General features: G+C 30.1%; 7 protein-coding genes across 7 annotated transcripts; 5 read left to right on the top strand and 2 right to left on the bottom strand.

Moving 5' to 3' along the window:
• Nucleotides 1–6,375: 6,375 nt before the first annotated feature.
• On the bottom strand, nt 6,376–8,197 carry LOC106694007 (uncharacterized). Its single transcript, XM_014443848.2, has 2 exons — nt 8,019–8,197; nt 6,376–7,252 (listed from the first exon to the last, which is right to left on the bottom strand). Exons 1-2 carry the CDS (start codon nt 8,115–8,117, stop codon nt 7,007–7,009), a joined length of 345 nt encoding a protein of 114 aa, XP_014299334.1. The 5' UTR covers nt 8,118–8,197; the 3' UTR covers nt 6,376–7,006.
• A 4,698-nt stretch (nt 8,198–12,895) lies between these two features.
• Nucleotides 12,896–20,104, top strand: LOC103575136 (uncharacterized). Its single transcript, XM_008554791.3, has 4 exons — nt 12,896–13,164; nt 13,345–13,524; nt 15,942–16,104; nt 19,308–20,104. Exons 1-4 carry the CDS (start codon nt 13,093–13,095, stop codon nt 19,415–19,417), a joined length of 525 nt encoding a protein of 174 aa, XP_008553013.1. The 5' UTR covers nt 12,896–13,092; the 3' UTR covers nt 19,418–20,104.
• Nucleotides 20,105–23,626: 3,522 nt separating this feature from the next.
• LOC103575137 (uncharacterized) lies at nt 23,627–24,690 on the bottom strand. Its single transcript, XM_008554792.3, has 2 exons — nt 24,514–24,690; nt 23,627–24,419 (listed from the first exon to the last, which is right to left on the bottom strand). The coding sequence occupies exons 1-2, from the start codon at nt 24,604–24,606 to the stop codon at nt 23,760–23,762; spliced, it is 753 nt and encodes a 250-aa protein (XP_008553014.2). The 5' UTR covers nt 24,607–24,690; the 3' UTR covers nt 23,627–23,759.
• Nucleotides 24,691–25,611: 921 nt separating this feature from the next.
• On the top strand, nt 25,612–27,674 carry LOC103575138 (uncharacterized). Its single transcript, XM_014443847.2, has 2 exons — nt 25,612–25,786; nt 25,883–27,674. Exons 1-2 carry the CDS (start codon nt 25,688–25,690, stop codon nt 27,368–27,370), a joined length of 1,587 nt encoding a protein of 528 aa, XP_014299333.2. The 5' UTR covers nt 25,612–25,687; the 3' UTR covers nt 27,371–27,674.
• Nucleotides 27,675–33,885: 6,211 nt separating this feature from the next.
• On the top strand, nt 33,886–40,676 carry LOC103572017 (spermine oxidase). Its single transcript, XM_014443857.2, has 8 exons — nt 33,886–34,162; nt 38,492–38,762; nt 38,842–39,055; nt 39,126–39,356; nt 39,804–39,929; nt 39,997–40,199; nt 40,266–40,386; nt 40,457–40,676. Exons 1-8 carry the CDS (start codon nt 33,967–33,969, stop codon nt 40,571–40,573), a joined length of 1,479 nt encoding a protein of 492 aa, XP_014299343.1. The 5' UTR covers nt 33,886–33,966; the 3' UTR covers nt 40,574–40,676.
• Nucleotides 40,677–51,027: 10,351 nt separating this feature from the next.
• On the top strand, nt 51,028–51,936 carry LOC103572022 (uncharacterized). The gene has a single exon (XM_008550403.1). It carries the CDS (start codon nt 51,028–51,030, stop codon nt 51,934–51,936), a length of 909 nt encoding a protein of 302 aa, XP_008548625.1.
• Nucleotides 51,937–59,367: 7,431 nt separating this feature from the next.
• On the top strand, nt 59,368–61,661 carry LOC103572015 (heat shock protein 68). The gene has a single exon (XM_008550397.1). It carries the CDS (start codon nt 59,421–59,423, stop codon nt 61,335–61,337), a length of 1,917 nt encoding a protein of 638 aa, XP_008548619.1. The 5' UTR covers nt 59,368–59,420; the 3' UTR covers nt 61,338–61,661.
• Nucleotides 61,662–69,817: the final 8,156 nt, after the last annotated feature.

Raw genomic sequence — 69,817 nt, 5'->3', positions numbered from 1 at the left:
TGAGTCAAAAATTATTTAAATCTTGATTTTGATCCCTGACATTGATTTCTGCCTCAATACACTTATTTTACTGAACAAAATCAGGAACTAAATTTTAAAAACCGCTTCATTGATGATTTTCGATTCTTAAATTTTCAAACTTCAGCATAACAGGTAACTTGTTAGAGCTTGAAAAGATCGTAAAAAAACAATTGCATGTGGTAGCATTTTCGAGCTCGAAGAGCTCGAAAATATATCTACACTAATGTTTTCGAGCTCTTTGAGGTCGAAAACAGCAGGAAGTTTTGGGGCTGGCCCGCAGGGTCAACCGACGCCTAGATTTTTTTTTGAGTCTCTTATGAAAATTTGTTGGTTTGAAATATTTTAAGGTGCCTGACCAAAAATCAGCTCGATAAGAAATTTTCAAGAGATCGCTCACGAATTTTAAAAATATCAAAAATGTTAGAAATTTGGATTTTTATTTAAAATTTTTTTTTTTCTCGTGGCAGCAATAGTTTATATTTGTAAAATAATGGCTACGCTGAAAATTTCAGCCGAAAATTTAAGTATTTAAAGCTTGCTCAAAAATTTTGAATGTTTCGAGTGCTGTCTCTTTCGAGCGATCCTTGAATATTGATAATGAAGCTTCTCAATTTTTTCACCATCAATTTGCATCACAATTAATGAAAATATAACAGAGAAATATAAATAATAAGTTATTTAAATACTTTTTTATTTTTTTAATCAATTTTTAAATTTTTTCGCTTATTCAAAACTTAACAAATTTTATTGTTTAAAACTGTCCTGTATATTTTTGTTTATGCGAAAGTTATATTTTACTGAAATGACAATAATTGACTAATAAAAAAATACAAAAACTAATTCAAAGTATAAGTCACATATTATCAGTTAATATTAAAAATTTTTGAGCGCCGTTTAAATATTTAAATTTTGGGCTAAAATTTTCAGCACAGACATGGTTTTACAAATATAAACTATTGCTGCTACGAGAAAGAAAAAATATCGAAGTAAAAAATCCTAATTTCAACCATTTTTGAGATTTTCAAAATTCGTGAGCGATCTCTTGAAAATTTTTTATCGTGCTGATTTTTGAAGAGCCTTCTTACACCATCGTAAGCCAACAAATATACATAAGAGACTCGAAAAAATAAAAAAAATAGTTGGTTTTTTGAGCCACCCAAACATATATATATATATATATATATATATTTGCTTATGGGAACTATTCCTGTGAGTATGGTAATCATTACCAGCATTATTTCACATGCGATATGGAAACTGTTATCATAATGATGGGAATTATTCCCATACTTATGGGAACTTTTCCCAGAAAGTATGGGTCTATATCCCATAATCCCAAGTAATCATTACCATAACGGTATGGGATGATATTTCATAAATGTACTAGGAACAGTTACCATAAATTTCTGTCTATGCAGACACAAATCAAATTATAGGAAATAAAATTGTGACAATAATTATTTTTGCTTCTATTATTTATTGTATATGAAAAGATTCAACATCCTGTTCCTTGATTTATTTGATAAACACATTGATTACAGTATTTCAAGTTAGATTTGATTATGCAACAATGTATCACAATGAAAAATTGATGTACCAGGATTGATTACGAGATTAATGATATAAAAGTTAATATAAATGATGCAGAAAAAAAAATATCACCACTTTGAATTATAACTTGTTCACAATTTTCAGTTACTTGTAAGTATAATCATGAAGCATTTGTTGATTCAATTTGTAATGATGACTACTTTGTCACTCTACTTAGCGTTTGCAGAAGATGTAAGTTTTTAAAAATTTTGAATTCATTTGAAAGTTAAATAACTAGTAATAATAAATAAATATTATTAAGATACAAATAAATAAATGATTTTTTAAAAAATATTTCGAATCAAGTATAAATCTTCGACGCTGCCGATCAGTTTGTTCTGATATTCGAATGTAGATAAAACCCACAATACGCAATAAATCGAGTTTATTTTTTTTTTCTTAATTATTGTCAGAACACTCTCATCCACAGCTACGATGATCAATAGTAATTAAAATCCTTAAGTTAAAATTAATAAATAAAATTAATTGTAGATAATTGAAATTCATTCGTTGGTTTTGTTTTACCGGCCATAACCCAGATAGCATTCAAATCAGAATAACTTATTTATAATGGTTTTTAAAAGATGTTTTTTGGAACTCTTATAATAGCTTCTTAAATTCATCAGCTTCATCTGAATATATATATATATATATATATATATATATATATATATATATATGTATATATATATATTTTCTTAGTACTTTATAATACACGGAAAGACAATTATGGGAAGTGTTCCTATGCATTATGGGAATAGTTCCCAAATGGTATAGGAACTGTAGCCATACTATTATAGGGATGGTTTTTGAATTTTTGTTTTTATGTTTAATGATATTTCTGTGTATTGTAAAAGTGATTTTCACACTTTTCTTTATATAAATATACTCACGATAGTATGGGAACCATCCTCATTACAGGAATTATTCCCATAATGGTATAGACACGATTCCCACAATGATATAGGAAATATTCCAATTGCATTATGGGAACCATTCCTATAAAATTATGGGAATCGTTTCCATACTATTATAGGAACCATTATAATAATGCTATAGAAATTTTACATATAATTTACGGAAATAAATCCTATAATTTAATAGAATAGTTCCTATATCTTATGGGAATGCTTCCCATAATAATATAGGAAGTCTTCCTTAAAATTATAGAAACTATCCCTATAATTATAGGAACCATTCCCATAATGGTATGAGTAGCATTCCCATAATTATAGTAACTATTCTTATAATTATGGAAAACTTCCCTATAATTATGAGAACTTCTCCCATAATTTTACCAAATTATGGGAACTATCCCCATAATAGCATGGGTACCATTCTGATACCATCATGGGAACCATTCCCATAATGGTATGGGAATAGTTTCTATATCAATATAGGAACCATGTCCATAATATTATGGAAACTACTCCCATATCATCATGGGAACTATTCCCATAATGGTATGAGAATTATTCCTATAATATTATAGGAATGATTCCCATCGTGGTATAGGAACGATTCCCATAATATTATGGAAATGATTCCTATAATGATATAGGAAATATTTCATTTGCATTATGGAAACCACTCTTATAATGCCAAAGGAATAGTTCCTATAATTTATAGAAATAGTTCTTAAATATTATGGGAATGATTCCCATAATATTATAGGAAGTCTTCCGATAAATTAGAGGAACCATTCCTATAATTATAGGGACCATTCCCATAATGGTATGAGTAGCATTCCCATAATTATAGTAACTATTCTTATAATTATGGAAAACTTCCCTATAATTATAAGAACTTCTCTCATAATTTCACAAAATTATGGGAACTATCCCCATAATAGTATGGGTACAATTCTGATACCATCATGGGAACCATTCCCATAATGGTATGAGAAGTATTCCTATAATATTATAGAAATGATTCCCATCGTGGTATAGGAACGATTCCCATAATATTATGGAAATGATTCCTATAATGATATAGGAAATATTTCAATTGCATTATGGAAACCACTCCTATAACGCTATAGGAATAGTTCCTATAATTTATAGAAATAGTTCCTAAATATTATGGGAATGATTCCCATAGTATTATAGGAACCATTCCCATAATTATAGGAACTATTCCTATCATAATGGGAAACATTCTTATAGTTTATGGTCGCAATTTCTATACCCGTAAAGGAAAGACTTTCACCAAATTATGAGAACCATCCTCATAATTTTCTTACCGTGTAGAGTCAAAATTAATACTTCCTTAAGACGCCATGAATTACAGTAGAAGGAGAAGCTCTTTATGACTGTCTTCTTGTCAAGTTAGATAAACGCATTTTTACAGAATTCTTTTTTACTAAATGTATAAAAAAAAAAAATCTTTGAGAACTACTTTAAGGGTATTACTGAATTCGCTCAATGGCGCATTCGACATCTTGAGAGATTTTTAGTGACTTCATTCTCTGGGATATCTTACCTTAGATTTGTTTATGATAAAATTATTTTTGAAAATGTTGAATTTATCAATTATAATAATCGGAAAATTATTTCAGCCTATAGCACAAGTAAAATTAGAAAAAATAACTATAAATACTGCGCCAAACAATCCATATTTTGGTGAGTGGTCTAGCAAAATATTGGATTCTGGGAATGCATTCTCTTTGAAATTCATAGTAAAAAAAGATTACCCTGATGAGACCTCTGATATTATGGTAATTTATTTAAGTATACTATAGATAAATTATTAACTTAATTAAGAAATTAATTTAAAAATAGATAAAAATACAAGCTGAATTCGAGGGGAGTCTTGTCGCTGACACTGAATTTGAAGTATGTGATATGTTCAAAGACGAAGATGTCGGCAAAGATTTTTTCGAAAACGGAGTATTTGATGATAAATTCCCTAAAAGCTGCCCAATCAAAGCTGTAAGCATGTTTATTTTTTTTGACTATTTACTTTCGTTTAGATTTATTTATTAATTTATTTTATTTGTTCCAGGGGGACTATGAAGTCATCAAATACGCAATTCCAACATATAAACTACCACCGGGTTCGCCAGATGGTAAATTTGTTATAATAAAGTCTATATATAAAACTGGTAACGATCCGTACCTAACAATCCAGTATGAAGGTGAAATAATTCACCAATAATTTGACGTGTTTGGATTCAAACTTTCAATGGTATTAATCTTGGTTGTGGTTTTTATTTCTGTCTCTCTTAAGTGCACAGCAACAAAATGTTAATTATTAATTATTACTGAGTAATAATTATAATTTCACATGTTCAATAGATGATAAATTTGGTTTAAGAAATATAAAATATAATGAATTTTTGTTGGGTTTTAGAGTTTTCATTATTTCTTTGGTCCCTTTTATTTTCGTCAGGTTGTCAAGAAAAAATATAGTCAAGGCGTTTTTTTTAGCCTCGGCCACAACATAAAGACGGTAAAGTTAAGTCCTCCTAGAGAGTAAGTCGCCTTCGGAAATCGTAGATAATTTTCGGTTTGTGATGTTGACGTGTACACGGGAAAAAAATTATGGGGATGGTTTCCATAGTTTTGTGACATTTTTTCTTTTACCAGTATAGGAATTACGACTATAAATTATGGAAACAGTACCTATAATTATAGGAATGTTTCCGATAATTTTAAGAATGTTTCCCATAATTATAGGAATAGCTCCTATAGTTATGGGAATGCTATCCACACCATTATAGGAATAGTCCCTATAATTATAGGAATGGTTTCCATAATTTACAGGAAGCCTTCCTATTATATTATGGGAATCATTCCCATAATATATAGGAACTATTCCTAAAAATTATAGGATTCATTCCCATAAATTTAAGGAACCATTCTGATAACATTATAGGAATGGTTCCCATAATGCAATTGAAATATTTCCTTTATCAGTATGGGAATCATTTCCATAATATTATGAGAATCATTTCTACAATATTATGGGAATGGTTCCCATACTATTTTGAAAATATTAACTTTGAAAAAAAATGTGAAAATCACTTCTACAATACATAGAAATATTATTAAACATAAAAAAAAAATTCAAAAATCGAAAAAAAAATTCGAATTTGGCAAAAAAACATAAAAATTTTCAACAGAAATTTTTTTTCAGTGCACAACATTCAAGAAAATTTTAATTTTGGAAATAAAAATTGAAATTTCGATAAAACCTCAAATTTTGAAAAAATTTCTACACTACTTCGCAAATAAAAAATTTATGATATTATAGGGATGGCTCCCAAACCATTATGGGAACAATATGCAATATTCCCATAATATTATGGGAACAATATGGAATAGTTTCAATAATATTATGGGAATGGTTCCTATAATGATATGAAAATAGTTCCCATAATGTTATGGGAATAGTTCCCATATTGGTATGGGAATCGCACCCATATTATTAGGGATGGTCCCTTTAATATATAGGAACCATTCTCGTTATGGTATGGCTACGGTTCATAATCACACTTTCCATAATTTTCTTTCCATGTAGCAACAGCGTGGTATAAGACTTGTTTTTCATTAGTGGGGGTAAAACGGACAACGACTTATTTTCGAGGAAGACTTTAGGGTCTCCGGAAATGAGCTCCTTTGCGCACGCCACCCAATGCTCGAAAACTGAGTTTTCTGGACGAGTATGACAAAAACATAGTGCGGAAATAGGAAAGTGATGTATAGCACTGGTGGTGAGATATATAAACACTCAATTAAAAACAAAATGTGGTAAGTATAATACTTGAGTTTTATAAATATAATTTATTTAAATCTCAGTAGTACTTCAGACACATAGTAAATATTCGGTAAAAAATTTACAATTTATAATTGACTATTTACAGAAATGTAATGATATCTCTATTTAAAAATTTAGAAATCATGATCAAAAACAAGAAATTTCTGATTCATTCTAATAGAAAATACAATGAGAATTAATAGGAAATTTAGGATTTCCAAATAATCGAACCCAATCTTTTAAACAGGGATAGTAAAAAATACTGGTTTATGAGTATTTTAAGTATCAGGATTGGATATCACAGTCATACTAACACGCGACCAAAATATCTCAATGGCAAAATTTCGATTAAGAAAGAATATCTAATCATCTACGATGATATTATGCGTCCGAATATCAGAGTAAATTCACAACATAAGTAAAAACATTATTGAAAATCGTGTACATATCAATATTTGAGGTACTGATTCATGTTGATAATTGAAATATCTATTTACATGATGATAAAACATTGCGATATTTGAACAGGTGATAATTAGACGTATGGTAGTTTATTGTATGATAATTTGGCATGTGATAGATTCTCGTATGATATTATGACTGTGATATTTAGATAGGTAGTTGTGTTTCATTAGAATCAGAACCGCCATGTTCCCTGGATACCAACGTGAGGTTCAACATTTCTTCCAGGAAGCTTTTGTGCACCTCCTGAAGCACTGATTTGGCCATTTTTACCTTCATAGATATTATGCTGGTAGTCTAAATTCCAACTTGGACGACGTTCCGGGCCTTCCAAAGGTTTTGTGTGTTGGAAGACAATAGATCCTTGAGGTTCTGGGGAACGACTGTAGCGTGGAGGGTTCGATGGGAATTTAGGACGATTCTATCATTGAAATAACATATTTGTGTTATAATCATTAGAAGTAATTCAAAATACAGTGGACTCTTGATAACTTGAACATTGTTAAGTCAAAATTCTCAGTAACTCGAAAAAAATTTGTATTCCCTCTTAAATACGCGATATCTCAAATTATTTAGACTTTAAATCGAACTTAGTATCGTTTCCCTTCCAGTATCGATAAGACATATTTATACTCCATAACTCAAATTTTAAATGTGAAACTCTATAAGTCAAAATTAGTAAAATATAAAGACGTTTTTCTCCGAACTGTCCAAGCTTATAGCAATCAAATCTAAATTCCTATAGGAATGTTCAATGCTTCTTATATTCTTGTTTGTAATATATATTTTTTCTCTAAGGTATTTTCTTGCAATGTTTTTGACTGTTAATCAGTTTGTATCTACATATCATGAGTGCTAAACGAAAATTAACAACTTTAACTTTACAAGAAAAGTTCGATGTTATTAACGCTGTAAAAACTGGGATGAAAAAAAAAGACGTAGCAGCTCCAACCGGACTACCTGCCAGTGCTTTATCAACCATAATTAAAATAAATATGTTTTATATGACAGAAATCAATTGTTTTCTTAATTTTTGGTCTAATCTACTTGAAAATTTTGAACATCTTGTTAAGTCGAAAACTCGTTAACTCGAAGTTTTTATCACTTACCTTGAAGTTTGAGTTATCGAGAGTCTACTGTATTAATCGTACAATATTTTGTCCGATAATCGCAAGTTTATTACTTACTATGTATGGAGCAGGTTGATGACCATCCTTATTATGAATCCCAGGTTCACCTGAGACTATTGCCAAAGTAGCGACCAGCCAAATAAAAGTAACTTTCATCTTGAAAACTAAATTTACCGTTTTTACAATATTTTAAAAGTTTCGAACGTTTTGAGAAGTTAAAGAAGTGTGATTGAACCATCAATATGAAGAGTTTATATACTCTATATCAATCATTAAATGCATAGTCGGGGAATTACTTTTAACATGTTTCGATACAAGGAAATACAGCGAATAATAGTGGGGAGTGGGAACTCCAACGCAAGAAAGCGCTCATAAGGAATCCCCCGTTTTATTACCAATGTGTCGAAAACAATTTATCATAATGCAATAACCCGTAGTTCAATAATATCTCGCAACCTCGTGTGTTTTTGTTATCTCTTAAAATATTTTTACAGCTCTGCTTTTTCTCTTTTTGTAACTAATTATAATTTCTACTTAAATTATTTATTAATACACGGAGAAAACGAGTCTCGAAAATATAGTAATAATTACAATATTTTAGTAAAATTTACTAACAGAAATAAATAAATACATTTCATTTTGTAATTATTCCAAAACGTTTAGTAAAATTTACAGTTCAGTAATTATTACAATATGCAGATTTTAAAAATTCCTATACGTAATAGATTTTTTACTATCATGATTGAATTTTTTTTAAACAGAGTTGTAAATTTTATTACATCAATTTTTAATAAATACAATACAACGGAAAGTATATTTTACAAAGCAATATAGTAAATATTACATTTCTGAGATTTGATAAATTATTGAACGGAATATAAATTTTGCTATTCATGAAATACAATTTACTACGTGTATTATGAATTTTATTATGCGCATAAGAAATACTACTAAGTACATAGTATACAAAAATTACTAAACGTTTAGTAATTTTGTACTATGTTGAAACCATATCGTTGTAACCCGGCGAGCGCTCCACTCAGTTCTGCCCAAACGGCTTTGGAATAGTGTGTACTGTTAACCTGTCTTCAGGAAACATAACCTATAAAATTGTATAGTGATTATTTGAGTGAAGGTGAAATATATGTGCATGTGCTTGTGATTAAAAAAAGTGAAAATGGAACTGCCGGTTATAGACGCTCCTTTGAAATCTAACAGCATGTTAATATTTATTATATTATTATATATAATCATAATTAATGTCTTTTCCTACAAATACACAACATATTGTACTATGACAATAACTTTTTAAATTAAATGTTTTGTTATAACAATAATAGCAAATTGAATCATTTATTTATCCTTTATAGACTCACTGAATTTTTTATGATGAATAATTTTTAAATTAGATAAATAGTTATAAATCTAGTTAACACTAAATTGTCAACTAGTGTACAGTCAACTATGCTCGAATCAATGATTTCAAATTAATTAATTATACTTTAAAAATTTAATTGTTTATAAATCTTTATAATAGTCACATATATATATTTGTTTATAAGTATGAAAAGATTCATGTATTAAGATAAAAAAATGCATTATGTATTTATTAATAATTCGTATAAATATATTATTTTTTACAATCAGTTAATTTTAATTCTTACTTTTCAAATTACGGAAGCTTATTGTAATTATTAATTGCAATTATTCCTAAGCAGGTTTTGTACTATTCCATATTTGCGATGTATATTTTACTAAGCAGTATAGTAAATATTCCTTTATCCGTATTGTAAAAATTACTAACCACGATAAGTATAATATACTAATGTGATTAATAATATTTCCTATATTTTCAATAGCGGTTCAACATTACAATCTAAATATAGTAATTTTTACCCATATTTTTTAGTAAAAATTACTATATTTTTTTCTCCGTGTAAAAGATCATTGGCTTAAGTAAAACGTGCATACATTTTTCTATACAATAGAAAATGAAATTACTATAAGAAAATAAGGTTTTTTTATCCTTGTTCATAATTTGTCATTCAATCGCATATAAAAAATTAATTTTCTCTTTTAATATAAATAAGAGGACAATACAGATTCCCATAAAAGCCTGGTGAGAATCTATATTGGGAACTACGCTGGGTTCCTGTATGGATTTGTTTGACACGGAAATATGTCAAGTTCCAATAACTGGATAATTTTTAATTATTTTCATTTAAGCGCAAAAAAAAATATGTTATAATATTTAAAAATAAGTTTCTTGCAATCAACAGCTTATTCCATTCTTCATAACATATCTGTTAGATAACTCAAGGAAATTATCAAACAATAGAGTGAAATTAAGAAAATGTGTCAAAATTACATAATTCATTGACGATTTAAAAAATTATCTCAGTAATTATTTAGAATAATATTGGCCCATAAGCAAAATATACATCAGAAAGAACTGAGTTTAAAAAAGAATGTGCTTAACATAAGCAACACTTATGTGGGCATACGAAAGTAGTAAAAATTACAACGCGCCTCAGGCGTGAAATTTAAGTACACACGGTTACAGCTATTTCTTGGTATCAAGCCATTATACTCCCGAGCTTATATAAATCAACATGAGTTCTTAGCGAATTAAACACAAAGACTTTTTTTTAAAGTCACATGCCCAGAAGAGTTTTTAAGCTAAATATATTTATTTTTGAAACGACACTTCTTATTTGGAAACAGTGAGTTCATTTTTCAGGTGAAGAAGTTTCAAAAAAAAAAAATGAAGCCTCTTATTTTATATTATTTTAAAAATTATAGATAGTAAATTTTTATCAATAATTTATCTATTTTTTTCTATTGTTAGTTTGTAATTTTAAGAATTTCAACGGATGCTTATAACGGGGTGCCTGGTACGAAGCTTCAGAGTACGGTTGAATGGTAAAAGCTTTCTGGACTCAGTGACTGCTGATTGAGGAGGAGAAGAGGTTTATGATGGGAAGGTTTATGTCGGGTAGTCAACTCTATTGGAAATTAATCCTGGGTCGAAAAATTTCGACTGAATTTAGTCTTATTGGACTATTTGATCTGTTTTTGATCTTTTACAAAAATTTAAAGCTGTTTTTGATCTGTTGTTTTAAAAAACAATTGCATTACGGGCAAACAAGACTAGATTAATTTTTGAACTTCAGAAATTTTAGTTCTGAAAATTTGCAAGGACGAAACTGGATTAAATCATGGACTTAGAAGATTTTCATTTATGGGCAATATTTATAAAAAAAATCGGTCTGTCGGTTGACCCTGCGGGCCAGCCCCAAAACTTCCCGCCTATTTCGAGCTCCTTGAGCTCAGAAAATTGTTGTAGATACATTTTTTCTTCGAGCGCGAAAATACTTTTGTATGCCTTTGTTTTCGAAAGAAAACGTTTTTTACGATTTTTTCTCAAACGATATCTCTCGAACGAATAAACCGATTAAGACGATCAAGGCGACAATCGACATCTTTTATTGAGTTCTATAACTGATCAGATTTTTGAATTGATTCATCAAGTCGTTTTTGAAATACTTTCAAAATACTAAAAAAAAAAAAAAATTTGGAATTAATCGGGTCAGTCATTTCGAAAATATTTGGAAAAAACCATTATCCACCATTTCTTTCTCCCGCGATATCTCTCGAACGAATTAACCGATTGAAATTGAAAATTATAGTAACAGTTACAATATATTATAAAAGTGGTTCCCATACTGCATGGTAACCGGTTTTTTTGAAATGTTGATTATAGGAACGGCTCCCATATATATTATGGTAATCATTCTTATAATTATAGGTATAATTTCCATATGGTATCGGAAAATTCCTATAGAATTATGGTAATCGTTACCATGTAACTATGATAATGGTTACCATAGTATTATGGTAATGATTACTATAATATTATGGGAATGGCTACCATATTATTATGGTAATGGTGACCATAATATTATGGTAATAATTCCCATATGTTATGGTAATCATTACCATAATATTATAAGAACAGTTATCATAGTTTATAGGACTTATTCCCATATACACTTAGGAACCATTGCAATGTGGTTACAGGATCGGTTACTATTTGCTTAAGTGAACTATTCCTATAAGTATGGTAGCCATTACCATGATTATTTCACATGCGATATGGAAACTGTTACCATAATGATAGAAATTGTTCCCATACTTATGAGAACTTTTCCCAGAAAGTATGGGTCTATATCCCATAATTCCAAGTAATCATTACCATAACGGTATGGGATGATATTTCATAAACGTACTAGGAACAGTTAGTATAATTTTTTCCCCGTGTAAAAACTGTTTTTATCCTTAAAAACAATTGAACTAAGGCCAATAATTATAATAAAAAAGTCTGTTTTTAGTTTAAACCCGATTTAAAATAGACTAAATATCATACGAAAATAAGTTTGATTTCGGCCTGGATAAAGAATAGTACGGGCGAAAACAGATTAAATTCCTCTATAAAATAAATACGATTTATCAACTTGAATCAAACAAAAAATATTTGAATTTATCATTTACTTAAAAACAGATCTAATTTTTTGACCGGGAACGCATGAAATTTTTTTTGTTCTAAGTAAATTTTCGTTTTAAATTCATGTGGGAATAATTTCTTGGGATAAGTAAAAATTTTCCTAAAACGAGTAAATATACTTCATTTTGTGTAAAATTACATAAAACTAAAATAGCGGATCAATTAATATTTTGATTTGTATGATTGTTTTATTGTTCATAAAAAGTTTTTACAGTTCATATCGTCTCGGATATTTCTTTAACAAATGTTGATTTTTTTTTACTTTGTTGCAAATTTATTGGATGTCCTCCCTGTCGGATTGGTCGAGAGCCTGGTAAGCTATTGTGAAGTTTTACTACCAGTAACACATACAGCCATATGAATATATATGTAGCAAACACCATACGAGAGAAGTGTTGAGTCTACATAAAAATCAGTCACTTTATTAGTTAGTCATTCTCTTTTGTGCCTTGCACTACAGTATAACAGAATTCAAAATTGAAATACGATATATGTTATTTTTAATTTACCAAGTACACTCAGAATTTGTGATTATTTGGCGTCATAATTTCATTATAAATTTCAAAAATGAAGACCGTTAATCATTGTTGTTGTTTTGGTTTGTCTACAGCATCAATACTTATTGGATTACTCAATATTGTAAGTGATCAATTTTACTTATCAGAGTTCTATGAAAATGCTAGCCTATATAATGATACAGTAGTTCATTTTACTTAAATACGAGGATCAAGGATTTTAAATTTTGTTATTTATTTAGATAACTGCAAATCGAATTACATGAATAAGATATATTTTTTTATTGGCAATAATATTTTTCAGATATTTTTGAAATTCGTAATTTATGCAGTTATCGCATTTCGTCGACAGCTAGATTTCTGTGAATTATTCAATTTTATACTTCCATTTTGTGCTGACTATATCAACAGATTAGATAGCATATCTACATTTATTGTTATTAAATATGTAGCAGCAATAATGATGATGGTTGGTTCAGATCAGGTAAGAAAAAGTTATTTTTTTTTTTTTAATCAAAATTGTAGGTTTTTTTCAAACTAACCAAGATTTGGATTATTTTCGAAATGTATTTTTAGTATGAGTGTGTAAATAATTTAAAATCATGGTTGTTTGTATCACAGCGAATCACGGGTAACAATATTTAGCAAAAAAGTCAAAATTTGGTCGAAATTACACCGGAACCATACACGGAAAGAAAATTATAGAAAGTATTTCTATGTATTATGGGAATGGTTCCCATAATGGTATAGGAATTGTACCCATAGTATTATAGGTATGGTTCCTATATATTATAGGAACCACTCCTATACCATTATGGGAACCTTTCCCATAATATTATAGGAACAGTTCCTATACCAAAATTGGAACCATTCCTACAATAGTATAGGAACTATTCTATAATATTATGGAAACGGTTCCCATAATACAATAAGAATGGTTCCTATAATATTATAGGAATGGTTCCAATTTTGGTATAGTAAATGTTTCTATAATATTATGGAAATGGTTCCCGTAATGGTATAGGAATTGTACCCATACTATTATAGGTATGGTTCCTATATATTATAGGAACCACTCCTATACCATTATGGGAACCTTTCCCATAATATTATAGGAACAGTTCCTATACCAAAATTGGAACCATTCCTACAATAGTATAGGAACTATTCTATAATATTATGAAAACGGTTAACAATAAGAATGGTTCCTATAATATTATAGGAATGGTTCCAATTTTGGTATAGGAAATGTTTCTATAATATTATGGAAATGGTTCCCGTAATGGTATAGGAATTGTACCCATACTATCATAGGTATGGTTCCTATATATTATAGGAACCACTCCTATACCATTATGGGAACCTTTCCCATAATATTATAGGAACAGTTCCTATACCAAAATTGGAACCATTCCTACAATAGTATAGGAACTATTCTATAATATTATGAAAACGGTTCCCATAATACAATAAGAATGGTTCCTATAATATTATAGGAATGGTTCCAATTTTGGTATAGGAAATGTTTCTATAATATTATGGAAATGGTTTCCATAATGGTATAGGGATAGTTTTTATAATTTATAGGAACCATTCCATAATGGTATAGGGATGGTTTTTATAATTTATAGGAACCATTCCTTAATAGTATGGGTATAATTCCTATACCATTATGGGAACCATTCCCATAATACATAATAATACTTCCTATAATTTTTTTTCCGTGTAGAAGTAATTTCACACTTTTTTTGAATTAATATTTTCATGATAGTATAGGAACCATTCCTATAATATTATGGGAATCGTTACCATAATGGTATAGGAATTGTACTCATACTATTATAGGAATGGTTCCTATATATTATAGGAACCATCCCTATACTATTATGGGAACTATTCCCATAATATTATAGGAACAGTTCCTATACCAAAATTGGAACCATTCCTATAATATTATAGAAACCATTCCTATAATAGTATAGGAACTATTCTATAATATTATGGGAATGGTTCTTAAAATTTATAGGAATAGTTCCTATATATTATGGGAATGATTCCCATAATATTGGAAGTATTCTCATGAATTATAGGAACCATTCCTATAATTATTGGAACTGCTCCCATAACTTATGGTCGTCATTCCTATAATGTTATAGGATGAAATTTCATAAAATTATAGGAACCATTCCCATGATTTCCTTTTCGTAGACGTTTATTAAAAAAAGGCCTGAAATCCTACGAAACCTTACTGAAACCGTAGAATTTTATTGAAAAAGGTCGAAAGTTGGTCTTATACACGCCGAAACTTTATTATTCCTAATAAAGAGGCCGAAAATTGGCCGATAAATTGAGTCAGCCTGTTTTCGGTTTCTTAGGCCTAATTATTGACCATTTTTCGACCTGGATAGTTTTCAGCCATGTTTTCACTACTTTAGCATTTTCTTCGGCCGTAGAACAATTTCAATACAATTTTCGCTTGCAATATTGTTTAATGGGATCGAACTATTCGATTCAACCTTTCTTTTTATTCAAATTACAAATCGAACAGTTATACTCGATCCGATTCAAACACGATTGGCGGCCCCTAATTTTATTAATTCATTAAACTGTAAAAGTGACGAATCAACAACAAATCAAGAAAATCTAAATGCTGTTAACTTATATTTTTTTCTCTTATTAACTCTGACTAAAAGTTCCGATTGAATTCTATAGAGAACAATAAAGTCTCAATGGATTTCTGATTGAAGTAAATGAGATTTTAGGAGTAAAGAATATAGATTTTCTTGGTCTTAATGGGATCAGTAGAATCTTTAACCAGAAAAATGTAAACGTTGGGAGCTGAAAAAAGCAGCGGATAAAATATTTCATTGAAGATAATATAAAATAATTTTTTACTTCCAGAAGATACATCAACTAATGTGGCCGCACTTAGTTGTCCATTTTATAGAAATTTCGATAACAATACTATTTATGATTTATTATGTGTTGTCTTGTATTTTACATCCTGGAAAACACAATTTGAAACTTTTGTGGTATGGAGGATTGTTTGTTGGAGTATGGCTAAGTATGTCACTGATTAACAGAATATATGTTAAAATAGATTATTATTTCATAACACTTAATACTTATCATTATTACACAGAAAAAACAGTTAACTTGAATCAAGGAAAATATTCTTGATTCAAGAAATTTTTTTTGATCGATTCGGAAAATAAAAATTTACTTGCCCCAAGTAAACAATTACCTTCAAATTTTTATCTTGAATCAAAATTTTTTTTCTCACGTCAACATATTTTTACGCTTAAATCAAAAAATTTTCACTTGTTTCAAGAGTTTATATTTCTTAAAGTAAGAGATATTTTTTGGAGCAAGATACATTATTTTTTTGTAGCAATATTGCATTTTTTTGGTTAAAGAAAATAAATTTCTCGGAACAAGTACTTATTCTTTTCACGCAAGTATTTTTGTATTCTCTGACCAAGACAACAAAAGTTGCTTAAGCCAAGAGAAAAAATTTCTTGAGAGAAAAGATCGATGTGGAGAGGGGGAAAATCACCGGTGCTAGGCAGTAGCAGCGGGAGTAGTTCGGTGCTCGCCACTAGATTGCGCTTACCATTTGTAGTGTGTCCCTGGTACGAAAGATATTCTAGAATTGTTAAATTCCAAATTTCAGTACGATTTTATTTGAGCACTTTGTCATTTGACCGAGCTACAAGTACCTCTTTGAATTGTACTATAGTATATCCTATAATACATCATGACTTAAATATTTAATATTAAAGTTTACTTGAAAGATTTTTTGCGAAATAAAAATACAAAAAATTACGTTTCAGATAAAAAAAAAAAAAAAAAAAAAAAAAAAGAATCAACACGTCAATCTTTTGTAGAGAGAATAAAATTTTTGATTGAGAAAAATTTAAGTCTGTATTAAAGAAGCAAACTTTAAGAGCAAGAAATTTTTTTTTCTTGACCCAAGCAACTTTTATTTTCTCTTAAGTAATTTATTTTTCGGAGCAAGAGAATTTTTTTCTTGCGCCAAGAAATTTTTTCTTGGCTCAAGGGTTTCTTTTTTTTTTAATCAAAAGACGTTTATTTTTTGGAGCAAGAAATTTTTTTTCCTTGGGGCAAGGAAAAATATCTTGGTTCAAGTAAACTTTTTTTCGTTCAAAACTTTGATTTTTTGGAGTGAGAAATTTTTTTTCTTGGGGTAAGAAAAAGTTTCTTGGCCGAAGTTAAACTTTTTTTCGATCAAAAAGTTGATTTTTTGGCCAGAGATGACTTATTTTCTTTAGCCTAGAATTTCTTTTCTTAAACCAAGAAATTTTCAATTTCGCTTCAAAAATAACTTTTTTTGGAGCAAGAGAATTTACTGTCTTGAACCAAAAAAAAGTTTTTGAATCAAGTATTTTATTTTTATTGAATCAAGACAGAAAATTCGGAAGACAATAATTTTCTTGAACCAAGTTAACTGTTTTTTCTGTGTATGACTCTTTTTTCTAGTTATCATATTTTACTGTATAAGCATTTCTGTATCTGCTGTTTTTTTTAATACTTAAAATTATATTGACGAGGTCATAGATTCTATTGTGTAGCATTATTATTAATAGAAGTAAGAAGCAATACGATCTCTTAGGAATTCGGATAGTTTAAGATCGAACGAAATCGAGATACTACCACGAGAAATTAAAAAAATAGCTTTTTCATAGTTTATTTGATAAGACGTAAATTTGAAAGAGTTAAAATAAACAAAAAAAATTAATATTTGAGCTCGAAAAAAGCTACAATTCGTAATATCCTCCGAGAATTTGAGAAATTTAAAATATTCAGTAATGATCCTTTTTTCAAGTTTTGATCACGATTATGAATTCTCTATAAATTCAATGTTTTTTAACAGAAAGTTATAGAAATAATTGGTAAGAAAAGTTGCGGGAACTTTGAATTGAACGAGCGAGTTATTATATGAAGGGTGATGCGGAATGATCGTTATTCTGAGTTTTGGTGACAAGACGGTCTTGTGACTAAAGAACCTAAATGATGTGCCTGTTCTAATGCGAAATGACCGTCACAAATTTTCCGGTCAGAGCCCGTCATTTCGGACCGTCAAAAATTTTTTTATCACAAATTTCGTCAGTCACGTCTAGCTAGATGATTTGTGATCGTCATCAAATTTTTGAACACAAATTTAGGCTTGGTCATGAACTTTGTCAGTCACAACAAGCTAGATGATTAGACGCAATCTTGTTTGCAAATGATTGAAAGATTTATTTTTTCCTTCGTATTCTTATCTCATGGTACTTTTGAGAAAATGGCGGTTTCAAATTTTGAATTTGTATAAAAGTTAGAAAGGCGTTTGTAAGATGTCGCCATAATTGTGACGGTTCGTCATTTTATAAACGGTCCGCTGACGGTCTTGTGACCATGACGTGACGGTCAAAAAATGACCTGACGGTCAGCTTCACATCACTATTATAATATGAAACATCCTGAAAAAACTTCAGAAATAGTGATTTTTCAAAAGTTTTGATGATGATATTATTTAATCTATCAAACCGATTGCAATATTTCATAGAGAAATTATTAAACATCATGAAGCCAAAAGGCCGGTATAAGTTTTGGAACATACAAGGAATTACAATATGCGTTATTTGACAAAAACAAAGTAAATTTTTATTTCTACAATTTTTCTTTGTCGATACCCTCTGAACTAATTAATCGATTTTGACGTTTGAGGCAGGAGTTGAAGCAGTTTTTCAGCCTCTTACGCTGAAACGTTATTAGAGTCAATAAGCGAATTTTACGATTTTTTAGATTATAAGAAAGAAACACTTTTTCGAAATTCTTTCGGCAGTGATATCTCTTGATTAATTCCGATTTTAATGGTTGAGGCGGCTCTGCTTAAAAAATCCGATATATTCTTATATCCGTGTATTTAAGGTCCATACTAAACTATAATACTTCTCATAAAACTCATTCATTCTTAGAAAATCTGTATGGGAATTTATGAGAATCTATTGGATCCTATGGGATTTTCTAAACTGGGGATATTCTACGCAGCTTATAGAGTTAATTAGATTTTGAAATAAATCCATCAAGTATACTGAGGGTTATCCAAAAACAATTTTTTTTTCAAAAGATGTTATTTTTGGAATAACTCAAAAGGTTCTATACCAATTAAGCTCAAGTTCTCACCTAATTCAAAATTACTTGTTAGTTTGTTTAATTTCAATTATAAACGTTCGTATATGTTTATGTGAGTTTTTTTTCAAGGTGTCAACATTCATTTTTGGATTGTGATCAACAGTCGTGTCAAGGAAATAAAACGTCAGAAACATTTTTCCATCATTGAAGTTATAGTGGATGATGATACACAAAATTAAAATGCGGAATGATCAACACATATTTAGTGAGACTTTTAGTAACGTCTTCTTATCATATACTTTAATTTGTTTAATCTCATGTTACTTAATAATAACATTTAGGTTTAGCTGTAACTTAAATTTACTCGTAGAATATAATAATTTGTTTATCCATTTATTAATATTACTACTAACCCGGGAAAAAATCATCAGGCTTGGTCATGCATGATCGTGCATGATTCAGGTATAATCGTGCATGATCCAGGCACGTTTTTGCACGATCATGCAAAGACATGTTTAATCATGCATGACAAGGCAAGAATAGTCATGCATGATTCATGCAATATCATGCATGACCAAGTTCAATCATGAATGATCATGCATGTCTTTGCATGAATCGTGCCAAGTCATGAATGATCATTCATGACTAAGTTTGATCATGCATGATATTGCATAAAACATGCATGACTATTCCCGCCTCGTCGCGCATGACCATGCATGATAGATCCCGGCTATGCATGACCATGCATGCTCTTGCATGAATCGTACAAAGGCATGCATCAATCATGCATGGTAATGCATGATTAAGCATAATCAGGTCTGATGATTTTTTCCCGGAAAGACACAATTATCTTTTACTATTGCTAAGTATAATATAAAATAGACAATTATTTTATCCATTGCTAATATATTTATCAACAAAAATAAATATTTATATTATAATTATTTACTCATAACCACTAAAAAAACCCACAAAAAATAGTATAGTAATTATTGCCATAGTCAACACAAAAGAAATAAAAACAAAAGTTAATCGAAAACTAACGGCCAATTCCAAGTATACCAGGTGTTCCAGGTATATTAGGTATTCCAGGTATTTTGTGAGTTAATGACCCTTCAACGTTTATGGTTACATACGGATCGTTGTCAGCTTCATTAAATGCATATCGAACAGAAAATTTACCATCTGGTAAACCTGGCAATATTTTATGATATGGGATTTGATATTTTCTTATTTCATAATCTTGACCCTGTAAATAAATAAATTTAATAATCATAGTTTATACAACGGGGGTGAGTTGTGACGATTGTCAACACAACGAGCGTCTTATACAGGAATGTACTCGATTCCCTGGTTGCAAAGTTGACGGCAAGGTGGCGACAAACTATTACTGTATTTTTTCGCCAAGTTCAATGCAATAAGTTGTCGACTAATAAGTTGACGGATAGATACGGCAAAATTTTTAGCAGTATTTATATAGTTTAGGCTAGCATGTCACTAAAGAAACTTGTTTGAAAATTTATTTTATAACTCATTAATTGGAATATTTGAATTTGTATTTTAATACTTAGATAAATTACCTTCATACTTTCAGGAAAATCAGTTTTGATTGGCATTTTTAGTGTTATTATATCTCCAGGACTAAATATTTCGGATGATACATCTCCAAAGTATGGATTATTTGGTGCAATATCTATTGTTATTTTCTCCACTTTGACTTGTACAGTTGGCTGAAATCATTTTATTACTATCGTCATTAATAAATTAATAATACTTTATGCTTCGTACGTACTAAGGAGCGAATAATTAGACAATGACATTGCCGCGACATGAGCGTAAGGCTTATGATGTATTACCATAATGTAAGTGGTCAAAATAAGGATTAGAGCGTTAATGTATAAAATATCCAAAAAAAATATAAAAAACGATAGTTTTTCAATTTTTTTGTTGATAATATTATACTTAAACTAAAGAACGAATTACATTATATTATTTGCTGATCGAAACATACTATGAAGACGAAGAGTTCGTATAATTTTGACATCTCAGTACAATATACAGTGGACTCTCGATAACTCAAACTTCAAGGGAAGTGATAAAAACTTCGAGTTAACGAGTTTTCGACTTAACAAGATGTTCGAAATTTGCAAGTAGATTAGACCAAAAATTAAGAAAACAATTGATTTCTGTCATATAAAACATATTTATTTTAATTATGGTTGATAAAGCACTGGCAGGTAGTCCGTATTGAGCTGCTACGTCTTTTCTTTTCATCCCAGTTTTTACAGCGTTAATAACATCGAACTTTTCTTGTAAAGTTAAAGTTATGGTAATGATTAATTGGGATTATGGGATACAGACCCATATTTTCCGGGAAAAGTTCTCATAAGTATGGGAATAATTCCCATCATTATGATAACAGTTTCCATATAGCATGTGAACGAATTATGGCAATAATTCCCATATTCATGGGAATAGTTCCCATAAGCAAATAGAAACCAATCCTATAACCATATTGTGACGGTTTCTAAGTGCATATGAAATAAACCCTATATATTATGGTAAAAATTCCCATAATATTATGGTCATCGTTCCCATGATATTATGGTAAACGTTACTATATATTATAGTATTCATTCTCATTATGTATGGAAATTATTATCATGTATTGTGGTAATGGTCACCATGATGTTATGGTTATGGTTACTATAGCATAATGACACTATTTGTGCCACCATATCACCAGATCCAGAATTTGATTTACCGGCTTTTAAAATTTTTGGTGTTAATAGTACATTGCATAGTTAGGACACTAAGATAGTCTTTATGTGGCGAGGGCAATGTTTTCACCACGAGTAGTAGGGTATCATACACGGGCCAAAGGCCCAAATTTATCGGTCAATCACTTCGATGCTAAATCAATTAGTAATAAGACGCATAGGCAATGTGGCGAGGGCAATGTTTTCACCACGAGTAGTAGGGTTCCATACACGGGCCAAAGGCCCAAATTTATCGGTCAATCACTTCGATGCTAAATCAATTAGTAATAAGACGCATAGCTTATTCACTATTGTAATTCATTTGATATGAAAACCATTCCCATAATTTACTGTAATTTTGACTGTAAATTTCACTCTATGGAGTTGGGTTTTTTTTTGGATTCTTTATAATTTTTTTTTTTCATGTTATAAAAAGTTATAAAAATGTATCAAGAGGTTGATAGGTGTAATAAATTTTGTTTATCATAAAGCAATAAAAAAAAAAACAATTATAGAATCCAATTTTGATTGAATCTTATTTTTTTACTCTAGCCTAGTGGTTAGCTTAAAAATATATTTTATTTCATTCATGGTATAAAAAAATTTTATCAAGTCTTCTTTTACTCATCGTCAGTAATACTTACACAGAAATTCAAAATTAACGCAACAAAAATAATACAAAAGTGTTGAAAAAATATATAAAAATGTGTCTATTAAATAATTACTTAATAAAAATAATTATAATAAATACAATCGCTGTACTGGCATGTCCAAATTCGGCCTCAAAATCTCAGTGTAAAGAATACAAGTATAAAAATTACGAAAATCGTACAAATATATTATCAACTTTATCAGACACACGTTGTATTAATGAAATATCATTAACTGGAACCCATCAATCAATGACCCATTCAACTGCAGATTTGAAACTACGTAAGCAAGAGTTAAATATTACCGAACAATTGACGTACGGAGTCCGTGTTTTCGATATCGCATTGAGGATTAACTTAAACTTTATTGATATCTATTCACGTGGTGTATTTTTATACATTTACTGATTTGATGTATGAGATCAATGCATTTTTAAAATCATATCCAAGAGAGTTCGTTGTTATGATAATAAATACGGATTATCATGATAATAATGATTTCAATTATGATCCTCATAATAATTACTGTGGCTTATTAAACAATCATTGTTCTGATTATGTTGGTGGACAACGTCTTGTTAAGTATTGGTCATTAGATAGTACTCTTGGTGATTTACGCGGTAAAATATTACTGTAGTTTATAATTTTAGAGAGAGTAAGTTGGTGTCGGTTTTTACCCCTACTCTTAGAAGACATCCAATCTCACACCGTTACTACACATTAACATTACAAACCGAAAATTTTCACCAATGCTTAAAGGTGACTTACTCTCCCTATACGAAAAAAATATATATCCGGATATATCTGGGCAAATCTGCATATATGAGACATATATTTATATATATGTTGCATATATGTGACATATTCCAGATTTGCCCGGATATATCCGGATATCCATTTTTTTCGAATGGGTCTGGGAAGACTTTATAAGCGAAAGTGATAGTGCCAGACAGCCGTCCATCTATACTTGTATCGTATTCCTACTTCACCTATCCTATAATTAAAATTATTAATTACAGGTAAATATAAAACATTGCCATTATTTATTTAGTTGTTTATTAATATTTTATTATTTTCTATTGGTTCCATAAAAAATTTATCGGTAAAAAAAAGACTTAAAATTTATGTACAATTTTTAATAAATATTTAACGTTAATGAGTTTGAAAAATAATTAGAATCTCCAGGTTCCCTGGATACCAAAGTGAGGTTCGACATTTCTTCCGGGAAGCTTTTGTGCACCACCTCCAGCGCTTATTTGGCCATTTTTACCTTCATAGATATTATGCTGGTAATCTAAATTCCAACTTGGACGACGTTCCGGGCCTTCTAAAGGTTTTGTGTGTTGAAAGACAATAGATCCTTGGGGTTCAGGTGAACGACGGAATCTCCAGGTTCCCTGGATACCAACGTGAGGTTCAACATTTCTTCCAGGAAGCTTTTGTGCCCCTCCTGAAGCGCTGATTTGGCCATTTTTACCTTCATAGATGTTATGCTGGTAGTCTAAATTCCAACTCGGACGACGTTCCGGGCCTCCGAAAGGTTTTGTGTGTTGGAAGACAATAGATCCTTGGGGTTCAGGTGAACGACGGAATCTCCAGGTTCCCTGGATACCAACGTGAGGTTCAACATTTCTTCCAGGAAGCTTTTGTGCCCCTCCTGAAGCGCTGATTTGGCCATTTTTACCTTCATAGATGTTATGCTGGTAATCTAAATTCCAACTTGGACGACGTTCCGGGCCTCCCAAAGGCTTTGTGTGTTGAAAGACAATGGATCCTTGTGGATCAGCTGAGCGACTGTAGCGTGGAGGGTTCGATGGAAATTTCGGACGATTCTTTGAGAAAGAAAAATTTTTGTTTTTATTATTATAAGATCTTTAGAGTATATATTCCAATATATTTTTCTACAACTTGGAATTTGCTACTTACTATGTATGGTGGAGGTTGATGACCATCTTTGATCCCAGGTTGACTTAGAACTATTGCCAAAGTACTCAAAAGCCAAATAAAAATAACTCTCATTTTAGAAATTATATTTGTAGATACTTATTTTAATTTGTAAGTATTAGATGAGCTGAGAAGACGTTGAAGAACTCTGATCCTTCCATCGACTCGGGTTGCTTTTATACTTCATTTCAATAACTTGAATTATATCAGGGGAATCACTAAAAACATGTTAAGATGTTAAGTTCTATAAGAATTTATAGTGGAGTGGGAACCCCGACGAAGAGCTGACAGTAAGGAATCCCCGTTTCTTTTATTGCAGTTTCGTATCGTGTGATTGTGTATATGCGTTGTCTTGTTTATGACTCACTTATCGCAGAGCAGCCGTCTGTAGGTCAATGATATGTATTTATAAATCATGCATCTCTCAGATATCTTTATTACATACACTGACTAAGATTTTTTAAACTTTTCCTTAAAAAAAAAATTACTTATGACTTTTTCATTCTTTCATGCTTTTAATCTCTAACATTCTTCTTGTATTGGGATGATATTTATATGTTGATTAGTGTGTAAATATCAACATTTCTGATTTCGAAAAAATGGCTGATGATTATAATATAAACCGTAGTAAAGATTTTTTGAACTTAAATTTTCAGCGATTTTAGTTACAATTCAATTGCTGCTGAAATATTTAAATATACACATGCAAAATTAACTTACCTTTTCCGAAAAGATAGAATATTATTCTAATAATTTCTAAATTAGCAAAATAATGTAGAAAAAAATCCAAACAGCAAACAACATAAAAGTAGTATCATATCATAAAATATTATTAAGCTCCAGACAACCGCTTTGTGATAAGAAGTACATCAATAAAATAACACGCACGCATACAAACACAATACGAAGCTGACATCACAGAATCGGGGATTCCTTACTGTCTGCGCTATATCGCCGGAGTTCCCACTTCCCTACTATTTTTTTTTTATATCTCACATTTTAACTTGTTTTAGGTGATTCCCCTTATACGAAACAATTCTTGAAGATTGAGTATATAAACTGCTCGAACGAGTCGTTCAATCACAGTTCTACAACTTGTTCTACAAACGTTTGAAACTCTTAAAATATTGTAATAACGGTGAATATAGTTTTCAAGATGAAAGTTACTTTTATTTGGCTGGTCGCTATTTTGGCAATAGTCTCAGGTGAACCTGGGATTCATAATAAGGATGGCCATCAGCCCGCTCCATACATAGTAAGTTATAAGATTATAATTATGTTAATAAATAAAGTAATCAACATTTAAAATGATTATTATGATAACAACACAAATAAATTGTTTTTATAACAGAATCGTCCTAAACCTCCATCGAATCCTCCACGCTACAGTCGCTCAGCTGATCCCCAAGGATCCATTGTCTTTCAACACACAAAACCTTTGGGAGGCCCGGAACGTCGTCCAAGTTGGAATTTAGACTACCAGCATAACATCTATGAAGGTAAAAATGGCCAAGTAAGCGCTTCAGGTGGCGCACAAAAGCTTCCTGGAAGAAATGTTGAACCTCACATTGGTATTCAAGGAACGTGGAGATTCCGTCGTTCACCTGAACCCCAAGGATCTATAGTCTTTCAACACACAAAACCTTTGGGAGGCCCGGAACGTCGTCCAAGTTGGAATTTAGATTACCAGCATAACATCTATGAAGGCAAAAATGGCCAAATCAGCGCTTCAGGAGGGGCACAAAAGCTTCCTGGAAGAAATGTTGAACCTCACGTTGGTATCCAGGGAACCTGGAGATTCCGTCGTTCACCTGAACCTCAAGGATCTATCGTCTTTCAACACACAAAACCTTTGGGAGGCCCGGAACGTCGTCCAAGTTGGAATTTAGATTACCAGCATAACATCTATGAAGGCAAAAATGGCCAAATCAGCGCTTCAGGAGGGGCACAAAAGCTTCCTGGAAGAAATGTTGAACCTCACGTTGGTATCCAGGGAACCTGGAGATTCCGTCGTTCACCTGAACCTCAAGGATCTATCGTCTTTCAACACACAAAACCTTTGGGAGGCCCGGAACGTCGTCCAAGTTGGAATTTAGATTACCAGCATAACATCTATGAAGGCAAAAATGGCCAAATCAGCGCTTCAGGAGGGGCACAAAAGCTTCCTGGAAGAAATGTTGAACCTCACGTTGGTATCCAGGGAACCTGGAGATTCCGTCGTTCACCTGAACCTCAAGGATCCATTGTCTTCCAACACACAAAGCCTTTCGGAGGCCCGGAACGTCGTCCAAGTTGGAATTTAGATTACCAACATAACATCTATGAAGGCAAAAATGGCCAAGTAAGCGCTTCAGGAGGTGCACAAAAGCTTCCTGGAAGAAATGTTGAACCTCACGTTGGTATCCAAGGAACGTGGAGATTCCGTCGTTCTCCAGAACCTCAAGGATCTATCGTCTTTCAACACACAAAGCCTCTAGATGGACCAGAGCGTCGTCCAAGTTGGAATTTAGATTACCAACATAACATCTATGAAGGTAAAAATGGCCAAATCAGCGCTTCAGGAGGTGCACAAAAGCTTCCTGGAAGAAATGTTGAACCTCACGTTGGTATCCAAGGAACCTGGAGATTCCGTCGTTCACCTGAACCTCAAGGATCGATTGTCTTTCAACACACAAAACCTTTCGGAGGCCCGGAACGTCGTCCAAGTTGGAATTTAGACTACCAGCATAACATCTATGAAGGTAAAAATGGCCAAATCAGCGCTTCAGGAGGGGCACAAAAGCTTCCTGGAAGAAATGTTGAACCTCACATTGGTATCCAAGGTACTTGGAGATTCTAATATGAAACGAATACTCACTAAAAATACGAATTTATCAAACATTGTATATAAATTCTCAGTGCTTACTACGTACCTGTCATGTTCTTACATTAAAATAAACCGTACATAACTATTAACTAAAAAATCCAGTTTTTCATTTCCACTTCATAAACCCATATTCTTTGTCTTTTTTTGTTCTAACGATGAATCATATTATAATTGCAATTCTTTGTTATTATTATTTATAATTTTTAATTAATCGATGAATTATTTCCTTACACAAATTCCCAAAAAATACAGAGAAATATATGAGAATTCAAACATTCCCTAATATTATTTATTCATATTATTTTCTATGGATTTCGTAGGCTACTCGAGAACTTGTTTGAAATGTTTGTTAGAATTTTTCAACACTATTAGATCATACGATAGGTTTTGAAGTTGAAATTATTTTATTAAAATAAAAATTCTTATGTTATAACTTTGCCTTAATTTACTGTAATGGCATTGTATTGAAACTTGGCTTTTGATAAAAAAGATAAGAACACTTATTTAGGGGATGATTCACAATAATGACTCGACAATTACCCTTCGGATGGTAGGAATTTTATTGAAGCGGGAATTTTCTAGGTAGGCATGTTTCGGCTGACTTCAATTGGGTAGAGTTTTATTATTGATAGGGTCGCTTATGACCGTCGTATACCTGCCGATCCTTTTTCGGTCGAAATCAAAATGTGCAATTTAAATTTGTAGTAAATGACAAAAAAATTTGGTTATAAACTATGAACACAACTTTAATCGTAAATAACTTCTAAAGGCATGATTTTTTCGAAAAAATCAAGGAGACCTTTTTTGTAGAGCGGAAAATTTTCTATTAAAATTGTTCTTGATCCTAGTTGTATATTTATTTGCTTCAGAGATTAGAAATTAAAAGCAAAAAATTAAAAAATCCCATGTTATTTGAATGGGAAATATAACATGATTTCGGCACGGTTCAATATGAAAATTAAGAGCTTGTTTAGGTTGGATAATTTTTTTTAGGACAAAAACTAATAGTTCAGGGGGCGACAGCAAACAAAATAACAATTTGGAAAATAACGGACACCCTAATATATATACATAATTAAATATAAATATGTATTAATAATTAGATATTCTTTCGGATCGCACATAATTTTAAATTTTAATATCTAATTGTAAGATTGTCCCTAGATCCTAAAAATTTTAAATTATTTCTGGGTCTTAAATTCTACCCTTAGTAAAATGTAATAAATCTTATCTGCTATTTTTTTTTTTTAATTCATATACTTTACCACAACTTGCAAAACCATCAATTTCTTCAGTAAATTTTGATCTAGTAGCAGTCATAAGAAAGTTCGACTGAAACTCGGTTTCATGAGTATCATCCACTTTCTATACGAAATATAAAAAAGTTTGGAAAATTCAAAAGTGCACGTCTCAACGTTCATTCATCACAAAAAAAAAAAAAAAAATAAAATAACATAAGATAAAACTGAGATGATCGGAAGCGCCCATGTGTGGCCAAAGATTGAACTATTTATATGTATATTAGGGTGGTCGTTAAAAATTAAATTTCCTGAGGCGCCCTATAAAAAATTTATTTTTATTGAAAAAATACGTGGGGAATTTGGTTTTTTTTTTTTTAATTGAAAAGAACACGTACCACAGGATGATCAACGTTCATTTTTCGATACTATCGCGGTTTTTTTTTTTAAATATCTCATGACATACGCAAATTAAAAGAAAAAATCATAGGAAAAATTTTGTAGGAAATTGAAGTCTTCACAAAAAAGTTACTTATTTTCGTAAGATATTTGGTCACGATGAAATAAATTTAATAGTAATAATCAACTGTCATAAATGACGAATGAAGTAAATTAATAATTTTTTGTAATATAGATTTTTGATGCAAAAAGAAGACTTTATTTAAAATAAAAAAAAACACATACCTACAAATTCAAAATAGCCCAAATGGCCATTAATCGCCAACAGTAAAATTTGACCGCCAATTGACAATTCAAATAGCCCAATTGGCGGTAACTAGCCCAATCTGGCAACACTGATGACATTAAGGCCATTCTCCAAGGGTGCTCCCCACTTTTTTCCAAAAAATGTGGCGCCTCCTGGTGGCCAGCAGCCGCACTAAAAAAGTACTAGAGCTGAAAAACTTTATAATTAAATTAAAATTATTTAAAATAAGCAGATGCAAAAAATATAAATTTTGTAATGAATAAAACAATTAAGATTATTTTTTAAAATCATTAGTTGGTTTAAGAAAAATTTAAAACCTGAGGTTGGAAAATAATATTTTCATTGACCTTGAACTGTCAATAGCATATTTATTTTATATGAGTAATTAAAAAATAATTTTAATATTTATCCAAAATAAGCCAACGCACAAGTAATTTTAAAGACACGTAGAATATTAAAAAAATTACTTACAGTAATTATAAATACCCAGTTGAGCGTAGTTTCTTCAATAAATTTCAGCATTATATTTGCCATTTAGTAACTTTTTATTTTGACAGATGTAAACATCAGGTCTGTACTATTTTGTGGGCGCGTGCAGGGCGCTCAAATATAGTAGCGGGAAAAATTAAATTTTTAAAAAATTCAATTCTTTCAGAATTAGTAACCCTGGAGAGAATGAATTCGCCTTACTTATATGTATATACAATAACGTATGATTACATATGAGGTACATATAATTATGTATTTGTATAACATTATCATATCAACATTTATATATACAATGTAAAAATAAAAATTGTTGATTTTTTTTTACTTAAATTCTTTAATCTACGATGATGAAATCATTAAAAAAAATGTATGTACTTATATTCAAGAAACGATCAAATATTGATCTTATTGACTTTCGTTGATACTTATTTGACTGAACTTGTATAAAGATATTTCCGTTATTCAACAAATATTATTTGGTGAAAGTAAATAATTTACATTTGTGATTGTCTGTTGAATAAGTACATGATTTTTTTTTTTTGATTTAGTAATCATAGATGAGAAAATAACTGAAAAACATCTGAATTTTGAAAAATTTTCGCAAGATAGTTTATAGGAGATGAAATAGCCTAAAAAAAAGTCATACGGTATTTTATGACAAGTCTCATAGTTTCGCCAAAATAGTCAAAAATATTTCAATCCTTCGTACTTCAAACTTTAACTTGATAATACTTATGAACTGGTGGATTTATCAAAAAATGATAAGGGCCTTTTTTTTATAGCACGTCGAATTTCTATAAAAAATGTATATAAATTTGTTCGACCTAGCGATCTGCTCATAAGTTATAACTCTTGACAAAATAATTTTCTGATCGATTTTAAGGGCTTGACACTGAAATAAAAATAACTTAATAAAACAATGCGGAGTTTCGAAAAATTTTATGCGTCATACATTGTCAGGAATAAATTTACTGATTAAAAAAAGGGGTATGACTTTTTGTGATAAGTCAGCTAGTTTCGCCGGAAAAGTAAATAGACCTGAAAATTTACTATGAATTTGTTTTCAAGCTTAAATTACTTTCTCGAAGTCAAGTTAGAGTAATTTTTGAAATCTTTTTACTTTTTCGGCGAAACTATCGGACTTACCATAAAATGTCATAGAATCTTTTTTGTAGATAATTTTATTTCCTATAAATTGTAGTAACAGTTACTATCAGGATGGTAATATTTACTATCAGGGTGATAATATTTACTTCTGCAATAAATTTCGTAACAGTTACTGTCAGGATGGCAACAATTATAATTTCTGATGGTAACTGTTACCATCTGAATGATAAATATAACTATTTAAAATAATATAATAATTAACTCTAGTTAACATACAGGATTGTAACAATTATCATAAATATATGGTGAATATTACAATCTACATGATTTATATACAATCATGTAGATAATATTTACTACTATCTGATTGATGGTAGAAATTTTTACCATAGCTAGATAGTAACTTTTATTATTTATTTAATGAGTGTAACATTTCGAGGTCCCACATACGCTAAATCTTTTTTTTTTAATGATTTTCAAAGCAACTGAAGAAAATTTCAGCTACCGTTAAAAAAAAAATTTCATTTTTGCGGGCACAATGAGATACTTCCTAAAAATGGTTAAAAAAGAAATTTCTGGATACTAAACAAATTTAATGAAATTAAATTTTTTTGTGAGTAACTTACATAAAGAAAAATTATATTTTACACAATTATTGGTTACAAAAGAAAAAAAGAAGTTTAATAGTTTTTATCATAAAACAAAAGTCTAACACTTTTTGACTGACACTCGACTTGTGAAAAATAAAAAAAAAAAATTCAAAATAATGCTCAATTATAGTTACAAAAGTGATTTTAGAATGTTTGAAAAATTAAAAAAAAAATTTCAGGGATACCTCATTTTGCCTCCCGTCTCCTAATTTATATGAATTTATTAATAACAATATTATTATAACAGTTATGTCTTATTATAATTTTTTTTTTGTATTACTATTTTATTATTTACTTATTAATATTTGTATCATCAACCCTCGCGGTTTCGGAAATACCGAAATAATACCGAAATTATACGGTATAAATACTGCATAAATATGGTATTACTCGAGTTATTTTAGCCAGTTTTTTTGCCGCATTATTACCAAAAATTTACGAAATAAATTCCTAATATTTACGGTAATAAAACAGAAAAAATACGGTATTTTCACAGAATTAAAACAGTAATTATACAGCATATTTATAGTATATTTTCGGCATTTTTGCAGCATCAAACCGTTCTACCCAGAAAAAAATTTATATATAATTATATAAAATTTTATTCAGATATATATTATTTTATATAATTATATAGAACCTTATAAAGTTATATATTAAATAACTGTCATGAAAAAAAAAATAAAAATAAAAATACCCGTTAACTCGTGGGCTCAATCCCGAGACCTATTCGTTCAAAGTCTGATCTGGTAGCCATTATGCCAAATCACTTACTTGAAATATGTTACTAATTGTATTCAGATGGATACAAACAAACTTAAGAAAATTGAAAACATCAATTTTCACAGATAGTTATTTTCACTTACATGTTTTTGTTTGAGTAAGAATTGTGTGAACCAATAAAATAAAATAAAAAATATTACATTTTGCACATTTTCAATGATTTTAAATGCAAAAGCGAACAAAAAATAAAATCATATTTTTTACAATTTTCTATTTCATCAGCGTAAATCTGGCGAAATTGCAGGATACTAACGGTATTATTATCACAAAAACAACGATTTTATTATTACTACATTATCGTATAATAGTTTTTATACAGCATTTTATTGGTTAAAGTTCGGCATTTTTACAGTTTTTTTACAGTATTTTTTTGGTAAAAGTTCGGTATTGTTATAGTTTTTTTGCAGCATTTTTTCGGTAAAAGTTCGGCATTTTTATAGTAATATTACTGTAGTAATCTGGTAACTCTACAGCATAAGTGCAGTAAGTATATGGCATAACTGCAGGAAAAAATCTGGCCAAAATAACCATTTTAATACCAAATTATTACGGTAAATTTACGGCATGTGCATAAATCCCGAAAATTTACGGCATTTTTACGGCATTCGCAAAACTGCGAGGGAAATACGTCATCAGCGACTTGTATGGTAAAATATTTATTTATTTATTTTATTTTCAAATTTTCACATAAGGGTTTGAACGGAATTCAATATCAAAATCAATTATGATTTATCAAATTAATAATCAATTATTAAACAACTACGGTACATATCTTCTTTTAATACTTTTTTCATGATACGAAATTCAATTAATTGATACTAATAAATAAAAAATCGCGTGACCTTGACAAGTCCGTTGTAAAGCACAACCTTTCCGCTTCGCGTTCGAGGCGTGCAATATAAAACTTTATTATTAATATTTCTGAAAGGAATGAATTTTTAAAAAATTTAATTTTTCCTGCTACTATATTTGAGCGCCCTGCACGCGCCCACAAAATAGTATACAGGCCTGATGTTTACATCTGACAAAATAAAAAGTTACTAAATGGCAAATATAATGCTGAAATTTATTAAAGAAACTACGCTCAACTGGGTATTTATAATTACTGTAAGTAATTTTTTTAATATTCTACGTGTCTTTAAAATTACTTGTGCGTTGGCTTATTTTGGATAAATATTAAAATTATTTTTTAATTACTCATATAAAATAAATATGCTATTGACAGTTCAAGGTCAATGAAAATATTATTTTCCAATCTCAGGTTTTAAATTTTTCTTAAACTAACTAATGATTTTAAAAAATAATCTTAATTGTTTTATTCATTACAAAATTTATATTTTTTGCATCTGCTTATTTTAAATAATTTTAATTTAATTATAAAGTTTTTCAGCCCTAGTACTTTTTTAGTGCGGCTGCTGGCCACCAGGCAGCGCCACATTTTTTTGCAAAAAAGTGGGGGACACCCTTGGAGAATGGCCTTCTTTTGCTTTAAATAGAACTCTCAAGTACATCACACATCAGTTACAAAACAAGTTTTATAGATAACAGTCCACATTAGAAATACGATCAACTTTTTATTGAGATACTCATTGAACAATGAGATACTTAATGTTATTCGGTTTCATAAGCTGTGTCTTGTCATCAGAAGAAATATCCCCAAGAATCATAATTGTCGGCTCTGGCGTATCTGGTATCGCTGCAGCTTCAAGACTCATTCAAAATGGATTCAACAATATTACTATATTTGAAGCAGAAAATCGAATGGGTGGAAGAGTTTATTCTGTTGAAATCGGTAAAACATGATTTTTTTAATTTATATATGTCAAAATAATGTCTTTATTGCTGTTCCCATGAAAAATCTTTGTATAAAACTTTTTGCTTAAATTGGCCTGGGAAAAATTTGTAAAATATCATTAAATTTTATTGGCTGTAATTATTGTTTAAAAAATATTAGATAGATAACAAAATTAAATTATAACCCTGGCGGACCCAATATTACGGTAGAATTACGTTAAGTTACCGCAGATTACTGTACTACACGGAGAGACAATTATGGTAACAGTTACAATATATTATGGGAATGGTTCCTATACTGCATAGTAACCGGTTTTTTTCACATGTTAATTATAGGGACGGCACCCATATATATTATGGTAATAATTCCCATAATATTTAGAAAGTATAATAAATTTTTAACTTCCTGCTAAGAAAATCGACGATTTTCAAAAATTTCGGGTAGTTATTGTTTTTACCCCGATTTTCGAAAATCGAGTTTTCATCAGATGTCGACGTTTTGAGGTCCTAGGAAGCTATTCTGACTATTTTCAGAATGATGTCCGAGTGTGTGTGTGTGTGTGTGTGTGTGTGTGTGTGTGTGTGTGTGTGTGTGTGTGTGTGTGTGTGTGTGTGTGTGTGTGTGTGTATGTAAACTCTTTGTAACTTTTGAACTAATCAATCGATTTGAATGGTTGAGGTAGCAATCGAAAGAGCTTGTTGGCCATCAACTTTCCTGGAAATTTCAGATTATTTGATCGAAAAGACTCGAAAATATTTGTGAATTACGAAAAAAAAAAAAATTTTTTTTTAGTTTTTTATTGATTTCTCAGTAACGACATCTACGATCGACTTAAAAATCTCATCAGCTTTAGTACTCAATAAAACGCGTCAATTGCCACCTTAACCGTCTTAATCGGTTTATTTGTTCGAGAGATATCGTTTGAGAAAAAATCGTAAAAAACGTTTTTTTTTTCGAAAACAAAACGACACAAAAGTACTTTCGAGCTCGAAGAGCTCGAAAATGTATCTGAAACAATTTTTCGAACTCAAGGAGCATGACATATGCGGGAAGTTTTGGGGCTGGCCCGCAGGGTCAACCGACAGACAGATTTTTTTCTTGTTATAAGCGTTTTTTTATATACGTAAAATTTTGTAATATCCCTGCTTAAAAAATCCGATAGATTCTCATAAAAAAATTTTTATGAGAATGAATCATTTATTCAAGTTTAGTGTAATAAAATTGTTTTATACTTCGATTTTTAATATAATATAGCATTAATCCAGTATGAGTCATTAAATTCAATCATCACAAATTACTATTTTTTAAGAAAAACAATTTAATTACTTTTGACACATTAGTTCTCAAGGTCCCAGCAATATTTAGTGATAACGTTAAAATAAAAAAAAAAAAAACTTTATTTATTATCCCTGAACATTGCTCGAGGCATCAAGTAAGATTGAAAAAAAAATTATGTTACTCTTGATCTTTGTTAAATTATTGACTATAACTTGTGCAACAGGGGAATTAATTCAATTATCATGCTCACCACACGGAGGAAAAATTATAGTAACTGTTCCAAGTACGTTTATGAAATATCATCCCATACCGTTATGGTAATGATTACTTGGGATTATGGGATATAGACCCATACTTTCTGGGAAAGTTTCCATAAGTATTGGAACAATTCCTATCATTATGGTAACAGTTCCCATATCGCATGTGAAAGAGTCATGGTAATGATTACCAAACTCATAGGAATAGTTCCCATAAGCAAATAGGAACCAATCCTATAAACACATTGTACCGGTTCCTAAGCGTATATGGCAATGGTTACCATAATACTATGGTAATCATTCCCATAATGCATGGGAATTATTACCATTATATTATGGTAACCATTCCCATACTATTATGGTAACTATTCCCATAATATTATGGTAATCGTTACCTATAGATTCACTGAAAAATGTAGGTCGATATATTTTTTCAAGTAGAGTCATTTATTTTCTTGAATTGAGACTAGAATTTTTTTAAGTCAAGAAAAAAAATCATCAATGGGAGAATTTTATGTCTTCCGTTAAGTAAATATTTGCATGATTCAAAAAAAGTAATTTTATTAAGCTAAGATTATAATTCATTTAAATCAAAATTAAAATTTTCTCATTACAATAGACCGTTGTCTTGAGTCGATAATGTAGTTTTCTCAAACTGAGAGCAAATGTTCTTCTGTCACGCAAAAAAAGTTCTTGGTTTGAGATGTTGATATATATTGTGACAATTTACTATACTCACCAACCAAGACAGAAAAGTATCTTGTTTTGATAGTTTTTTTTACTTGGTTAGAAACAAAATATATTTGATTTGAAATAAATATTCTTAAACCAAGATTATTTAACTTGAATTAAAATTTAATTATTCTTGATACAATATTTTATAATATTAGTCGAAGAAAATGTTCTCGGATTAAAAAAACCCAATTATTCAGCCCAAGAATACAAAAATGAAGGCGAAAATTATCTTGGGCCAAGTCAACCTTTTTTTCTGTGTACATATTATTGAGGGTTTGGCAACGTCGCGGAAGCAGCTGAGAGAAAAAACAAAGATAGAAATACATTAATAAGAGAGACGAGATTAGAAATAAATTTTTCCCGCTTTAATTTGAATATCGATGTGTAAGAAGTTAGAACGCGCTGTTGCCGAATCTTTTATTAAATCATATGAGTCAAAAATAACCAAGTCATTTCATTTCTTCCCTCGCAGATTTGAATCACGGTGGAAACACCGTGGAAATGTGAACACCGTGGATCCACCGTGGTTACACGGTGGGTTTGCTCCATTTTACCACCGTGTATATATCGTGTTTCCACTGTGATTACGCGAAGTATCTACTGTAATTCCACGGTGACTTTGTGCGATTTCACCACCGTGGTTCCACGGTGTATCCACTGCCTACACGGAGAAAAAAATTATAGTAACTGTTCCTAGTACGTTTATGAAATATTATCCCATACCGTTATGGTAATGATTACTTGGGATTATGGAATATAGACCCATACTTTCTGGGAAGGTTTCCATAAATATGGGAACAATTCCTATCATTATGGTAACAGTTCCCATAAGCAAATAGGAACCAATCCTATAACCACATTGTGACGGTTCCTAAGTGTATATGATAATGGTTACCATAATATTATTGGAATGGTCACCATAATATTTAGAAATTATACTAATTTTTTTTTTGTATATTTAATCTTTTTGTGAAACTATATTACAATAAAATATTATTTTCGGTCAGATAAAAATTAATTTGTAAATAATAATAATAATAAATAACTTCATAATAATTTACACTGCAAAATTCTATAGAAAAAAAAATTATTATAATTTCTAAATATTATGGTTACCATTCCCATAATATTATGGTAACCGTTCCCATAATATTATGGTAGCCATTCCCATAATATTATGGTAACGATTACCATAATTCCATAGGAACTATTCCGATACCATATGGGAATTATACCTATAATTATAGAAATGGTTACCATAATATATATGGGTGCCGTTCCTATAATCAACATTTCAAAAATACCGGTTACCATGCAGTATGGGAACCATTCCTATAATAAATTGTAACTGTTACTATACTTTTCTCTCCGTGTAATCACAGTGAAAACACCGTGTACACACGATGGTAAAGCCACCGTGGAATCACGGTGGATACACCGCGTAATCACAGTGGTAAAATGGAACAAACTCACGGTGTTTCCACCGTGATTCAAATTTGCGAGGGTTTCTTTAATTAAATATGTAATAAATATTAATTTATGAATTCGTTATGTTATTATAAATTAAAATAATGAATTTTCGTAACTATTAGGAGAATTTAGCAAAGACAAAAATTCAAACACTACTTTGACTCACTAGTATCGGTCGAACCTCTTCAACGTAATATCAAATCCGCCGGGAAATTAGATCTTATACACTGAAAAAATAGTGCCGCTAAAAGTCTAAAGTCAGTGTCATGCAGTCAGAGTTATAAAAATAATTAACTTCATTATTATTAAATAAGATTTATACTTTATAAAATTGGTTACTTTGTTTAATATTATTCGCTTAAAAAAAACTTAACTCGCATTAAAAAAAGTCATCTTTACTGTTATGACATATCAACTAAAAGACATATATAAGGTTATAAAATTCAGCTGACGTTGCTCTATTATGTACAATCGTAAATTATATCAAATCTTGCAGAATTTCTTAACCAATTTTCTTAAGCTTTGTGAAATTTTATGAAAAGTTTTTTTCCGTATTTTTTTATTGACTCTCTATTGTATATTGAAGGTGAGTATTTAGCTGACTTCGGAGGTGAATGGGTAACGGGAGAAGTTGGAAATGTTGTATTTGAACTAGCTTGGCCATTAGGACTGTTACAAAGATCTGATGATAACAAAGAATGGACTCAAACAATTAGAATGTTTGGATCTTCCGGTAATGAAATACCTCAACATGTAGTGACTCCATTAATGGAATTCTTTGATGATTTAACGAGTTCTAACCATGGTGGTATTGATGATTTAAAAACGGGCTCATTTGGTGAATATGCTGAAATAAAGTAATTATATTATGTTTGTTGAAATGAAATGATAATTTATTGTTCTTTAAATTAATATTTTAAAAAACCAATTTTTTAGAATAAATGAATATTTCAAAAATCATTCAGAAATAACGGCTGACCTGCACCAGCCCCTGCTACATTTATTAGAACTGTTGAAAATGGCGGACGATGCGGCAATAAGTTGGAATGAAGTTTCGGCAGTAAAAGTATTAAATTACCCAGAATGTGAAGGCGATCAAGTAATCAATTGGAAAGAACGTACATACTCTACTATTTTAGATATACTTATGGTTTGTTTTTACCCCCTATTGATCATGGAACTCTTAGCAAATTATTAGTAATACATAATTATTATTGTAGAAAAAATATCCAAATCCAGAGGAAGAACTTCCAATAAGAAATCTAACTAAACTGAATACCAAAGTAATTGAAATAAAATTTGATGAAACTCCCATAAAGGTAACAACGGCTGATGGAGAAGAACATTTTGCTGATCACGTGATAGTAACACCATCTTTAGGTGTTTTGAAGAAAAATTACAACAAATTATTTAATCCGCTGTTGCCTGAAAATAAACTTAACGCAATTAAAGTAATTGTTACTCCAACAAATATATACTGAGAGAAAAAATTTATATTTTTATGAGACAATGCTCGACTTAAGTATTTCAGTTACTTAACTCTTTAACGGTGGTCAGACAAAATCATACCCGCGGCGCCTAAGTGGGAATTGCCTACAACGCTCACAGTCCCCACAACCTCAGACCTAGTTAGGAATCTTGAGGCCCGTAGCCTTTGACGTCAGGGCCTACCTCTAGCCTGTGTCAAAGTTCACCCCCACTAGAGAAGGGTATTTTGATGCGGATGAAGAAGAGGAATTATAGATTAATTCTCAGGTTCAATAATGTTAAATAAGTATTTGGTCCTATCTACTATCGAGTGAAATATATTAAAGTGTTTTTCTCATATGAATTTAATGTTTTTTTTCTCAGTGTAATTGTTGAATTTACGAAATAATTTCAATGAAAAAATTTTTTAGAATCTTTCATTCGGAGGTACTGCTAAAATAATTATTTATTATGAAAATCCTTGGTGGTTAAACGATCCAATATTTGGCCGGAGTATATATTGGACTGAAAAAGACAGAAAAGAATTAGAAAACGATGTATGAATTTCATAATTTTTTATGCGTTACAATTAATTATTCAATAATTAAACAACATTATTTTTAGCCTCAGAAAAAATGGATGCTTGGTGTGTCTCTATGTACTAGGATTGAGCATAAACCAAAACTGCTTCTTTTCTGGGTAAGTGGACCTTACGTACGTGAAATGGAACTCACTCCGGAAGGATTATTTCAAGAGCAAGTAAAACAGCTCATGAATAAATTTTTTGGAAAAACTTATAATCTAACTGAGCCGACTATAATAAAAAGGTGCGGTCTTATTTAATTATAAAAGTTAACCTATAAATTGAAAAATTAATTTTCCTTTTCTTTTAGAACCCTTTGGAACACAAATGAAAACTTTCTTGGAACGTACAGTTTCCCCGGAATACAAGACTCTATTGCTGGTGCTCGTACCGAAGATTATGCTGAACCACTCATGCAAAATGATAAACCTGTAAGGATATTAGAATTTATTGAATTTCGGAGGTGGAATAGACAATTCATTGTTCAATTCTTTCTTATAGATACTGCTCTTTGCTGGAGAAGGTACATCTATTCATTACGGTATGGTCAATGGTGCAATTGAAACAGGATGGCGTGAAGCTGATCGCTTAGTAAATTACTATAATATAAGAAATTAATGAAAATTTATTTGATAATAAGAAAAATGATATACTTATGGACAAATTATAAAAGATAATTTGTTTTTTCATTGTTTCAATAAAAAATTCTTCAAACAGCTAACACAGGTGTTGATTTGATACATTTTTTCTTAGCGGGAAGTTGAAAAAATAATGTTTGCAGTGACTTGCTCTCTAAATATGAATTAGCGAAAATAAGTGGATATTTACTAATTCCAAGTGCAAACTGAACCACTAATTTCGAAAAGTTCGATTGGCACTCAGAATTAAAGAATATTCATTTGTTCAAGTTTAGTGAAATCAAATTTTTTTATACTTCGATTTTCAATATAATAGCATTAAACTAGTATCAGCCATTAAATTCAATTATCACAAATTACTATTTCTAAAAAACTGCAATTTTATTACTTTCAACACATTACTTCTCAAGGTCCCGGCAATCTTTAGTGATAACGTTAAAATAGAAAGAAAAAATTTATTTGTTATCCCTGAACATTGCTCGAAGCATCAAGTAATATTGAAAAAAAAAATTATGTTACTCTTGATTTTTGTTAAATTATTGATTATAACTTGTGCAACAGGGAAATTAATTCAATTATCATGCTCACCAGACGAAACACCGGTACGTATAATTAATAATAGGTATATATACTAAAATATTTTTTCATTTACAAATAATTATATTTGTATTATAAGCCCGTATGAAAATAACATATATACCCTCGCAGTTTTGCGAATGCCGTAAAAATGCCGTAAATTTTCGGGATTTATGCACATGCCGTAAATTTACCGTAATAATTTGGTATTAAAATGGTTATTTTGGCCAGTTTTTTTCCTGTAGTTATGCAATATACTTTCTGTACTTATGCTGTAGAGTTACCAGATTACTACAGTAATATTATTATAAAAATGCCGAACTTTTACTGGAAAAATGCTGCAAAAAAACTATAACAATACCGAACTTTTACCAAAAAAATGCTGTAAAAAAACTGTAAAAATGCAGAACTTTTACCAATAAAATGCTGTATAAAAACTATAATACGATAATGTTACAATAATGAAATCGTTGTTTTTGTGATAATAATACCGTCAGTATCCTGCAATTTCGCCAGATTTACGCTGATAAAATAGAAAATTGTAGAAAAATATGGTTTTATTTTTTGTTCGCTTCTGCATTTAAAATCATTGAAAATGTGCAAAATGTAATATTTTTTATTTTATTTTATTGGTTTACACAATTCTTACTCAAACAAAAACATGTAAGTGAAAATAACTATCTGTGAAAATTGATGTTTTCAATTTTCTTAAGTTTGTTTGTATCCATCTGAATACAATTAGTAACATATTTCAAGTAAGTGATTTGGCATAATGGCTACCAGATCAGACTTTGAACAAATAGGTCTCGGGATTGAGTCCACGAGTTAACGGGTATTTTTTTTTTTTTTTTTTTTTTTTCATGACAGTTATTTAATATATAACTTTATAAGGTTCTATATAATTATATAAAATTATATATAACTGAATAAAATTTTATATAATTATATATAAATTTTTTTACGGGTAGAACGGTTGATGTTGCAAAAATGCCGAAAATACACTATAAATATGCTGTATAATTACTGTTTTAATTCTGTGAAAATACCGTATTTTTTCTGTTTTATTACCGTAAATATTAGGAATTTATTTAGTAAATTTTTGGTAATAATACGGCAAAAAAACTGGCTAAAATAACTCGAGTCATACCATATTTATGCAGTATTTATACCGTATAATTCCGGTATTATTTCGGTATTTCCAAAACCGCGAGGGTAGTCAAAATATATGTAAAAATATATGATAAAGATCAGAAAATATATGTGGCCAATTTAACTACACGGAAAATAAATTGTAGTTATGGCAACAACAACAACTGGAGTTCCATTTACCACAGGATGTAGTATGACATGAGACAACTCTAAATTGTGGTTAGATTTACTACAATATTGTAGTTAAGCGTCAACTATAGAAAAAAGTAAGATATGCCACGGTATGCGATATTTGTAACTCCAATTGTAGTTCAATTTACTCAATATGCAGTTACGTAAAAATAAACGGTATATAACCTAAAATTTTTATAAATTATTTTTAAAAATCACTTATCGAAATATTTGTATATACTAAACATGGTAATTATTTACAAATAGGGTCCGCCCACGCTAGGCCATGTTAATTTTTTTTTATCAAATTGATCAATTTTTTTTTTAATTGCTCATTGTTTCATGTACTTTAAAAAAAAGAAATACATCAATATTATCAAAAAAGATAAAATAGAAATTTTATCCAAAAATATGAAAGCCATTTTTTTTTCCAACTTTTAAAGGCAAAAAAGCTATTGAAATCTTTATTTTTTTTTACGACATTTTTTATCATAAATGCGCCGTAAGAATAAGCAGAATAAAAAAAAATTTTTTGTTAATTTTTGGGTTCTAAAAAAGGTAGATGATTATTTATGAGACGCTTTAATAATTGAATATACACAACAGATTAAACTCAAAATGGCGGAATAGCGAGAAGTGCTCCTTCTGTAGTGCTCTCAACTCCCGCCTGGAGTATTTGTTACTGCAGTGTGCAGTAGAATTAACCGCAAAATAGGAGTAAATTCAACTTATTAACTTAATAAAATTTGTCGCATATTTAGTAACTTTTATCATTTATGTGGTATTTTTAACTACAAACACATTTACTGCAATTTTGTTGTAAATGATACTACATATTATTTTCCGTGTATATTTTGAGCCAATGTTAAAGTATAGGCCCGGCTGGCTACTGGTTAGAAGCTGATTACCGGTGCTCTTACCCTATTGTTTTTTCATACGGGAAGGGCAGGAAAGGGAGCGAAACGAGGTACTTCAGGAAATATTAAGTTTTCGAGGACGCGAATACGTTAAATCTTTTTAACTTCCTGTCAAGAAAATTGAAAATTTTTCCGAAAAAAAAGAGAAGTCATTGCTTTAACATCGATTCTCAAAAACCGACTTTTTAGCAAATGTCGAAGTTTAGAGGTCCTAGAATGCTATTCTGATATTTTCAGAGAAACATCTGTATGTGTGTGTGTGAGAGGGGGGGGGGGTTATACGGATGTAAACCTCTCATATCTTTTTTATAAATTAACTGATCTAGATAGTTCTTGCAGCATTTGAAAGAAATTGAAAAAATATCATAACATAAATTTGATAATTATGTTTGCGATTTTAATAAATTTATAAATCATTTTATTCACAGTGTCGTCGAAACGGTCAATGCTGTTCGAACTCTTGTATCGCTTCTGAATATTCAACGTCTAAAGTTTGTGGTTCTCTTTATAATACTGATGTGATAATAACTAAAATAACAACTAGTTTAGAAGACACGGAAATTTATCAACCAACGAAACAATGTCTGCCAATGGCAAAAATGGTATGCTAAGCGAAAGAATATTAATATTAACATGAAATAAATAATACACTATTATTTTTTGACAAATTATTTCGATTGATTACAGTGTTCATCTCACGATCAATGCTGTTCAAACCTTTGTGGCATAATGAATTTTAAAAAAACTCGTTTGTGTGTAATAGATTATAATAAGTACAGAAAACCAAATTAATTGCATTATGCTGAGAAATATGTAAACCTCAGTCAAAGGCAGATTTAATTTTTCAAAATGCGCAAAATATATCGATAATAAAATAGTCTCTGTTGATTTCTTATTCAATAAAATTTAGTGGAAAGTTTAAAGTTTTTACTGGGGCTTTGAGGTACAATATAGAAAAAAACTAAGATTTGAAAATAATCTGAATGACTGACGAGTCACTATTGGTTAGATAAGTCATAAATTAAAATAGTACTACACCCTCTTATAGGAAGAAACAATTGGCCCAAGCTTGGCTGAGGCTTGGCGCAAGACTTATCAACTCTGGGGAAAGCTTGAAATTCAAGCTTGACCCAAGTCTGTCTAAGCATCGAAATGATAACACCAAGCCAAGCTTGAGTGACAGCACTGTGCCAAGACTGCATCTTAGTATTAGCCCAATATCGAGAGCCAGTATTGTACCACGACTGTTGCTAAATAAGTACCTATGCTTATTAAAAATAAATTTATCAAAAAAAAAGAAAAATATTGGTAGACATGTGCGTGATGATAACATATGGAAATAAATTTGTACACAGAAATTAGGTAGATCAATGAAACTTATTTTTTTTTGCATTTGCTGGGTCTCGAACCTGGTCCTTCAAGGTTGGTAGTCAAGCGTCTTATCCACTAGGCTGCTACGCTATTCACAGAATCCAGAGTTTTTTAGGTACTATTTGTTATTTCGACTGGTAAACCAAGACTTGTCACTTAAGTAATGGCTGAACCTTGCCCCAAGGCTGGCAAACCAAAGCTTTTCACTTGAGTATTGGCTGAATCTCGGCCCAAAACTGGCAAGCCAAGGCTATAAATTAAGAACGATAAGTCAAAGGCAGAACTCTTAATTTGGAAAAATTCTTCTCAGCTTCCGAGCCCCAACTTCAGTCTGGCGACGGGTAGTGTAACAGTGCGATCCTGATTTTGAGGACGTGAGAGATGAGGCTTTCCATCTTTGTCACATGTCTTATTATTTTCAGCCTAGCTTTGTCTCCAGACCAATGACCGGATAGGGGTAAGTCTCGCGCAGCAGGAAACTGTAAGAAAGTCCCCTACGCAAGAGTGCGATCAGCTAGGGCTTAACCGCCCCAAAGACTTATTCACTCGAACCTTAAGTAAGAAACAGAACCTTATATTAAGTCTATTACAATAAATAGTAAAATTATAAAAGACAAAGTAAGTCTCATTAGTGATACATTATTACTAAGTGATCGAAGTGTGGAGGTAAACTTTTTCCCAGGAGATGGCTGCGATCCAGTCCTGTCTTAAGATGTAAGGTCTCAAATTATAAATGACATCTAGTAGAGCATTTAAGTAACATAACCCAGGTCATAATATCTAGCCTCAATCGAGCCTCACTGAGTAAAAAATGCATTTTGAGCCTCAATGAACCTCAATAAGCCTCGATGAGCCTCATATGAACCTAGTCTCGACTATATATTTAAATTCGAATACAATTATTTGAGGCTCTTTGATCCCCGCATTTGAGGCTCGAAATGCTTTTTTTACTGAGTGAGGCTAGATTGAGGCTAGGAATTATGACCTAAGAAAAATTAGAAATTCAATAAAATTAGGCTAGTTTTTTTATTTAATTGAGGTGAAAGGTACACGGAGAAAACGAGTCTCGAAAATATAGTAATAATTGCAATATTTTAGTAAAATTTACTAACAGAAATGAATAAATACATTTCATTTTGTAATTATTCCAAAACGTTTAGTAAAATTTACAGTTCAGTAATTATTACAATATGCAGATTTTAAAATTTCCTATACGTAATAGATTTTTTACTATCATGATTGAATTTTTTTTAAACAGAGTTGTAAATTTTATTACATCAATTTTTAATAAATACAATACAACGGAAAGTATATTTTACAAAGCAATATAGTAAATATTACATTTCTGAGATTTGATAAATTATTGAACGGAATATAAATTTTGCTATTCATGAAATAAAATTTACTACGTGTATTATGAATTTTATTATGCGCATAAAAAATACTACTAAGTACATAGTATACAAAAATTACTAAACGTTTAGTAATTTTGTACTATGTTGAAACCATATCGTTGTAACCCGGCGAGCGCTCCACTCAGTTCTGCCCAAACGGCTTTGGAATAGTGTGTACTGTTAACCTGTCTTCAGGAAACATAACCTATAAAATTGTATAGTGATTATTTGAGTGAAGGTGAAATATATGTGCATGTGCTTGTGATTAAAAAAAGTGAAAATGGAACTGCCGGTTATAGACGCTCCTTTGGAATCTAACAGCATCTTAATATTTATTATATTATTATATATAATCATAATTAATGTCTTTTCCTACAAATACACAACATATTGTACTATGACAATAACTTTTTAAATTAAATGTTTTGTTATAACAATAATAGCAAATTGAATCATTTATTTATCCTTTATAGACTCACTGAATTTTTTATGATGAATAATTTTTAAATTAGATAAATAGTTATAAATCTAGTTAACACTAAATTGTCAACTAGTGTACAGTCAACTATGCTCGAATCAATGATTTCAAATTAATTAATTATACTTTAAAAATGTAATTGTTTATAAATCTTTATAATAGTCACATATATATATTTGTTTATAAGTATGAAAAGATTCATATATTAAGATAAAAAAATGCATTATGTATTTATTAATAATTCGTATAAATATATTATTTTTTACAATCAGTTAATTTTAATTCTTACTTTTCAAATTACGGAAGCTTATTGTAATTATTAATTGCAATTATTCCTAAGCAGGTTTTGTACTATTCCATATTTGCGATGTATATTTTACTAAAGAGTATAGTAAATATTCCAATATTCGTACTTTCAAAATTACTAAACGACTTACAATTATTACTAATGAGGTTTTTTACTATTTCATATTTGAGATGTATATTTTACTAAACAGTATAGTAAATATTCCTTTATCCGTATTGTAAAAATTACTAACCACGATAAGTATAATATACTAATGTGATTAATAATATTTCCTATATTTTCAATAGCGGTTCAACATTACAATCTAAATATAGTAATTTTTACCTATATTTTTTAGTAAAAATTACTATATTTTTTTCTCCGTGTAATGGTTCAATAAATAATAAAAGTATATTGATTATTGAAAATATCACATGATCATTCGTGGTGTGTCCTTTTAGAATTTCTGAATACTATTATTATTAGTCCCATCCAGATCTCCATGATGAATTTTGGAAATTACTGTCATTTATTTTATCTATTAGTTCTTGCGAAGGAAAATCAGCCATAACGATAATCAATGCACGATGAGGATTTGCAAAACGTTGCGTCATTAGATAATTTAAAGGCATTGGACAAGACTGCTGATATTCATATCCACCATCTCTAGCGATTATACGTCGATCATAATGAATATCGAAGAAGCTTATATCATTAATATAACATTTATAACTTTTTGAATAACTCGCTTTCAATGTTTCAGTTATATGTTTTAATTTATCTTTTGTATTTATAATGGTATACGATCTTCTATAAATAACATCATCATTTTGAATATAACACTGACGGTTAGAATCAAAAGTACAATTCTTGAATGAATAATCCAAACTTGCCAATAAAATTTTACCCCGATGTTTTACAATAGTGTCAGTTAGCTTCCAATTTTTAACTAAACGCTTTCCAGCTCCATCAGAACTTTTTATGTAATAATTAAGAATTTCACAATTGCTTAAGGTTACACCATATTCCGAAGGATAATTTTGTCGTAAAAACATCACTATAAATTCACCAGGATTGTAATCAAGAAATTTGTTGATTGACGTTAATACGTCAGAAAATTTAATATTTGTCTTAGCATATTCTGCTTGAACTTCAAACATATTAAATTGTGGTCGTATGCCAATGTCCAGAACTCGAATTCCATATTTCAACTGCTGTACGATGTTTAAATCTTGGGTTATAGCGTAGGGTTTACTGGCACTGTACGAAAATGATAAATGCGTGCCAATAAGGGCAAGATCATTTAATTTTTTATAATCCGGCAATTTTACTAAATAGCTAACACGTTGTAGATACGTTTTGTATGTATACTTTTGACACTGCATACTGCAAGATTCCACGAAATTATTTGGGATTATTGAATAATTTATAAGTGAAAATACGAGTAGCTCTTTTAAAAACATAGTGGATCAGTTATTTGAAAGTATCGAAAGCGAACGGATATAATTATCACTAATATAACTCGTGACAATATTTTAACTGTAAACAATGGTTTTAATTGTAGTTATTATATACTGAAATGATTTACACAATCAAATTATTTTAATCACATTTATTTATATCATTTTATTATAGTAAGTCAGTACTGAAAGTCATAGCATTTAGTTCTTTTTATTTATAACTGAAATTTAAATATAAAATAACTATTTTCACTGATAGATGACACTATTTCACGTCTATTTACATATTTAACTTCCCGCTAGCAAAACTGAAAATTTTAAAAAATTCGGGAAGTTATTGGTTTCACCCCCGATTTTTGAAAATCGAAATTCCAACAGATGTCGACGTTTTGAGATTCTAAGAAGCTATTTTGACTAAATTCAAGATCATGTACGAGTGTATGTAAATATTCTGTAACTTTTGAACGGATGAACTGATTTTGATTTTTGAGGTGTCATTCGACGCGGCTTATTGTTTACTAAAAACACTGAAAATTTGACTTAATCGGTAGGGTAGGTTCAAAAATGTTTTTTTTGGATAACTTTTAATTCGCCCGATGGATTGATTCCAAAATCTAATCAGCTCTAAAACTTTGTAAGCCACGTCGAATGCCACCTCAACCATCAAAACCGGTTCATTCGTTCAAGAAAAATCGTTAACGAAAGAGTTCAAAAAAAACTTTTTTTTTTTAGTATTTTGAAAATTTCTCAACAACGACTCAATAAATCAATTTAAAAATCTGATCAGTTGTAGTACTCAATAAAACGCGTCGATTGCCACTTTGAACGTCTCAATCGGTTTATTCGTTCGAGAGATATCGTTGTAGAAAAAATAGTAAAAAACGTTATTTTTCGAAAACAAAGGCATACAAAAGTATTTTCGAGCTTGAAGAGCTCGAAATGGGCGAGAAATTTTAGGGCTGGCCCACAGGGTCAACCGACAGACCGATTTTTTTTTTTTGGTTTCTTAAATTACTTGAAGCATAATAATCTTGAGCGCAATTTGATCGAAAACTAGAATGTCCAACGGTAAAAGTCAATAATTTCCATTCCTGCCCTATTTAGAGGAAAGAAAGTTGTTAATTTCTTTAACGAAGAAACAAATGATAAAAATTAGCACATGCGCAATTCTTTCCATGAATAGAGGCAAAAATTGTTTTCGGCTCGAGTATGCGATTACGCGCGTGGATTGGAATGTTCTACACGGTAACAAAGAATGAATGCCGTCTACCAATTGGCAATCGGTAGCAGCTACCGACTATTTTTTGATGGCCGCTACTGACTATTTCGGTAGCTACAACCGATTATTTTAGTTCTATTGACCAATTTCAGTGGGCCAAAAAACTATTTTTTAGGGATATTACGCGAGAATTTTAGAAAAAATTCAACTCTGAATCGAAGAGTATTACTTTTTTCTTTTCTATGATGTCATTGTTAATACTATGGCTATTTATTATTGATTCCTTGAATAATTTGAAAAAATTACTTATTAGGACCCAAAAAATATAAAAATCAATTAATTAAAATAACATGAACCAATTAGAACATAAATTAATTTTTTTTTAATAACTTGCATATATATTAATGGTTCCGGGTCAAAAAATTTGATCTGATTTTTTGGTAACAGCAATCGATCATTTTGGTATCGGGTACCGAAATGATCGGTAACTGCTTTTGATTATTTTTTCCCGTGTACTTTTCTCCCTACATGTGTAATATACTTTTGAACTTACTAATTTGTTTTTTCCTGTATAAAATAATCTTGGACACATAAAAAAAAAAAAGCGATAACTTTGACAAAAATAACTTAACAATATCTTTTACGTTTTCTAATTTATCCTTTGATAAACGCATTTAATTCGACGTCATTATTGAGTTATAGGTATTATTTTTAAAGTTTTATTTTTTTTCTATAAAAAATATTAATAGTTTATTTTTATTATACAAATTCATGTTAAGAATTAAAACGCGTTCAATTAATGAACTTTTATTGTTGAGCTCAAGACTTTCAATACATTTCATCTAAATAAATGTTTGTAAAAATATTTTCATGTTTTCGATGAGAAAGTTCTAAAAAAAAAGATGCTTTGGTTATACGGTTACTTCCTACACCGTGCAGAGTTTCGTAAGGAGTAATTGTCAGATTATTGACAAAACTTTATGCCCATTCTTCAAGATCATGATCGAGGAATAAAAAATCTGTTATTACTAATTTTTTGTAAAGCGAAATTTTTTCCGTCCACAATGACTTTTTTATTTTCGTGTTAAAATATCAAAAATATCAGTTGACACGTAATGAAATAAATAATGTAATTATAGAACATTTTATTTTATTACAATTGACAACGAAATGATAGAAAAAAAACAACGAGTTAAAATTATCGTTACCTACTAATTGATGCAATAATTATGTTGGTAAAAATAAGATATTATTTCACGAATGTTGTTTTTTAGTTGAAAAATATTAGTTCGAATTGCTATTTTTTCTTTCTTGGTAGTCATAAAAAAAAATCGATTTGGCACCATGTTGTCAAAGCGGATTTTCATTTTTTCAATTATATTTTATTGTATATTATCGAATAGCCTTGTGGAAATGTGCAATCATAAATGCGAAACACATATATATAAACCGTATTTAGAGCGCATCAAATACTTGGTGAAATTACCGGATGACACAAAATTAAATAATCTTGTACTCATTGGGACTCATCATTCATTATCATATGCTGTTGATGTCAAAGAATCGCAAACACAAGATTTGAACATTGCACAACAATTGAAATATGGAATCCGTGTTTTTGACGTTGGTGTAAAACTACAATCGAGTTTATTCAAAATTTACATAGACAATGCTCCAGCGAACATTGAATTTGCTGAAGCATTAACGGAAATTCAAAAATTTCTTGATCTCAATCCTGGTGAATTTGTAGTTATGTTTTTACGCCAAGTTACTGTTGAATTACTCGAGATAACTAGATCTCATTGTGAAGTAATTGATTATTACATTAAGAACGCTATTGGCGGAAATCGTTTCGTTAAAAAGTGGCATCTAAGTGACACTATTGGACAGCATCGCGGTAAAATTCTATTAGCAAGTTCTGATTATTTATTCACTGAATGTTGTTTTGATCTCAATATTAACTGTCTTATTCAAAATGACGAAATTAATTATAAGACCACAAAGAAACACTTTAATTTATACAATAAGTGGGAATCTATTATTGATTTACTGCAACAAAGTTATAATAAGCGATCGAAATGTCTAATAAATGATATTAGTTTTTCGGATGGTCACAATAGTCGTCGAGCTATCGCTAAAGACGGTGGCTATTATTTCGGAGATAATTGTGCCATTCCACTTAATCATATGGTCACTGAAAATTTTGTATACTCATACATAGCAATGAATATCTACTTGGCCGATTTTCCTACTCAAGAATTAATCGATGTAATAAACGACATTAATTTTCTAAATTCCAGTTGGCGATCTGAGTGGCACTGATCTTACAGTTTAAGGATAATGAAATAGAATCAAAATTACATTTCCATAATCAATAAAGTTTTATTATATCAGAAATTCTAAAGTACTGATTTATTTATTATATTTTTTTTTTTTTTCACCTATACAACAATTTTATTGAAACTTGTGTACTCATACCCGCGAGAAATGAATCATCTATGATTGTAAACCACAGGTCAAAAAATTAGATCTGTTTTAAAATAAATGATAAATTCAAATATTTTATTATTTAATTCAAGTTTATAAATCGTATTTATTTTATATAGGAATTTAATCTGTTTTAAATCGGGTTTAGACCAAAAACAGACTTTTTTTTTTTTTATAATTATTGGCCTGTGTTCAATTATTTTTAAGGACAAAAGCAGACTTTATTGACTATAATTTTTAGACTGCTTTTAATCGCTTTTGGATAAAAAACGGGACTTTTTATAAATATAAATAATAATAATAATCTAGATTTATATATTTATTTTAATTTTTTGATATTTGAAACATGCTAATGCGCTTCTGTAATAAGATGTCACAAGAATTTTGATGTTTTCTAATTCCAAAATATTTTCAATTTTATTCAGTAAATAACAAAAATCTCTTGACATTTTAAGAGTTATTTTATCACTTTCATTTAATGCTATAATAGTCCATTGAAATGTTACATTTTTTAGGCCTTACCTTGCGTTTTTTAGAGGACGTAATTTTATTTTTTTGATGTGTAGGGGGGGTCAGTGTAAAGCTAAAGCCAAGTTTGTGGGGTCGCCACCCTTGTCCCACGGCCGCCATCTTGAAAATAGGGGTTGAAATGGTATTTACGATATATCTCTTAAACTATTTATTTAAAAAAAAAAATTTGTTAACATTTTTGTTGCAAATTAAATTCTCTACAACTTTGGTCCAGTAACTTTTTGTCGTAGAACTATAAATAAAAAAGTTATAAGCGAAAATCTTCAGAAATTTGCGAAAAAATTTTATATTTTTCGATGTAACTGTTTTTTTTATCATTTTACGAAAAAATGATATCTGACCATTTTTGTACATCGTTATTTGAGGAACAACTTTTATTCGCATCATTTTTTCATTAAGTCAATAACTAAGGTTTTACAGCGCTCCGAAGTGAGTACTATTTTTCAGTACTCTTAACTATACCTATATTATACGTGTGTACCTATAATATGTCATCAGTTATTGTTTGTCTTTTTTTTTTCTTTTTTTTTACTTTATTATTACAACTTTTTTAATTACAAATTTTGCAATAAATATGTAGTCAAGACAACTAAAAATTAAGCTGTCCAATTTTCATTAACTGCCGACATCTTTAAACAAAAGATACTGAGTAAGTAGTAAGCAAAACATAATCATCTCTGTAGCTTAATATTTTTTTTATAAATATTGGCCACAAATAAAAATCTTCTGTCCATGATTAAATCCAGTTTTGTCCTTGCAAATTTTCAGAACTAAAATTTTTTAAAGTTCAATAATGAATCTAGTTTTGTCTGCCCGTAACGCAATTATTTTTTAAAACAACAGATCAAAAACAGCTTAAAATTTTTGTAAAAGATCAAAAATAGATCAAATAGTCCAATTAGACTAAAATCAGATCAAATTTTTCTACCGGGGAGCGATTAAGGCAAAACTTATATTAACCTGAGAAAGTCCTCACGGTACTTCAGGCAAATCGAGGAAAAAATTCTAATTGGGTACGGGATGGCCTTCATTTCACATGTATAAAAAACTTTACATACATTAAGTGCAATGACAATAATCAACATTAAGAGCTAGTATACTTTTTATTCTGTTAAAAAAGTGTAATTATCTTTAAAATTAACTCTTGTTATTGAAATAAAAAAAGAAATATTTATCGATAACTTGTCAAATCAACAATATCGTCAACTTTTTTTTTAAAACAATATTAGTTTTGACGTCATGGAAAAAAATACGACAATAACAATGGCTTCATTAAATTAATTCTATTATTCGTCGATAAAAAATAAACATAAAAAAAAATGTTATTTTTAGATTTTAGTGGAGAAATCAACTCGAGTTTAATTAATGACTTTTTAACTTCCCGCTAAGAAAATCGACGATTTTTAAAAATTTCGGGAAGTTATTGTTTTCACCCCGATTTTCGAAAATCGAGTTTTCATCAGAAGTCGACGTTTTGAGGTCCTAGAAAGCTATTCTGACTATTTTCAGAATGATGTCCGAGTGTGTGTGTGTGTGTAAACTCTTTGTAACTTTTGAACTAATGAATCGATTTGGATGGTTGAGGTGGCAATCGAAAGAGCTTGTTGGCCATCAACTTTCCGAAAAATTTCAGATCATTTGATAGAATAGACTCGAAAATATTTGCGAATTACGAAAAAAAAAAAATTTTTTTTTAGTTTTTTATTCATTTCTCAAAAACGACTTATACGATCGACTTCAAAATCTAATCAGCTCTAGTACTCAATAAAAAGCGTCGATTGCCACCTCAAACATCAAAATCGGATAATTTGTTCGAGAGTTATCGCGGGAGAAAGAAATGCTAAGAAACGGTTTTTTTTTTAATATTTTCGAAACGGCTGACGCGATCGATTTCAACTTTTAATCAGCTCTATAATTCAATAAAACGCGCCGATTGCCATGTCAACTATCAAAATCGATTGATTAGTTCAAAAGATATCGGCGTTGAAAAGTTAAAAAAATAACATTTTATGTTATTTTTTCCGGATAAATCATAATATAACGTACTAAAATGTGCCTGATATCATACCAACTCATCTTTTTTATGGTTTCTTTTGATCATATAATGTCATCGAACTTGGTTTTTAGTTTAAATCATATTATCAACAAAAAAATCGATAAAACGTAGTTTTTAATATTTTTATCGGATATTTCATATTTTATTGTTTCTTACATGAGTCAAAACTTATTTAAATCTTGATTTTGATCCTCGACATTGATTTCTGCCTCAATACACTTATTTTACTGAACAAAATCAGGAACTAAATTTTAAAAACCGCTTCATTGATGATTTTCGATTCTTAAATTTTCAAACTTCAGCATAACAGGTAACTTGTTAGAGCTTGAAAAGATCGTAAAAAAACAATTGCATGTGATAGCATTTTCGAGCTCGAAGAGCTCGAAAATATATCTACACTAATGTTTTCGAGCTCTTTGAGGTCGAAAACAGCGGGAAGTTTTGGGGCTGGCCCGCAGGGTCAACCGACGCCCAGATTTTTTTTAATACATACAGGTAGATTTTTTAATATGTTTATTTACCGGAATAAAATCATAAAATAAAAAAAAAACAGTTGTTTATATCGATGCTTCAAATAAGAACTATAAAAAGCATTGATATTTTTGAGTAGATACGGTCACATGAATATTATTGGTTACCATTTGTTCGTGTCTTTTAATATTCAAATGAATTATTCAATATGATTTCGAAGTGGTTATTCATTCATTTGTTCATTTTTCATTTCACATTACTTAATAATGTGGTAGAATCATGTAATACTAAATGTTCATGAGATACAAACAAACCGTATTTAGAACGTGTTAAATATTTGGTGAGATTGCCGAATCACAACAAAATAAATGAGCTTGCACTTATTGATACTCATTCGCCATTTTCGTACGAAGTCAACGATAAAAAATCAAAAACTCAAGATTTGAATAATCAGCAGCAATTGAAGTATGGAGTTCGTGTTTTCGACATCGGCATACGCTCAAAATCTAATTTATTCGAAATCTATACATACGATGTTGCTACAAATATTAATTTTGCGGATGCACTATTTCATATCAATTCGTAATTTTGTTTATACACCAAGTTGATCTTTTAAAATATCAAATTACCCGAAGGAACTGTGACATTCTTAATTTTTACATCAGCACTTTTGTGGGTGGAAAGCGTTTAGTCAAAAATTGGCAGCTAAATGACACTATTGGACAGCACCGTCGGAAAATTCTATTAGCAAGTTTGGATGACTTATTTTACGATTGTACTTTAATCCTTCGTCGTGAGTGTCTTCTTCAAAATGATGATGTCATTTACGAAAATACAAAACTGCTTCACGATTTAACAGCTAAATGGAACTCCGTATACAAAACAATGCAAGCTAGTTATAATAAGATCTATAAATGTTATATTAATGACATAAGTTTTTGGGATGGGATTAATAGTCGTCAAGTTATAGCTAGAGATGGTAATTATGACTTCGGGAAATCCGGCTGTCCCATACCACTTAATTTTATGATGAATGAATATTTCACAAATCCACATCGTGCAGTGATTTTGGTTATGGCTGATTTTCCTACTCAAGAATTAATTGTCAAAGTACTGAAAATAATAATTTTGTAGTCAGCTTCAATAAATTAAAGTAGTGTTAGTAACTATTTCAGCCCAGCGGGAATGAATTAGTAGATATAACTATAATAATTAAGTTATCAAAACCTGAATTTTAGCAGTGGAGAAAAATAGTGTTTGAATAGTTTGCTGTAATAAATTAGAATAGTATTAGTAATCGTTTCAATCTAGTTGATCGTAAGTAGTTGATATAATTATGAAAAATTAGTTTTTGTAACGTAATCTTTCGCAGTAATTACAATAATTTATTCATAGTTTATTTGAATAAATTAAAATAGTATCAGTAACTACGTCTACATAGTAGATTTCGAATAGTTGATATAACTATCAAAAAAAAAAAAAAATCTTATAACAAGCTAGTGCTGTACTGACAATAATATTTCTATTATTTGCTTCACTACAAGTCAATAGAATCAGTCACTTTTTCGATTTAACATCGTTTTTTATTTTTTAATATCGACATATAATTCAAGGAATTATTAATGTCATTATGTAGGTAAGGATCTACTGTATGATCACCAAAACAAGCACTTGTCACTCTGTCAATTAACAGAGGAGTATCCGTTCCAAAATTGTTTTAAAGTATGGAATATAAAAACTCTAAAATATCTATCTAACCAGGAGCAGCACAAGAAGTTGAGTGTCATCTAGTGGCGAGCACTGAACTACTTCCGTTGCTGCCTAGCACCGATGACTTTCTCCTTTTCCACATATATATCCTCCCAACAAATATTTCTCTTAAGTCTTTTACATTAAAAATCAAAGAAAATAAAAAAAAAAAAAAAAAAAAAAAAAAAATGACAAAATGTCGATACCACCAATCGCCAGCATTTTTTCCAAAGTGAATTTCTATCGTATCGTCCAAAGACTATTTTTTTGTTTTTGTTAACTATAAAAGTTATAAACAAATGGATTTTTTCAAAGTCCGGATTGAATTGAAAAAATAGAAAAAATGTTGATACCACCAATCGACAGGATTTTTTCTGAATCGAATTGCTGTCGTATCGTACCGAAAACTTTTTTTTTTTTTTTGTTACCTAATGTTATAAAGATATCGATACGATAAAAATTCGTTTCAGAAAAAATGCTGTCGATTGGTGATATCAACAAGTGATTGTAATTATATTTTCATGAATATTAAATAATCTTTAGTAATAACTAATAACAATAGAACGAAAAATATACAAAATAAACATCTGTGCAAGTTATCGATTCATATTCATATATATAGTAAAGTGCCTTGATTAACACGTTGATTAATATAAAAGTTCCAAAATGTATATCTTACCAGGGACACTACAAATGGCTGAGCGCCATCTGCCGGCAGGCGCCGAACTACTCCTGATACTGCTGTCTAGCACCGGTGACTTTACCTTCTTCCATATATATCTTTTTTCCCAAGAAATTTTTCTCTTGGATTAAGCAACTTTTTTTTTTTTTGAATATAGCATGCGAAAATTTTTCTATTAAAAAAATAGCACTTATTCTGAGAAATTATAATTTTTTAAAACAAAAACATGCAATATGGCGACAAAAAACTAACACATGTGTTGCTTCAAAAAATATGCTTCATATTAAATTGGCAATCATAATAATTTAATTACTTATGATGCGCTATTATAATCTAATGCTTATTCATTTATTTATACATACTTTTTATTATTTATAATAAATATTTTATCGTTCCCTTTTATCGAGCATGTCTTAAGCACAATGGAACAATGAAAATATGTAAATGATAGCGTTCATGCCTAAGACATGCAATTATTTTGTTCAATTTAGTGATAATAAAAAACATGCAGTCATTTATTATTTATTTTATTAATTTAATATTCATAGCGAACGAAGTTTTATCAACTCTGTAGACGTATGGGTGAAAATATTTATACTGTTACCATCTATCGTTTATTCAAATTACAAACTAAAATTATCTTCTTACAGACGGCGATATCTACCCTGCCAGGAAGTGAAAAATACAATTACTGCAATTTGTTGACAAGTTGAACGCAGAAGTTGACACCAACTTTTCGAGAAAGTTGGCATTCCATTTGTTAAGCGAAAGTTAGCAACAACTTGAAGTCAACAGGTACAAAGGCCGAAGTTGTTAATAAGTTGTCGTCAATTTGATGGCAACAAATTGACATCAACTTTCTGACCAGAATGTCTTGTTATCAGGGAATCTCTTCTACGCAACACTGAAGATAATGTAGACAATCTAGATTATTCGAGACCATGCAAATTGATTGCGGGTTTTGAGAATGCGACGGAGATAAGAAGTTTCCGGAACAGTCTATAGAATTCTAAAACTTTTTAATAATATTAATAAATTAATAAAAATAACATGAAAAAATGTAAATAATAAATGATTATTTTTTTTTTCCCTTATAAATTTTTAAAACAAAACTGAATTTTTTAATAGAATAAATAAGATTTTTATTAACGACCAAGAATTTTAAAAATAACATTTGTATGATCATATTGGACAATAAAAGACAATAAACAGTATTTATGCGTGTATTATAAATAAAATGTGACGTCACTGTTGCTCGTATGCATTTACATCTGAATGAAATATTTTAAAGTAAATATAGAACCCACGCGAAGTTTCGGCAACAAATGCCTCGATCAATAAAAGCTGATACGACTCTGATAATTTATTTAAAAAATATAATGATACATATATTTTTTCACTTTATTTATCTATTAATTTGATTAATTATTAATGTAAAAATATAAATTCATTTAATGATAAATAAATTGTAAATAAATGATAAATATATTCACATGATTCTTGAACATTCTACATCATTTTAAAGACATTAAAAAATTAAAAAAAAGCCAAAACAAATTTATTGACTGATAATATATTTGTTTTTATAAATGAACTTATTATTATTTATCGCGATTAAATAATAACCAGAATTGAAATTGATAAATAAATTTTTTTCGAGCATGCGAAATAACAGCGAGAGTGCCCGAAGTATCGAGAGTGTTTACGCCCATTCCAGCGATCACGAACGACGATATAAAAGCAGGCGCGCAGACTGAGACCGGCACCAGTACACAAATACAAAGCGAACTATTAAGAAGTTAAGTGAGGAGTTAAGTTAAATAAAATACAATGCCTGCCATTGGTATTGATCTTGGAACCACATACTCTTGTGTTGGAGTATGGCAACAAGGAAAAGTTGAAATCATCGCCAACGATCAAGGCAATAGAACAACACCTAGTTATGTTGCTTTCACGGACACCGAGCGTCTCATTGGAGACGCAGCTAAGAACCAGGTTGCGATGAATCCAGCAAACACAGTCTTCGACGCCAAGCGACTCATCGGCAGAAAATTCGACGACCCAAAAGTTCAAAGTGACATAAAGCACTGGCCTTTCAAGGTAATCAACGAGGGAGGAAAGCCTAAAATCCAAGTCGAGTTCCGCGGTGAAGTAAAGAAATTCAATCCAGAAGAGATAAGTTCGATGGTCCTTACGAAAATGAAAGAGATTGCTGAGGCTTACCTTGGACAGAAAGTTAAGGACGTGGTCATCACAGTACCAGCATATTTCAACGATTCACAACGTCAAGCTACCAAAGACGCGGGTGCCATTGCTGGGCTGAATGTTCTTAGGATCATCAACGAGCCAACAGCCGCTGCTCTAGCTTATGGTCTAGACAAGAACCTGAAAGGTGAGAAAAATGTGCTTATCTTTGACCTCGGTGGTGGTACTTTTGACGTTTCCATCCTGTCGATCGATGAGGGCTCACTATTCGAGGTCAAATCAACTGCCGGTGATACACATCTTGGAGGAGAAGACTTCGATTCACGGTTGGTGGACCATTTGTGCAAAGAGTTTGAAAGAAAATACAAGAAGGATCTTAAGACCAATCCACGAGCGTTAAGAAGATTGAGAACAGCTGCAGAACGTGCCAAGCGTACACTATCATCTAGTACCGAAGCAACCATCGAAATTGATGCTCTATTCGATGGTATTGATTTCTACACCAAAGTCTCAAGGGCACGTTTCGAAGAACTCTGCGCTGATCTTTTCAGATCCACATTGGAACCTGTGGAAAAAGCACTAGCAGACGCCAAGCTCGACAAAAAATCTATCGATGACGTTGTTCTCGTTGGTGGTTCCACTCGCATCCCAAAAATCCAATCGATGCTCCAGAATTTCTTCTGTGGAAAGCAACTCAATCTATCTATCAACCCCGACGAGGCCGTGGCTTACGGCGCAGCGGTGCAAGCAGCTATCTTAACCGGTGAGGGTGGCAAGACCTCAACCCTCCAGGATGTTCTTCTTGTGGACGTCGCTCCGTTATCTCTGGGTATTGAGACTGCAGGTGGTATGATGACCAACATCATTGAACGCAATGCTCGTATACCCTGCAAACAGACCCAGACATTCACAACTTATGCCGACAACCAACCCGCCGTGACCATCCAGGTCTACGAAGGCGAGCGAGCAATGACCAAGGACAACAACTTGCTTGGTAAATTCGAGCTCAGTGGAATAGCACCTGCTCCACGTGGTGTACCGAAGATCGATGTCACCTTCGACTTGGACGCCAACGGAATCCTGCATGTGACAGCCAAGGACACGGCAAGTGGTCGTAGCAGTGATGTCCGAATTACCAACGACAAAGGACGTCTATCACGGGAAGAGATCGACCGCATGCTTGCTGAAGCTGAACGTTACCGCGATCAAGACAAACAACAGCGAGACAAAGTCGCAGCACGCAACCAACTTGAGACCTACGCATTCTCGGTTAAACAAGCAATCCAGGACAGCGGATCCCGTTTGAGTCAGTCCGAAAAAGACCAAGTCACTCAATTATGCGAAGAAACCATCTATTGGCTAGACAACAATACCTTAGCTGAGCAGGATGAATACAAGCATAAACTGGACGAGCTTCAGAAGCAGTGCTCACCTATCATGACCAAACTCCATCAAGGCGGTAACCCTGCGGGTGCTCAGAATTACGGAGCCCAACATCGTCCGGACAGCAACTCTGGCCCAACTGTTGAAGAAGTTGACTAAACATCTTTACATTTCCAAAAGAACAAAGCCAATAGAAACAAACAAAACATATATAATAACAGAAAATATTGAAACTCCCAAGACTGGTACTAGGATGAATATGAAATCGAGTGAACCAGTACTGTTATTCATAGAAAAATTCGTAAAACTGCTGTTCAGTTGAAAATTAATTGTAGTTCTCTGCAACTAATTGTTTAGTTGAGCGGTAGTTAAACGAGTTTATCCAACAATTATTAATCAAAGTTCACTCGTTATCATATTCACCCTAATTTTAATTTAATTGTAATTGTTTGTATTAATAAATTGTAGTTTTTTTTTTAAACAATAACGTACGTTGCAATAAAATCGAAAACATAATTTATGTAACACAAAAACAATAATAAATAAATTTATTTTATTTTATAATAAATATGTGTATTTATTTGAAATTTTTTCCAGACTTCTTGTTCCATAAAATTTTTCCCGCTAAGAAAGTCGATTTTCGAAAATTTCGGAATTATTGTTTGCAACCCCGAGTATCGAAATTAAAAATTTCACTAGATCTCGACATTTTGAATAACTCCTTCGACGTCAGAATAGGTTTCTGGGACCTTTAAACGTCGACATCTGATGAATACTCAATTTTTAAAAACCGGGGTGAAAACAATAACTTCCCGAATTTTTGAAAATTTTCAATTTTCTTAACGAGAAGGTCAAAATAATTTTTTATTCAAAGATATTAATAATAATGTAAAGTAGAAGTTTGAAAAACTAGAAAATTTTTTTTATCAATTTCCTGTATATAGTAGATAACAAAGTTTTACAAGGAGTACAGTGTCAAATATTTAAAGCAGCGATCATTTAAAATAATTTTAAATATGAATACTAATATACTAGCGATATACTACTTTGCATTTGGATCGAATATGCTCGACTGTAGGTTCAAACTTAATGTACCTGGCGCTAAGGTAGTAGACATCGGACGTTTAGAGGTAAAGAAAACTGTATAACTTTTTATTTTTATACAAGGGAAAAAGTTATACATTATTAGATATGATCATCTAGAATTATATACGATTATAGCTGACTATTTTAATCTTATTATATTTAATTACAAAGAGGGGAGGGTGGGGGAGCAAAACGGGGTACTTAAGGAAATTCCACGTTTTCGCGGACTAAAATACGCAAAATCTTTTTGATTTTAATGACATTCAAGGTAAATAGAAAAATTTTTCAGTTACTGTAGAAACAAAAAAAAATTTCATTTTTGCGGACTAAATGGGGTACTCACTAAAAAACGTAAAAAAAAAAATCTGGACATTAACTATACCCGGGTCGAAAAATTTGATCTGATTTTAGTCTAACTGGACTGTATTTGGACTACTTGGTCTTTTATTGAACTTTTATAATAAATAATAAATAAAATAACTCGAAAAATGTCAAGAAATTTTTCTTATTTACTGGATGAAATTGAAGATATTTTGGCATTAGAAAAAATTAAAATTCTTGTGCCATCTTATAACGGAAGCGCATTAGCATGTTTCAAATACCAAAAATTAGAATAAATTTATATTTCTAAATTATATTAAAAATATATTTGACAGACTTCCAGATAAAAGAGAAGAATTAAAAAACAATATAGATCGTGAGTTTTCAAAAGCCATACGATTTCTACATGAATATGGTTTAGTATCCATAGGAATCTGTATAAAGTGTACTAACACAGTTGATAACAATGAAGAACTTATCTTTGAGACACATGGAGCTTATACCATTTTTGGTAACGCTTGCAGTATTTTTGGCAACGAAAATCTAAGAGGAGTCGGTGAAGTTGAACTAGTGGAAGTTGATTCGAAGATGGCAAAAAATATGATTTAGATTTGTTCTTATTACCTAATGTAAAATGGGACTTTTGTATAAGCAGTTGCAAACATTCAATGGGTCGGGAGACACAAGACCATCAATTTTTTTTTTGTAAATGGCCGTCCATGCAATTTAAGACTGATATCAAAATTAATAAATTGTATATATCGTGAATATAACGATAAACAATATCCGGTTGTTTTTTTTAATTTAAAATTAAATCAATATCGACTGGACATAAATATCACATCGGATAAGCGAACAGTCGAAGTCTTACTGAATGAGAAATTTATATTTGCGACCATTGATATGAGCTTAGAGCATAAATGGAAGAATATGCAGCGTCATGTTACTGATGAGTATATGAAGACATTTGAAAATGATTTTATACTTCTCAATTATTTTCCAATATCAACAAAACGTGAATATTCCGATGGTGAAGATGGAACAAGCGATATTGGCGAGAATCCACTTTTGCCCGACTACAAGAAACAAAAAGTAAGCGACGACGGCTCTATTTTTTTATTATATGTGAACTAATAATAATTGGTAATTTGCAATTTTTTTTTTACATTAAGCAAGTACGTATTTAATTAAAAAATTGATTATTATTAGTAATTAATTTATAGTTACAATTAAAAAGAAATTCCACTAGTTTAATTTCTTGTTTCTATTATTAGTAATAGTTATTAAAAATTAACAGTATTGATTAATTAATAATTAAAGTAAACAAACAACTGAGACAAAATAATTTTTTTAATAAAAAAAAACAGAAAAAAAAAAATTTTACGTTTAAATCTAATTAATTTGCGTAAGTTAATTTAATTAATTACAAGTAAATTAATTGTTTCTTTATCTCGTAATTTTTAATTGTTTATTTGTCTCGTAAATAATAATTATGGCTAAAGAAATGAGTAGCTTATAATAATTAAATTAAATTACATGAATTAAACAAAATGATATGTTTATTTGTTTAGTAATTTTTTACTGTCGAATGAATCATGTTTTTTTTTTGTTTAATTAATTATATAATTATTCAACTTTACTAATTATACTAATTACTTACTATTGATTACTTGCTTTAAATGTAATTAAAATTAAAATTTAATTATAATTTAAATTTCTAATATAAATTTAATGATACAACATGTAACTATTAGTAGCAGCATATTTATTATTTGAATTAAATTGTTAATATTTCTTAAGTTTAATTTTCTGAAATAATTATGCTTACACGGAGAAAAAAATATAGTAATTTTTACTAAAAAATATGGGTAAAAATTACTATATTTAGATTGTAATGTTGAACCGCTATTGAAAATATAGGAAATATTATTAATCACATTAGTATATTTTACTTATCATGGTTAGTAATTTTTACAATACGGATAAAGGAATATTTACTATACTGCTTAGTAAAATATACATCTCAAATATGAAATAGTATAAAACCTCATTAGTAATAATTGTAAGTCGTTTAGTAATTTTGAAAGTACGAATATTGGAATATTTACTATACTGTTTAGTAAAATATACATCCCAAATATGGAATAGTACAAAACCTGCTTAGGAATAATTGTAAATCGTTTAGTAATTTTTAAAGTACGAATATTGGAATATTTACTATACTCTTTAGTAAAATATACATCGCAAATATGGAATAGTACAAAACCTGCTTAGGAATAATTGCAATTAATAATTACAATAAGCTTCCGTAATTTGAAAAGTAAGAATTAAAATTAACTGATTGTAAAAAATAATATATTTATACGAATTATTAATAAATGCATAATGCATTTTTTTATCTTAATACATGAATCTTTTCATACTTATAAACAAATATATATATGTGACTATTAAAAAGATTTGTAAACAATTACATTTTTAAAGTATAATTAATTAATTTGAAATCATTGATTCGAGCATAGTTGACTGTACACTAGTTGACAATTTAGTGTTAACTAGATTTATAACTATTTATCTAATTTAAAAATTATTCATCATAAAAAATTCAGTGAGTCTATAAAGGATAAATAAATGATTTAATTTGCTATTATTGTTATAACAAAACATTTAATTTAAAAAGTTATTGTCATAGTACAATATGTTGTGTATTTGTAGGAAAAGACATTAATTATGATTATATATAATAATATAATAAATATTAAGATGCTGTTAGATTCCAAAGGAGCGTCTATAACCGGCAGTTCCATTTTCACTTCTCTTGATCACAAGCACATGCATATATATTTCACCTTCACTCAAATAATCACTATACAATTTTATAGGTTATGCTTCCTGAAGACAGGTTAACAGTACACACTATTCCAAAGCCGTTTGGGCAGAACTGAGTGGAGCGCTCGCCGGGTTACAACGATATGATTTCAACATAGTACAAAATTACTAAACGTTTAGTAATTTTTGTATACTATGTACTTAGTAGTATTTCTTATGCGCATAATAAAATTCATAATACACGTAGTAAATTTTATTTCATGAATAGCAAAATTTATATTCCGTTCAATAATTTATCAAATCTCAGAAATGTAATATTTACTATATTGCTTTGTAAAATATACTTTCCGTTGTATTGTATTTATTAAAAATTGATGTAATAAAATTTACAACTCTGTTTAAAAAAAATTCAATCATGATAGTAAAAAATCTATTACGTATAGGAATTTTTAAAATCTGTATGTTGTAATAATTACTGAACTGTAAATTTTACTAAACGTTTTGGAATAATTACAAAATAAAATGTATTTATTCATTTCTGTTAGTAAATTTTACTAAAATATTGTAATTATTACTATATTTTCGAGACTCGTTTTCTCCGTGTACATTTTTGAATTTTTTTTGTTTTATAAAATTTTATTATAACCATCATTAAAAAAAAATACTCAGATATGATCATATATGAATAGTTATATCTGATTAGATACGAAATATGATCCTGTATAATACAAAATATCATTATATATGATCAGATTTATTATCATATACGATCATGCTTGATATATTATCGTATATGACGTATGTGATCATATCTGATGTATGATCATATACGATGCATGTAATCACACCTGATATATGACCATATATGATGTATGTGATCATATATGATACTACTTGAATTTTTATTATAGTTAATTACTTGCCCTCAGCAATCTAGCATTTAAACTCAAGTTAATAAACTCAATTTTACAAAAAATTTAATCCCAGATGATTTATTTGTCTCAACAATTTTTTAAATTTTATGATTCAAAAAGTTTTTCAGTTACTAAGGAATTATTTAGTACAAAAATATCAGAAATTGATTTTTTGATGGCTGACACGTCTTCGCTTATCTCCGTCCATTAATAAAAAATTTTTAAACCGCGATAAATAAGGAAATTTAAACCACCAACCAGTAATACTTACATCAATTCTCTCCCAGCTTGTAAAAAAAAATAAGTTGATGGTAGCATTGGCGGTGCGCCTCCACCGCGGGTTCATCTTTTGTGGGAATTAGGTCGCTGGGGGTTTCTGTTACGTTATGCTGCAGGCTTACAAACGACATGTATTTCTGTACGCGCATCACTTACTGTGAGCAACGAACGATTATTTCAGGCAGATTTTTTGGGAAAATTATAAATATTATTGATTCGCAATATTAATTAGGTCATCAGGAATGGCTGTAAACAAGCGGGGGGTACTTACTTGTGATTAGCTAGTCTTAGCGGTGAAGTTTATCAATGTCGTAGCTACAAGGCAGCTGAAGATCCTAAGCCAGTTGTTGAGTTCGATCAATTACCAGACGATCGATTACCTTCTTTATTATATATGTGACTATGCTACATCATAATTTTTTAACTTCCCGCTAAGAAAATCGACGATTTTCAAAAATTTCGGGAAGTTATTGTTTTCACCCCGATTTTCGAAAATCGAGTTTTCATCAGATGTCGACGTTTTGAGGTCCTAGGAAGCTATTCTGACTATTTTCAGAATGATGTCCGAGTGTGTGTGTGTGTCTAAACTCTTTGTAACTTTTGAACTAATGAATCGATTTGGATGGTTGAGGTGGCAATCGAAAGAGCTTGTTGGCCTTCAACTTTCCTGAAAATTTCAGATTATTTGATCAAATAGACTCGAAAATATTTGCGAATTACGAAAAAAAAAAAAAATTCTTTCTTTAGTTTTTTATTGATTTCTCAAAAACGACTTATACGATCGACTTCAAAATCTAATCAGCTCTAGTACTCAATAAAACGCGTCGATTGCCACCTCAAACATCAAAATCGGATAATTCGTTCGAGAGTTATCGCGGGAGAAAGAAATGGTGTAAAACGGTTTTTTCTAATTATTTTCGAAACGACTGACGCGATCGATTTCAAATTTTAATCAGCTCTAGAACTCAATAAAACGCGCCGATTGCCACGTCAACTATCAAAATCAATTGATTAGTTCAAAAGATATCGGCGTTGAAAATTTAAAAAAATAACATTTTATGTTATTTTTTTCGGATAAATCATAATATAACGTACTAAAATGTGGCTGACATCATACCAACTCATCTTTTTTATGGTTTCTTTCAATCATATAATGTCATCGAACTTGGTTTTTAGTTTAAATCATATTATCAACAAAAAAATCGATAAAACGTAGTTTTTAATATTTTTATCGGATATTTCATATTTTATTGCTTCTTACATGAGTCAAAATTTATTTAAATCTTGATTTTGATCCCCGACATTGATTTCTGCCTCAATACACTTATTTTACTGAACAAAATCAGGAACTAAATTTTAAAAACCGCTGAATTGATGATTTTCGATTCTTAAATTTTCAAACTTCAGCATAACAGATAACTTGTTAGAGCTTGAAAAGAACATAAAAAAACAATTGCATGTGATAGCATTTTCGAGCTCGAAGAGCTCGAAAATATATCTACACTAATGTTTTCAAGCTCTTTGAGGTCGAAAACAGCGGGAAGTTTTGGGGCTGGCCCGCAGGGTCAACCGACAGACCGATTTTTTTTTATAAGTTCAGCTTTTCAAAAGTTACTTGAGCTTAAAATCCAATTTATAGTAAATTTCGAAATCTCTTTATCTTTGATTTTTACTTTTGACATTAAAATCAAAATAAGTAGAAAACAATGCGGAATTTTGAAAAATTTTATTCGAAATAATAATATGTAAATAATAAAATTACCTACGAATAAGTACCCATGACATTTTAGGAGGAAATTGATAGTTTCACCGGAAAAGTAAAAAGATCTGAAAATTTACTATAAATGTGACCTCAAGCCTAAATAACTTTTGAACAGTTGGATTTATCAAAAAACGATAAGAGACTTTTTTTGTCTTTAGAGCGTTGGATTTCCTACAAAAATAATTATCCAGAGTGGCTACAAAGAAACTATTTTAATATTCCTCGATATTTCCCCGTTTTTCAATAAAGTTTTTTACACATTTCTCTGATTTAGAAATTTAATTCGTATCATTAAGAAATTTAAAGTTTTTATTACATTTTCATTGTCAATAATTAAAATTAATAGTTAAATCATGATCGAAAGTGAGAAATAAAGTCAGAATAAATTAACATGGCCTACTTATGATTATTCGATGTTTAAAATATCCAAGTTAAAATATTTAATAAGAAATTTTACGATTATAAGAATTTCAAAATACACCAGCCACAAAAATTAAGGGATGATAAAAAAATTCAAACCCTCGCAGTTTTGCGAATGCCGTAAAAATGCCGTAAATTTTCGGGATTTATGCACATGCCGTAAATTTACCGTAATAATTTGGTATTAATATGGTTATTTTGGCCAATTTTTTTTCTGCAGTTATGCCATATACTTACTGCACTTATGCTGTAGAGTTACCAGATTACTACAGTAATATTACTATAAAAATGCCGTACTTTTACTGAAAAAATGCTGTAAAAAAACTATTGTACGATAATGTAGTAATAATGAAATCGTTGTTTTTGTGATAATAATACCATCAGTATCCTGCAATTTCGCCAGATTTACGCTGATAAAATAGAAAATTGTAAAAAAATATAGTTTTATTTTTTGTTCGCTTCTGCATTTAAAATCATCGAAAATGTGCAAAATGTAATATTTTTTATTTTATTTTATTGATTCACACAATTCTTACTCAAACAAAAACATGTAAGTGAAAATAACTATCTGTGAAAATTGATGTTTTCAATTTTCTTAAGTTTGTTTGTATCCATCTGAATACAATTAGTAACATATTTCAAGTAAGTGATTCGGCATAATGGCTACCAGATCAGGCTTTAAACAAATAGGTCTCGGGATTGAGTCCACGAGTTAACGGGTATTTTTATTTTATTTTTTTTTTTTTTATGACAGTTATTTAATATATAACTTTATAAGGTTCTATATAATTATATAAAATTATATATAACTGAATAAAACTTTATATAATTATATATACATTTTTTTACGGGTAGAACGATTTGTTGCCGCAAAAATGCCGAAAATATACTATAAATATGCTGTATAATTACTGTTTTAATTCTGTGAAAATACCGTATTTTTTCTGTTTTATTACCGTAAATATTAGGAATTTATTTCGTAAATTTTTGTTAATAATGCGGCAAAAAAACTGGCTAAAATAACTCGA

The sequence above is a fragment of the Microplitis demolitor genome, chromosome 6, assembly GCF_026212275.2.
Source record: "Microplitis demolitor isolate Queensland-Clemson2020A chromosome 6, iyMicDemo2.1a, whole genome shotgun sequence".
Lineage (NCBI taxonomy): Eukaryota > Metazoa > Arthropoda > Insecta > Hymenoptera > Braconidae > Microplitis > Microplitis demolitor.
Note: the sequence above shows the minus strand (reverse complement) of the source record. Positions and strands in the feature narration are given on the sequence as shown.

What these genes read in the sequence shown, in the direction of transcription:
- LOC103575137 (XM_008554792.3), bottom strand. Translation starts at nt 24,606, where the DNA reads ATGAGAGTTATTTTTATTTGGCTTTTGAGTACTTTGGCAATAGTTCTA. An exon ending in ATCAACCTCCACCATACATA is followed by an intron (nt 24,420 to 24,513) that starts GTAAGTAGCAAA and finishes TCTTTCTCAAAG; the next exon opens with AATCGTCCGAAATTTCCATC.
- LOC103572022 (XM_008550403.1), top strand. Translation starts at nt 51,028, where the DNA reads ATGTGCAATCATAAATGCGAAACACATATATATAAACCGTATTTAGAG.
- LOC103572015 (XM_008550397.1), top strand. Translation starts at nt 59,421, where the DNA reads ATGCCTGCCATTGGTATTGATCTTGGAACCACATACTCTTGTGTTGGA.
- LOC103572017 (XM_014443857.2), top strand. Translation starts at nt 33,967, where the DNA reads ATGAGATACTTAATGTTATTCGGTTTCATAAGCTGTGTCTTGTCATCA. An exon ending in AGTTTATTCTGTTGAAATCG is followed by an intron (nt 34,163 to 38,491) that starts GTAAAACATGAT and finishes TGTATATTGAAG; the next exon opens with GTGAGTATTTAGCTGACTTC. An exon ending in ATAAACTTAACGCAATTAAA is followed by an intron (nt 39,357 to 39,803) that starts GTAATTGTTACT and finishes AAAATTTTTTAG; the next exon opens with AATCTTTCATTCGGAGGTAC.
- LOC106694007 (XM_014443848.2), bottom strand. Translation starts at nt 8,117, where the DNA reads ATGAAAGTTACTTTTATTTGGCTGGTCGCTACTTTGGCAATAGTCTCA. An exon ending in ATCAACCTGCTCCATACATA is followed by an intron (nt 7,253 to 8,018) that starts GTAAGTAATAAA and finishes TTTCAATGATAG; the next exon opens with AATCGTCCTAAATTCCCATC.
- LOC103575136 (XM_008554791.3), top strand. Translation starts at nt 13,093, where the DNA reads ATGAAGACCGTTAATCATTGTTGTTGTTTTGGTTTGTCTACAGCATCA. An exon ending in TGATGGTTGGTTCAGATCAG is followed by an intron (nt 13,525 to 15,941) that starts GTAAGAAAAAGT and finishes TTTTACTTCCAG; the next exon opens with AAGATACATCAACTAATGTG. An exon ending in GTTTGTTGGAGTATGGCTAA is followed by an intron (nt 16,105 to 19,307) that starts GTATGTCACTGA and finishes TTTTTTTTCAAG; the next exon opens with GTGTCAACATTCATTTTTGG.
- LOC103575138 (XM_014443847.2), top strand. Translation starts at nt 25,688, where the DNA reads ATGAAAGTTACTTTTATTTGGCTGGTCGCTATTTTGGCAATAGTCTCA. An exon ending in ATCAGCCCGCTCCATACATA is followed by an intron (nt 25,787 to 25,882) that starts GTAAGTTATAAG and finishes TTTTTATAACAG; the next exon opens with AATCGTCCTAAACCTCCATC.